The following is a 72,089-nucleotide window of genomic DNA, read 5'->3' on the forward strand; positions in this document are numbered from 1 at the left end:
GGGGTTATGAAGCTTGTTATAATAACAATCACGGAGTGTGGAACAAGGAAGAAACCAAAGTAGAGTGAGGGCGCGGTATAGCTTCTCTCCTGATTTTGCCATATTTTTGCCAGTAAGTCACAATTCCTTTTTGAGAATGACAAACTGCATTTTGTGATCATTTTTTTATCCTGCCTATTCAGAATATCATTCTACTTCGGGAAAACTGTTTTTCCCTATCTGTTATCATGTGGACAGGTGGAGGTTTCCAGACACAGTTCCACTCCTACTTTTATGTGACCACTCAGCTGGAACAATCAAAGGACTGCACACTCTCACCCTAGTAATTGTATAGAACATGGGTAGATCATCCAGGTTTTGCCAATTGAATTTATCCCAGGACTTTCTGAATTAGAAGCTAGTTCTTCAAAAACAGACTGGAGGTTAGAACTAGAAGCCATGAATTATACTGAGTAGAGAAAGGTATGAGTTAAGATGCTCTTGGTTACAGTTCAAAGGAAAAACTAAACTCGAATTCTTATACATGTAAGTGGCAGATGAGAGGTGACATCAGTGGGAATGGCTGAATGAAAACCTCAAATATCCTCTGCTCATTAAAAGCAACAAGAACACCACCACCACTTTTAAAAAAAATCAACATTTTCAGAACTGTGGGAATTAACCAAAGACTTGCAACAATCTGAGGAGTGTTATTCAATAAAAATTTCTGAATTTCAGTGACAACAGTGAGCCTGTGGCAATTTAACTTGTCCCATTCCCATCCCTTAGTTCTGCAATAGCCTTAGTTCTCTCCTTAGTTCTGCAATAGCCTTGAAAACAAACAGCCTGCAATCATGGTGAAACCAGCAGCCTGGCAGTCACTGATGAGAATACAGGGCTAGAGCTTTTTCAAAGTCCCGTTCTCAGATAACCATCACCCCCTGACCTATCTAGAAATTCCTTGGAAAATCCAACTCCAAAGCTTGCGTTTATTGGACCTGAATCAAAGCTCACTCAGCTCTGATCTTTTTCCTGGGGGCATTTTAAAATAATCAGCAGCAGTTGTTTAACACTGCAGTTGCCTGATATGGTAATAACAACTGGGGCAAACAACATGTGATTAAAGAACTTAAACAAAAAGCCTAGGGGTTAAGATATCTAAGGGGAAATTTGAAAAGCTACAACAAATTCTTGGGAATCTAGGAGGCTATGTGCATGCAATGGTCTATGTGCATGTCAAGGACTATGTGTATACCCCGAAATTATAAAGAAGGCTCTAAGCACTCACCTCTGGCTGACCTTGAGCCTCTGCATGAGCAGGAAATGAAGGGAAAGACAGAGCTGCAAACTGCCTGCTGCCGCACTGATGCCATGCCCCCAACATGCATACCAGGCCACTCAGAAAATGGGAGACTTAAATAATCTCTGCCCAATCATTAACTGGCCATTAAACTCAACACGCAGAGACTTTAGAGCTCACAGACAATAAAGAATAAAGGCTTTTTTACAGGTACTTAGGCATGAGGTGGGAAGGAGAGGGCTCTCCCCCCCACCACTAGAAATGTTAGGTGACAGTTTGGCAATTATCACATTGCCTTTCTAAAAGTGATAACTTGGCAGCTGGCACTAGGGAGAGGCCATTTCCTGATGGTCCACACCTATTGCATGACTGTTTTAACTGAATGCAGATGCCAGAGAGAAGCAACTTCCTGGGGATATACATTAAGAGACAAGACAGAGGAGTACGAACTTCCGGGAGCACTCCATTAGAAAAGGGAAGAAAGCCTCAGATGGGCATGCGTACAACTTCCTAAACACACCGCATGTGCCCACTTCCCGAGGGTCAAGAGGGCACTGTGCATGCAGGCAGCCCACCCTAAGTGAAGAATCATGAGGAAGGGGCCAGCCTATAAAGTCCTAAGATCAAGGTTAAACACCACCCTTGATCTTAGTGCTCACTTGGGGCTCTTCTAAGCGTACTTTCCTTTCCTTTCCTTTCTTTTCTGTTCTAAAGCCTTTTAAATAAACTACCACTCCTGCTCTGAAACTTGCCTCAGTCTCTTTTTCTGCCTTATGCCCTTCAGTTGAATTCTTTCTTCTGAGGAGGCAAGAACTAAGATTGCTGCAGACCCATATGGATTCGCGGCCAGTAACAGCTTCAAATGGTTAGTGCAGGAAAGCCATTAAACAAACATAACAACAATAAGTAGCAACAACAAAACACACTGATAGGAGATAATCTAATTTCCAAAGTTGCCACACTGTATTATTTCAAATGTCTAGTTTTGAAATAAAAATTATGTGACATGCAAGGAAATAAATAGTAAAAATAAGCGAGTCAACAGAAACTGTACCTGAGGAAACCAAGATGTTGTACCTACTAAAAATATTTTAAATCATCTATTTTAAACATGCTTAGTAAATTAAAGAAAACCACGTCTTAAGAACTAAAAGAAAATATAAGAACAATGTCTTAGCAAATTGAAATATCAACAAATAACTGTAAATAAAAACAAATAAATGCTTTTTGATATTATCATGGATTTTGCATCTATATTAATAAGGGATATACTTCTCTGGTTTTCTTATTATGTCTTTTTTATTATTATTTTCACCTCTTTACTTTTTTGAGATCTATTTCAATTTTCTATTTTATCCTGAGTTTTGGTAGTTTGTATGTTTCCAGGATATCATTTCATCTAGGTTATCAAATACATTCACATATAATTGTTCATAGTATTCCCTTTATAATCCTTTTAGTGATCAAAAAACACCCCACAGAGTGAAACTCAGGACCAGAAGGCTTCACTGACGATTCTATTAAACATTTAAAGAAAAATCAATACCAAATCCTTCACAAACTCATCCAAAAAACTAGAAGAGAAGGGAACATTTTCCAACTCAATCTATGAGGCCGGTATTACTCTGATATAAAAACTCATAGCACCAACATTACAAGAAAGAAAACTGCAGACTTATCCTTCTTATGAATATAGATGCAAAATCTGTGACAAAATATTAACAACCTGAATTCAGCAACATATATAAAGGATTATCCACCATAGCCCAATGGGATTTATCCCTGGAATGCAAAAATTACTTAAAATACAAAAATATATTAATGCAGTATACTATATTAATATAATAAAGCACATTAATATAATAAAACACAAAACCCAAATGATTATCTCAATAGACATAGAAGAAAAGCATCAGAAAATAATCAACATCCTTTCATAAAAAGGAAATACTCAAAAAAGTTGAAATATGAAGCTCAACTCAATGAAGAATATTTATTAAAAGTCCACAGCTAACACCCTACTTAATTGTAAAAGACTGAAAGCCTTTTCCCTAAAATCAGGCACAATACAAGGATGTCTGCTCCCACTACTTCTAGTGAACATTTTTGGAGGTTCTATCCAGGACAAACAGGCAAAAAAGAAGAAATGAAAGGTATCAAGACTGGAAAGGAAGATGTAAAATTAACTCTATTTATAGATGATCTGAGATACAAAAAAATCTTATGGAATCCATCGTCATAATAATAAAAACTACTAAAGCCAATAAATGAATTTAGATAGTAGAAGATTGTCTAAATGAAATCAATGAAAATCAATTTTATTTATACATTACAATGAATAATCCAAAGATAAAATTTTGAAAAATTATTTACAGTAGCATCTAAAATAGTAAAATATTTAGGAATCATTTAACAAAAGTAGTAGAAAACTTGGACACTGAAAGCTACAATAGTCATTGTAAGAAATTAAAGAAGAGCAATATAAATGGAAATACGTTCCATCATTATGAATTAGAAGAATTAATATTGCTAAGATAGCTGTATTAACAAAATTTTCCTACAGATTCAATGCAATCTCAATCAAAACCCCAGATAACTTACAGAAATTGATGAGCGGATCCTGAAATTTAGATGAAAATGCAAGAATAGCCCAAACAATCTTAAAAACAGAGAACAAAATTTGAGAAATCACATTTTCCAAAATTAGTACAATTTCCAAACTTACCACAAAGCCATGAAAATTATGTAGTACTGATATAAGGACAAATACATAGATAAATGAAAGGGAATTGAGAGTTCAAGATAATCTCTTACCTTTATAGGTAAGTCATTTCGGACAAAGGTACAAAGAAATCAAATGGGAAAAGAACTATCTTTCAACAAATGGTGCTGGAACAACCGGATATCCACAAGATAAAGAATAAAACTGGGTCCATACCAAACAGCATATATAAAAATTAACTCAAAATGGATTACAAACATAAATATAAAAGGTGAACCTATAAAACCCACAGAAAAAATAGATGTAAATCTTGGTAACCTTTAATTAGGCCTTGATTTCTTAGATATGACACCAAAAGCACAAATAATAAAAGAAAAAATAGATAAATTGGGTTTTATCAAAATTGAAAGCTTTTTTTCCTTCAAGGAACACTATAAAAAAGGTCAAAGATAATATATAGAATGGGGGAAAATATTTGCAAACCATCTTTCTGATAAGGGACTAGTCTCCATACTATATAAAATACTCCTACAACTCAGTAACAAAAAGTAGCCCAATAAAATGGGGACAAAGGACAAGAACAGACATTTCTCCAAAGAGATATGCAGTAACACACAAGCACATGAAAAAAGCTCAACATTAGTAGCCACAGAAAAATGCCGATCAAAACCACAATGAAGTATCACTTCAAACTCATTAGGATAGCTAGAATAAAATGGATGGTAAACGACAGATGCCAGTGAGATTATGAAGAAATTAGAAACTTCATACATTGCTGGTGGGAATGTAAAACAGTGCAGTGGCTTGGAAAATACTCTGGCAGTTATTTAACAAGTTAAACAAACATAGAAGTTACTATATGATCTAGCAATTTCACCCTTTCTTATATACTCCTCAAAATGAAAACATATGTCCACTCAGACACGTGTATACAAATTTTCACAGCAATTCATAAAAATGTTATTCATCATTGGCAAAAAGTAGAAACAACTGAAAAGAAACAATGAAAAAAAACTCTCATAAACTGATGAATAAAAGTATGGATAGTGGATAAGCAAAAGTGGTACATCCATACCCTGGAACTATTACTTAGCCATAAAAAGGAATGAAGTATTGCTGCATGCTGCAACATGAATGAGCATGGAAACATTATGTTAAGTTAAAAAAAAAACCAGACACAGACACAAAAATATATTGGATGATTCCATTTGTATGGAAAACCATAGTAGCTACATCTATAGACACAGAAAGTAGATTAGTAATTTTCAGGGGTTGAGAAAAAGGGAAGGGAATGGAAAATGACTGCTAATGTGTGAAAAGTTTCTTTGAGGGATGATGAAATGTCCTGAAATTAGATCATGGTAATGGTTGTACAGTTTTGTGAATATACTACAAAGCACTGAAGTATACACTTTATGAGGGTGAATTTTATGCTATGTGAATTTTATCTTAATAGAAAAAGAAAAACAGTGATATAGAAAAGGCCAATGTCACAGTAGGCTAGTGGCACAATCTAAGGCTCCCTTTGTTGGCAAATGTATGACTTTGATTTCTGATGTCAGGGATAGAGTTAACATCTCCAGAACCATACAGATTTTCTAGCAAATCTGGAAGAAGGTGGCATGCATACTGGTGAAGTTACAAACAAGTGTCCACTATACCCTGAAAGGCTGAAGAGTACAGCTAGACACAGAACGGGACATAGAGAGGGAATCTGAGACTTAGACTGCGTTGCATTCTTTTTTGTGGTTTAGTTATCACCGCCAATAATGTCTCCCTTTTTCCACTTAAGCTTTTGGGTTGGGTTTCTGTCATTTGCAAGCAAAAATCTGGAATAATACCTGTATTTAAAGAAAAACAGCACTCAAAATGGCTTAAACTAGTGTAACACTGAAAATAGGAGTATATTGTATAGTGATGAGTGAAAGTGAAGATATGAGAGTGTTGTATTTCAATAGCATTGGCCAGAAAGTTATTAATGGATAATTTAAGCTCAAATCCTTAATATAATGATTCTGAAGCTAGAGAAAAAATCTTGATAGTATCAAAGCTCAAAATGTTCAGGAAGAATATTACTGTGAATTATCAAGCCTGGTTGTTATGAGCAACCTGTGCTTGACTAATCTCTGTGTTTTAATGCAGTGAACAAGCTTTTATAGTAATGCTACTGAATTATTTTCTAGGCCACAGAATAAAGTAGTCCAAACAGGTTTTTATTTCATTCCATATAAAACATGGCTTATATTCAGCTTTTTGAGAAACAAAAATTTATTTTCCACCTAGTATTGCTTTCTTTTACTAAATAACTCAAATTAGTACAATTTTAATTTTTTTAATTTTGCTAATAATAAAATCAGCCTAAAGAAATTGTGCCAGAAATTTATACTGTATCTCCTCCAGCAATATACTTACTTACAGGGCCATGGTTATCAAATTCATTATTCATCTTTTAGTATCTATTAAAACGTGTTTTGGGAGTGAAATTAAATTATTTACTCATAGAATAATTCATTTTTATGCTACATAGGTATAATTAATTTTAAAGAATAAAATAATTAGATTGAATTGTATGCCTCTAGCCTCTAAAGGAAATCCAAAATATCTTAAATTAGTCTGATTAATCTTTCAGTAATAAATGAAAAATTAATATATAGGTATATAACAACTTCCTACCTGTAAACAAATAAAGAACAAGTAAAATGCAATAGGTGAACGAATTATCTTACTTAACAAATAAAAGTGCACATGATACACAATTACTGACCTAACTCTAAATGATATAAAAAATAAACACTCATTGATAAATGAATAAATTCTTAGATACACACAGATACATAAATAACAAAGGCAGATCTGTAGATAATAAAAATTTTAGTGACCTATGGAAATTCTTTTTTGCTGTTGTTGTTGTTGTTGTTTTTTTTTTTGAGACAGAGTCTTGCTCTGTTGCCCAAGCTGGAGTGCAGTGGTGCAATCTCAGCTCACTTCAACCTCTGCCTGCCAGTTTCAAGCAATTCTCCTTCCTCATCCTCTTGAGTAGCTGGGATTACAGGCACTGCCACTGTGCCCAGGTAATTTTTGTATTTTCAGTAGACATGGGGTTTCACCATGTTGGCCAGGCTTGTCTCAAACTCCTGACCTCAAGTGATCCTCCTGCCTTGGCCTCCCAAAGTGCTGAGATTACAGGCGTGAGCCACTGCGCCCAGCCGGAAATTCTTTAAAATAGGATTGTTGTCCAAAAATATTTGGATAAACTGGAGATCCAAATCTATTTTCACTAGAAGATATGTATGTGAGTGTATGAGAGAGAAACAGAGACAGAGAGAGGGAGAGTTAGAGGAAGAGAGAAGAAAAATAGCTCTATGGGATGGAAAGTACAAGGCTTCTTGTTGGTAGCAGGGAATTCCTGACAATAACTATCTGACAATAGCTGGAAGGCTAAAAGTACAAAAAAAAAAAAAAATCCTTTACTTTTTGTAGGCAGAATAAACTGCAATTTGAAGTAAATGGATTATTTTCTTAAAAAAAAAAAAAACTGAACCCTTGTTTCCAGAAGTAAACACAGAAAATATAATAATTTATCCAAATACATGTAGCAATTGCTTACTATATGCCACATAAAATATGTTACTGGTATCTTGGAAGTTTTTTCCCTATTTAGTGGGACATACTGAATCTATGCGTATTGACTGTTTCATACTGATTATTTAGCCTTTGGCCAATTTTGTTAAATCAACAAATTGATAAAACAGTCTTCTGGTTAGTTGGATTCAGTGTTTTAACACGCAATTTAGAATATTCCTATATAGTGGATTTTTTTTTGCTCTAGAAATGGGTTTAGTTGATTTATTTTTTGTATTTTGGCCCCACAATAAGCCTGCTCACTCAAGGATCTTCAACAGTTAAGCTGTCTCTGTGTAACAAGCCCATGGTAGGCCTGATGCAGCAGTAAGAAATAAATGTGTCTACAGCATAGAAAGTGTTGTCTTCCATATTGGTAGGAAGACAGCTGAGTGTCAATGTGGCCTCTGCCCAAGCCTACTGGATGAAACAGCCCCATTTCTTGGCTGCTATCACTGAACAGGATTCTCAATACCTACAGGATACTTTGACTCCTGAATTGTGGGAGTGTCTCTGAGAAACATAGGGTGTCTTTACAGAGCTGTTTCCAGTCAATTATTTTATTCTCAATTCTTGTGACCTTTGCACTACTTGTTGGCTATTTGGGTGGTAAACTGAAATGAAACACCACGGATGCCAGTCAGAATTAACATTCTTGCCAGTCTTCAAATCCAGTCCAGCATTTTGTGGTCTACTCAGCTCATTTGCTATTCCACGAAGTAAGTAAGATTGGTTAAAATCTTTTTGTACTCCCACTGCTTGTGTCAGTGAAATTTAAATAAACAATCACAGATTACATTAAGGATAATAACTATATAAGTCTAAATATATTTTGATGGAACAAATGATATAAGATATATAGGGAAAAGAAGATGCGTAGCTAAGAAATCTTTAGTATGCTAAATCCATCTACTAGTGAAAAACAATTCTGTAGCCCTAATATCAACAACATGAATTGATATACAACAAAATAAATAAGGTCACCATTGTCTCAAATATATCCTTGTAATTTAGTAAGCATGAAAATATAAATAGAAACGTTAGCTCCCCCAGATTACCAACCACCTACTGCCTAGGTACCCATATCCTCAAAGTGCCAAAGTAAACCACAAAAATCAGAAGCATCCTCCTGGTGGATCAATTTTATTGAAATATTTCATAACAAGTTGCTATATATTAACTTTTCTATAACATCAAATATTTTCTCATCAAAATCAGCATAGGTATATGTGGCGTAGAAGATGAAATTTATTTGAATTTTAAAAATTAAAAAAATGCCAAAGAAATGCTAGACATTCAGAGAGCAGTTTCCCTATTTCACAATATTCAATCCTTTCCTTATGACATGAGAAATACATTAATGAAAATATTTGAGAAGCATTAATACATGATTTTAAAAGTCACCATTATGAAGGTAATTAGTAAATGCTTTTAATACTAATTAGAGTGACTGGAGAAAAATGCATCTAGTAGTCTACATTTACATTAAACATTAAAAGCTGTCAGTGCCCCCACCCGGGGGCCCTTTACTTAGACAGTCAGCATCCTGCCTAGCTCCTGTAAGTATTGGCTGCTAATAGCTCACAGCTGCCCTCTATAGTGGAGAATTGCTTTCAGCCAATGAAAGCCATCTTACTTGGAATGTCACAGCAGCCCCCAGACAATGGTTGACTGATAAGGAAGGACTTTCAGATTCCAGGACTGTCCCTGGGTCAGGCCCAAAGCTAAAGGCTGAAGCTGGACTCCAACTGAGACCAAATCCATGCTTAACTTTTTCCATGTAAAAATGGAAGCCAGAGCATGCTTCCATCACTCCTTTTCTCCCAAGAGAGCTCTCCCAATAAATAACTTGCACCAGAATGGCCAAGCAGGTTCTGCTTCTAGAGAACCAGGTATAGGCATCATATTTATGTCTGTCTCCACACCTGATCTACCACTAATCTTATGAAATGCTTAAAATCTTTGTAGTTTGTCCTGCCCAGACCATGCTTCATGAGCTTTTATCTGTCTCTGATTGTCTTTGACTTGACTTTTTCTTTCTCTTTGGATTGGTTTGGATGAGATATTATTTTTGTGAGCCTGGAAGGGAACTTTAGAGATAACTACAGGCAGTTGAGTGTCTCAACATATGAAAACTCAACCCATTTCAATGTATTATCATCCTTAAAATTAGCACATTTGTCTTTATGTCCAATTAAAATGTGTCCTTTCCTTCAAGCTTATTTTTTGTTTATAAGATCTACTTATTTGGGAACATAAAGAATAGCTCCCTAGCAAGTCCCTCATAAAAATTTACCGACTAGATTTGTGTCTAGATCATTTTGCCAAAAGCCAGTTCTTCAAAAGCCAATAAACCAGGCGGTCCTGCAAATAACCAAATTTGCCAAGTTTGCTTGTTTTTTCAACTATTTAGTTTCAATTGGCTGATTCTCATTTGATTTTCAAAAGAGGCCTACAGGCTCAGACAAATAAAATATACTTTATAGCATTTTTATGTGAGTATAATGCAAAGTAGTCAACTAAAATTAAATGCTTATTAAAAAACAAGCAAATTCTGTAAATTGATTGTCTGTTGGCTAAATGCTTGCACCTGTTAGATACCTAGGCCATATAGTCTCAATTTCTTCTGTATTTTCTACTGTTTAGAACTAATTTCCATCCATCCATAATTATCTAAACTTTTCTGATGTCAGAAACATTGGGATATGGTCTGTCCTCAAATAGGTTCAAGTTTTTGTTATTTTTCCCACTTATTAGAATACATATTGTTTCCAACTTAATTTTAGTACTACCTATATGTAATTACTTGAGAAATCCAAGGCAAAGATTTTGTTTTCTTCTTAAGAATTTTTTTCAAGTTGGAAAAGTCACCCTTGCCCGCTGATGGTGGGAATAATAATTGCTACCAACCGTACTAAAAATAGATTGGGAACATTTATTAAAAGACTGAAAAATAATCTCACCCTTTGATCATTAATCCAATTTCTAGTAATTTTCTTAAGTAATCGGACATGAGGACAAAGATTTGCTGAGATATTAATTATAGCATTTTTATAAAAATTTAAATTTAAAAAACCCCAGAAGTTCTAGTTTCAGAAATTGATGTTTCAGAATTCAAAACATGCTATCAATAATTTAACCTTTCTTTGCCGCAGATTCTGTTCCTCTTCTTTATTTTTTTATATGGTGCTTCCCAGGACAATATCCTGTGCATTGACTCAAATTTTTTCAGATGCCCTGTCCTGAAGAATTCTATGGCCAGAAAGCAGAGATAAGTTGATTAGTTTAAACTAATTAGGATCTATCTATGGCACTTCAAGCAAAAACAATCTTACCCAAATCATGGGTTGAGAGTAAAGGAAAATTAGTTATTAAAAGAAAATTTTTCATAAAAATGAAGAATGATTTCTAGTGTCAGAAACTGAAGATGTCCCTCTATAATGATACACACTTGTGATCATGTAGCCATTAAAAGTTAGATTGTTAAAACCTGTTTAATTCTAGAGGCCATGCTTAAGATTAAATGTTACATTAAACGAAAGCTGGGGAAATAGCCAAGTACGAGCCTCTGAGGCAGAATAGATTTTGACCTGTGAAGAATGAAGAGCTATATGAGTTCAGGCATAATGAAGGAGAGAAAATATTTATAAATAAGTCTGGAGAGGCAGGCAGAGGACGAATCATGAAGCCTCTCATAGACCATAGTATTCATTTTAGTCTTTGTCCCAAGTTCAGTGAAAGACATCATAGAGTGTCTAACAAGAAGTACGTATGATATAATAAACATTTTTTAAAGAACAGTCTGACAAATGTGTGGACAATGGATTAGGCAGGGGCAAGTATGGAAACAAGAATTAATACTTTTTTTTTGGAAAAACCAGGAACCTCATGTCTATTTAGCTATATGTTAAGCCCATTTCCAATGATCTCACCATCACCTTATTACCTATGTTCTGCCATTAAGCACTCCACCATGTACACATCAGTTTTGCTGAGGGCAGGAACCATATCTACACATTCTTTGCATCTCTTTCTATACCTAATATATCCTAGGCATTGCATGTTTGTGAAATCTCTGTCTGTGTGAGTGTGTCAAGACTTTGGAAAAGGTAAAGACTTTGGAAATTTCTGTAAGTTTTACTGAAACTACATACAATACACTTAAACTTTTTTCTATTAGCAAATATTACATTAAATAACACAGTGATCCCATCTTATCAAAAGGTACATTGAATCTTAAACTATGATTTAATAATTTTTTAGAAATTACTGAGCCCAAAATATATTTGTGATAACACTATCATGAATAGTTTTTTAATAGCATTTATGTAAAAATTAATTTAACTTTCATTGTTATACCTGATGCTTTCTGTAGTTAACAAAATTTTTATAGGAAAATATTACATAAAAGACTAAAAAGATAAAAAAGGTACATTTTCCATTGGTTCTCATAATATTTAGGTTGTTTTCCTGATATCTGAGCATATATGCAGTCAAGTTTTATACCTTTATATATAAATTTGAGGGAAAAGTTTTTCTAAGCAAAAGGCACCAGGCACTTAATATTTACTAAGCAAATATTTTCTAAGCAAAAGGCACTAGGCACTTAGTATTTACCAAAGTCTTTTGTAATCAATACTTTTATATCAATTTTATAAAAGCCAAAATTAGGAGATAAAGAAATTGTTCAAAGTTATCTAGCTAATTGGTGGATTTAACTTTGACCCGTACATATATAGTCAAATCGCTATTTAAAAGTTTATGTTCTTGCTGTGGTTTCAAATACTTTCAGTGAACATTGAACATTTCTTATTCTCTAACACGGGATTAGATGCTTTTCTTCTGGGCCCTTACAATACTTTATTCTCGCCTCTGTCACTATATTTGTTTTACTACATTTTAGCAGCCTGTTTACTTGCCTGTTTTCCCAACAAGATTATAAACTCCTTAAGTGTAGGAATTGTGTCTTTTTCTTAGGCACATAGTAAACACTTAAAAATTAATTTAAAATAAATGATATTAATATTTTAATATTAATTTAATATAAATGATATTATGATTTAAAGATATTTATTTTTTATAGTAGCTGATGAAAACAGCAAAGCCTTACCACTTATGGAAAGTCTTCAGCGAACTAGAGAAACATAATTTCTTAGCACTATCCCATGAAAAGAAGAATTTGGAGTATATTTAAACACACACATGCAATATATAGCACATTTTTTTTGAAACATGGCCATTTGGCACTGCTTTAAAGAAGCCTCCTTAGGACTGATCTCAAGTACATATTCTTGAAGGGAAAAAAGCAGGGATGCGGGGGGGATGAACCTTCATATAGGCAAATTGGCATCATTTGATCATTTGTCCTTGGATAGCATTTCAGCCAAGAGAGACTCAAGACTGTGTTGGCACAGCCAAATAGCATTTAATGCCACTTGTGGGTATTTCAAAAATTTCATGGAAAAAATAGTTCTCAGGTTTCTTATTTAATAACATGGGTGGTTGCCAGTGATGAGAAAATGCCAAACCTATTTCAATTTTGAGGTTTCAAATTGAATTTACTCAAAATAAATCGTATCATATCCCCTAAAAATAGTTGCTACTGAAGTCTTAGAGAAGTGTGTCACGTATATACCCATTTATATTTGCAGAAATAATGCTAGAAACTTATTTTAACCTCAGTATTGTTTTGTTTATTCAACGAAACTTTGTTTAAATGGGTTTTGGTTCACTAGCAAAAATATGATGCATAGAAGAAGGAAAGATGAATTGTCCAAAATAGGATCCCAGAAAACTCAGGCATTGAGAGAGAAGGCACAATATTAATTTAATTCTTCAACAAATATTGCAAAGCAGTTCACTTAAGATGGCCTCCTAGTAAATTGCCACATTTCCAATTTAGTCAAATGTATGCTTTTTAAACACGCTTCTGATATTTTGAGGACTCTACTAAGGTGTTTTCGTGATCATAGACGTGTTGTCACAGCTTTTTTTTCACCTATTCATTGAATAAAATTGGATAGATGGTTGTTTATATGGATGTGCTATTTTTTCTTCATAAGAATCAAAATAATGATTAATCGCATTTATTCCTCAAACTACTCCAAGCCAGACAGAAATCTCATTTAAAGGTTTCTTAGTAGCCTCTGGGGCAGTAAGCAGTGGCGTCCAATCTCTCTGTAACATGCAAAGTACGTTACCCTTCTTTTCTGCTTTAGTTCCCTTTTCTTCTCCCTTTTCTCTCGTAGCTTTTCAAGGTCTTTTGTTTGTTTTCTTTACATAACTTTTTTCCTCCTCTATCTTTTATTATTTCCAGGGAATTTTGGATGAATGTAATTTAATGTTTCCTGTGAAGTATTGCGTAGGATCAAAATCATGAAGTCGTTCAATAGACAAAGTCTGTTACCTGACACACTTTTATTCCCTTGATGTTTCCACACATTTTCAGTCCTGGGGTGGGGCCCATCATCCTCATGTTTTCTGTCTTTTGTTATTCCTGTGAATTTCCCTGAACTAATCCCACTTAATGGCATACAGTCTAAATTACAGGACAGAGACTTCTTCAGAGCTGACTGACACAAGCAAAGCAGAGCCCAGGCTAGCTAGGAGAAAAGCAGAGGAAAGAAAGCTAAAGGAGCTGCTCTCTTTTTATTCCTTATATTTATTCTTGATGATCATAAGCCCCCATCCGTCACCTTTTGTGCAGAGATGTGTTCAAATTTTCTGCAGCCTCATCCTAAAATAGGCACTGTTTTAACTACATATCTTCATTTTTTGTCAAATCAGGTCTTCCTTTGAAGCTAAAGACCACTATTAGGGAAAACTTTCACCCCTATTTGCTTAATAATGTGCTTACCTGTCTTATTCCCAGATAATACAAACACACACACACCTCTTAACATTTTCTCTTTTAAGGCAATGTGCAGTTTCAAAGACTAGCAACTAAAGTTTCTTGCCATCATATGTAATGGTTCATAGTCCCTTGCAACGACAAGGGGTCTGAAATCTTTGGAAGAACAGGGCTTATTGTCTGGGTTCTCCCACAGTTCCTTGGAGGTTGCCACATACACCCATCCTCATCTGTCAGATGCTTCTTTCTGTCAGCTTCATAGCATCAGCCACAATACTGCTTACTACTCTGACTAGTTTAGGAAGATAACTAGAAGGTTTCCCTGAAGTCATAGCTTAAGGTATTTTAACTGTTGCCTTCTAGGGATAGAAATCCTAGTTTTGATTTCCAAGCCAAAAAGGAGGGTATTAGGTTTTTTGTTTTTAAAATTCAGTACATAGTGTTATAAATAAAGTTTCGGTGCCATAAAAGAAATAGCACTCAAATATAAAATTGTCTTTTCAATCCTCAGCAAGGCAATTTACTTTTATAGAAGGGTGCGCCCTCACAGATGGAGCAATGGTGACCACACACTTGGGCAAGGGAGGGGAAGGGGTTCTTATCCCTGACGCACGTGCTGCTGTGTCGTTCCCCTATTGGCTAGGGTTAGACCGCATGGGCTAAACTAATGCCTATTGGCTAATTTAAAGAGAGTGACGGGGTGAGTGGTTTGGCAGGAAAAATGGTTATGACAGAGCAGGTAATTGGAATGAGTCAGGGTGGAGTAAGTAATCGAAAAAGGTTGCTTTATGAGGAAGTTAAGTTTAAAAGTAGAAGGCAAAGAATTAAACATACTGACATATTGATTCTTTGAAGAGAAAATTTAGAACTCATATCTAACAATAGGAAGGGAATTTTAGGGTCAGCAAAGTTTATCTGTATCTGTTTAAATTACATCACCTAGGTAGAGTATTAGGAAGAACAGGTATGAATTGTTAACATAGTCATGAAAGTACTAGGTATATTCATTATTATTTTAATTTTAAAGCTTTCTGAAAGGTTAAGAGTGATATGACAAATATAAGTAAAAAGACTTACCTGCATGATGTAGCAGTAGACTTTAGCAGCTTTTAAAACTAAAGTGCCTCATTTCCCAGGACCTCAGTTTACTTAACTGTAAATGGAGGATAATAGTTCTGAGGATTAGAAGAAATAATTTGTATAAATTATTTGTATAAATTATATTTGTATTTGTATAAATTATTATATTTGTATAAATTTGTATAAATTATTGTCTACCATGAGCAAACATAAACATTTTCTATTGTTATTTAGCCAATAAGTTTAAATGACTCATACACACAGAAGACATTGCTAGTTTTGCTAATGAGGACTAAGCTCTGATTTTTTTTTAATCTTGCCCTAATTCCTATTTAAGGGGTCTGGAGAGTCATACCTTACAAACCATAAATTGTCAGCAGACCCTATATATTGTGACTTACTTCCCAATCTGACTCTTACTTTCCAACTATATGACAAAGAAGAAAGTCAAAATATTTAACCCCAAAATATGTTTCTTTGCCCTATTTTGAAATGGCCCTGCAAAACTGTCCTTTGTGGGGAAAAATTTGCATCTGTAAAGAATCTCTATTAACATGGCTAGATCTTTTTCTTCCAGGTACTCCCAATCCTAAAGAGATTAACTAAGAGTCTAGTACCTTTTAAAGGTCTGAATAGGAAACACTTGTCATCCTCTCTCTCTAAGGGCAGCCACTATAATACTTCAAAAAAGTCTTGGTCACCACAATCTTTTATCTTAACCTGAACATTTCCTTTCTATCATTCCAGGTCTGTAGACAAACTCGACCAATCGTCAAGTGGAAAAGTTACCTATAGCCTGGAAGCCCCGGCTTTCAGTTGTCCTGCCTTTCTGGATCAAACCAATGTATTTCTTAAATGTATTTGATTGATGTCTCATGCCTCCCTAAAATGTATAAAAACAAGCTGCACCCCAACCACCTTAGACATGTTCTCAGGACCTCCTGAGGGCTGTGTCACGGGCCATGGTCACTCATATTTGGCTCAGAATATATCTCTTCAAATATTTTACAGAGTTTGACTCTTTCTGTTGACACTAACAGAATAATAGAAATAAATCAAACTCCTGTTCACACATTGTATTCATATATTGTATTCGTACTACTGGATAAGAGAAAATAGACAAAATTTCTCGAAAAATGATAGAAGACAAATTGTACCAGGAGCTCTTAAAGAGGTATCAACAGCTGCTGTGGGAACTGAAGCTTAGAAAGGGTAATAGGTCTTGGGGTTCTGGAAAGGTCCACGAAGGAGCAGAACTTTTTAATCTGAGCCTTAAAAGGAAAGGAGGTATGAGGTGGAAGTTTATTTATATAAATGCCAATTACACCCAGCAAACCAATAATATAAAAATGATAGGAGTCGCCTAGACGACTGGCTCCAGGCAGCTAACATGTGCTCTTTATTATTTTCAAGACAGAGTTGAGACTAAGCATAAGGAGAAAAGACTGAACTGAACAAAGAAGTGATCACTCATATTATATACACACATTGCATTGTTAAAGGGATCTTCTAGTTTTAATAGAGTTAGGAGAAAGTAGGTTGCCAAATTTAAAACAATGTTCTTTTTGGAGTTTTTTGCCATCAAAAAAGTAACATTTCCTTAAGTTATACAATACAGTAATTCAAAAATAGGTGAATATGTATGTATGTATTTTTTGCATGAATGTGTTTATAATAGATTTTTTATGTGTCCAGAAATGTAACTTAGACTATCATGTCCTCACAGTCAACCAAATTTGTTTAAAATTACTTTATTTAAACTAATTTTCCAATTTCAACACGTGTACAGCTAATACCTTTTCTTCCATGCTGAGCTCTTCTCTAAGCTGTTTGCTAAAATGAAGCCTTATTTTTGATTCTCTGAAACTACTGCCCTGGCTTACACACATCTCTTGTAACAGTCCATGATTTGAATACCATATGTGGAGGAAATGTTTATAAGTGAAAAATGATCTACTCCCAAACAAACTGAGCAGCATAGTCAAGGTCTTCAGAGGAAGAGGAGTGGGGGCTGTAAAATAGAAGGGGCTCTAGGAGGCTGTTTCCCACTGATAGCTGCATATGGATTCCAGAATCTACACTATGTTGATACTTATTACTATCTCTCTCTCTCTCTCTCTCTCTTTTTTTTTCCAGACAAGGTTTTGCTGTGTTGCCCAGACTGGAGTGCAGTGGCCTGATCACCACTCACTGCAGCCTCGACCTCCCAGGCTTGAGCGATCCTCCCACCTCAGCCTCCTGAGTAGCTGGGACTACAGGCATGCAACACCATACCTGGCTAGTTTATTATTATTTGTAGAAAAGGGGGTCTCCCTATGTTGCCCAGGCTGGCCTCAAACTCCTGGGCTCAAGTGATTTTCCTGCCTTGGCATCTCCTGCCTTGCCAGGATTATAGGCATGAGCTACCACACCTGGCCACTGTCTTAAGCCAGTATATCCAACACACACACACACACACACACACACACACACACACACACACACACACACACACACACACTCATACAATGAACAGGATAAATTCGATGCTCAAAAATACTATTCTGAATCAATGATGACATTTTACTTTGTGAGGAGACGAAACAGGAAATGCTACAATCTAAAGTGACACCATTGTCCCAGCTGGGGTGGGAATACATGCAGAGTGAGAACATCCAGGGGGATCTAAGACTCTCTTCCTCCCAGCTTGGTAGAATCACCTGGATTTCTCAAATCTTGGTGTTCTTATATTTGATATTTTTACCAAAATCAAAGGGCTACTATGAATATGAAATGGGATATTTTATGTAAAACACTTAGCACAGCTCCTGGTACAATGGATGTAAAATAGCATTGTAAAAATCAATTATTAAGTATAAATAGCACTTCAATGACACTGCACAAATGCAGGACCCAAGTGTTGGAAAGATAAAGCAAGTGATGTAAGTTTGATCAAGTTATACGGGGAATTATGTGTGGTAATTATACCAACAGGCGACAGAGAAATACTAGGTAGAAGAGGGCAGTTCCTCGGCAAAGGCCCCACTCTCAATCCCGGATACCTGCAGCCCTAAATAAGGACAGGCTATCCTGTTTTTGTGCTATAAAAGTTGCCTTTTGGCCAACCACACCCCCTATCCTGTACCTATATAAACGATGAACCCCAGGCTCTAGAGGGAGATGAGGAGACAAGGAGACAAGCAAATGAACAGCAGAACGGCGCAGCAGAGAAAGAGAAGGAGCGTCTGAGAACCAAAAGAAGTTCGGCTGGAGCAGTCAGAGAGGAGTTCGGCTGCTGGACAGCCAAACTCCAGGGGAAGATCCCACTCCATCCCCCTTCTAGCTCCCATGCATCCCACTGAGAGCCACCTCCACCACTCAATAAAGCCCCGACATTCACCACCCTTCAAGTCTGTGTGCGACTCGATACTCCTGGGGACACTGGACAAGAGCTCATGACACAGAAAGTGTCACACTGGCCCATTACAGAAAAGCAGAGGGGGCACTGAGCTGGTTAACACTTAAGCAGTCTGTGGACAGCAGAGCTAAAAGAGCACTGTAACGCTGGGGTCACAGGCACCCACCATTAGACACTACCATGGGGCCAGACCCCAAAGCGCTTGTCCTGGCTCCCGCACCTGCTCATCTGCATGCTCCCGCTCCTGAAAGGGGTTTGAGCTCACAGTGGTGGTGTAGAGAGCCACACCCCTGTCACAGGCCCTGCAAGGGGAGCCAGGGAACTCTCCAGTTTCAGTAACAACACCCATTAATGCTATATATTAGGTGTTATATATCAGTTTTTACCCCAGAAGCAGATCTCTAATATGCTCTCCATTTCTCTTTCTCATTACAAAAATAATGAAAATTTCTGTGGTCAATTAAATAAATAATTCTGCTTGCAAAACTGTTAAACTAAGTTATAGGGAAGTAAGAGCAACCCTAGGAATGGACTGTAAGTATGAAGACACTTTCTTTCTTACTTTGAGAAAATCACCCTGCCAGTTTCTCGATTTATGTGGCTTCTCCTATAGCGATCAAAATATTTTAGCAGTTTTTGTTGTTGTTCTTGAAAATCTAGGTTAAAATTAGATGGTTTCTCAAATAGTTACAACTTACTAGAGGGCTTGATTTCTCAGTGTACTTCCTCCAAAAAACAATGTTCTCAGAATGAAAATGTTAATTCAATCATCATTAGCATCTGAGATTCTTCCTTTACAAAATCGGAGAGACGGTATGTTGAAAGTACATTGACCAGGTACGTCTCACTCATTGTTGCTCACCAGATATCTCAGGGGGAAAAAAAGTAGTGGCAAAAGACCAGGTCGACAGAAACACTGAGAGAAATCATATACGGAGGAAGTGCTCCATTTCCTTTGTTCTTTATGTGTTCTATAAATATTTCATGTATTTGTTAAAGCTGTGTTATTGCTGGAAGCCAGCCTTCTCCCTTGTTTAATTCTTCTCCCATCCTTGAAGGCTAGAAATGTTTGAAATATAGAGTCTGCATTCCTTGTACATGTTTTGTTAATAAACAACATGTGAAAATTAGGGATAAAAACTTCTTAAAAGGAAGAGAAAGAAAAATAACTAGGATGACTGGCAAGATAAAAGTCTCTCAACACCCTGGGGGTGACCTTGGGGCAATGATATTAATCAAAATTCTACGAATTGAAAATATGAGTGGTTGGTTCAAATGGGAATGAGAGTCAGCTTTTTCTTCTCATGGCTATGTTTGCCTTCCTTGGCCCATGTGGCAGGAAAGTCAGGCAGGTTTGAGGGGCTTTGTTAGAAAGCTGCCTGCGGGTGGTTCATCCCCAGTTGTGTTTACTTCAGTGCTAAAAGGGTATATTTCCTGTTTAAATAGTGTGCAACGTTGAGGGCATGGGACCTCTATTGGAAATGTCAACAAAACCATTTCACTCACTAACATTTTAAACCCAGAAGCTGGAATAATGGAAGAAATCAATAAATCAGAAATAAACATGGAATTTTCTTCCTTTGGAGACCCTAATGACCCTGCTGTTTCAATCTCGTCTGGGTTGTGAATTGAGCAGCAGTGGAAACGTTTGGGCTTTGGTATACACACACTTCAGCTTCTCTTTTTTCCCTTATGAACATGACGATCAGACTACTACCATTATTTTTCCTCTCAAAATAATAGTATGTGTATTCTAAAACAGCATTAATCAGTTGGAAAGGTGTGATCTACTTCACATGGGTATAAAAACAGTGTAATCCAAATGTGGATACCAAAATTAACTTGCACAAATAAAAAAGTGCCAAAATCTACAACAAATTCCATACTGTGTTCTGTCTTTTGTAGAAAATAGCTATACCATTTAATATATGCCAAATAATGTGTAACAAAATTAGCTCATTTGTCTTCAAACCATTTTATAAATCTCCATTTTACTGAGGGGGAAATTGGGGCTCAGAGAGATTGAGTCCTGGTCAAAGTTCATAGAGCTGATACACACAGAAGTCCAAATTCCAATCTATGCTTGTCCGATTGGACACCTGAGCACTTAGCTGCTCCCACACAATCTCCAATTAGAAGTTATATGGCTGTACTTGCTTAGGAACAAGGCTGGTTCAACTCTTATAGACAAAGTCTTACTAAAGATATTTGAATCACAGAAGCTCAGGGGTATTGAATGCTAAGATTACCATATAATGCATAGTCTTTCAAACCATAATACTTTGTTGAATGAAAGAATGAGCTAATAAAACTTTCCTAGAGAAACAGGTATAAACCAAGACTGATCAAGATCAAGGAAAGCTGGAATGTTTGTTCCTTCTGCTTATAATCTTGGCTAACTGTCTTATGGTTCATGAATTTTTTAGCATCATACTAATATTAGGAATTATAATTTCATTATATAATATATAATTATAATTTATATAATTATAATTTAAGTTTGCTATTAAAATCCAGATTTGTTTATATATATTAGTTTATTATCAGAGCTAATTCTTCAGTTAGGAATTATAATTCTCTTTTTACAGATTTACAAAGATTCAGAGGAGATAGGTTGACTTGTAAAAGGGCAATTAATTGGGAAAAATTGGGATTCAATCCTAGGTTTTAAATATTACCCTTTGTTCTTTTCTTTTGTTTTTCTTGGTTCCTAAATGCCTAGGAAAAGCTTATCAACAAATTGCTGTGAAACCTATCTTTCAATTATTTCAGTCATACAGAATTCATTAGTTCTCAAGATGGAACTTTATTAGATAATCCATTTAGAATATTGCATCATGAGGGCATAAAAAACAAATACAACCGTCTTATTTCCCACTTCAAATTCCTAGAAGTGATCAAATGAAGCCAAGGTCAGCATGATCAGCAGCCTGCTCTGACTGCCCTTCCATTCAAACAACCCTCAGAACTGACATCCATCCACGATCAGCATTAGGAATCTTCCAGTATAAAGATGGCCAGAACACCACAAATCACCAAAGGAAAAGTAATACCACAAAAGTATTAAACTGAACAAACTGAAGAACATAAAAGAAATGTAGTCGATAGGAATAAATAGATTTCCAAATGATATCATTAGAGAGACTGAGAATCTACTGCATCCACAAAAATACATCAGCTATAGACATTGTAAATTCGTTTGATTTCCATAATGAAAGCTTATTAGCAGACAAGAGCAGCATGAATGTAGCTGAGAAGAGAATTCATGTGTTATAAGAATCAGTCAAGGAAGTCTCAGAATACAGAGTTAAAGCTAACATATAATCAACAAGAAGGGATGCAAAATATGAGGAAGGCTTAATTGACTTTGTGGCTAGATTAGAAAATTTCAGTATTCACTTAAGGGTGATCCAGAAGGCTTGAACTAGGCTGGATATGAAAGGAGGAAATAATTCTTAAGACTTAAATAAGACCTAAGTATTTGATTTAAAATGACGTGCTAAAAGCCACACAACATAAATAAGGATATATTCCCTGAAACATTTTTAAGACATTTCAAAACAATAATGACAAAAGGAGAATTTTAAATGCCTTTGAGGAGCCTAAAAAATACAGGCTCAACAACCAACGTTTTTTTTCTTTATTGGGAACACTTGACCCTAAAAGACAATAGGGTATCTTTTTCAAATTCCTCATAAAAAATTTTGATCCTAGAAATCCATCCCTAACTGTTTGCTAGAGATTCTCTCAATTCAGCAGAAATATAACTCTAGTGGTTTAAAAAAAGTTTTCACTTAACAAGATGTTTCATATTAAGGCAACCCAGAGCTGATGCAACAATTTCTCAATGCCATTAATATCCAGTAAGCTCCTTCTATCCAAGGATCACTATCCTTTGGGTGTGATTTTTACCTTCACAAGGCATCTAACGGCCATGGGATGACTGGCCATTCTTTCACATCTGCATTCCAAGAAGGAGGAAGAGGAAAATAATGGGACAGCAGTTGTGCCTATATTGGAAACTATATTCAATACTGTGGCTATATTGAAAGGCAAACTTTCCTAAACATGCCCAGATCTGCACCTACGACTGTCTGTGACCAGACCCATGTTATATGCCCACATTTTCAAAAAAGGCGGGGAAACCTAGCTTTTAGTAAGATGCATTTCTACCATCAACTAAGATGGAGTTACAATCACAAGGAAAACTGTCTGAGAATGGATATTGAATAGGAATTCAGCAGGGTCTGTGCATGACTTTCCTTAGTGTAGCTCACTAATTCTTCTGTTAATGAGCACTAATTTCACATGTGCTTTTTAAAGCACCTTAACATAGACTTAGCACATGTAAAGCTTACTGGTTTTGCGTTCAAGTTTATTTTATAGATACTGACAATTAGCCATGTCTTTTCTTTATATTTTTCTTGGTGGAGAAAATGTTTTTTATCTTTCCTCAGCTACTCCATGAAAAGTCCACTACTAGAAGAAAAGTCCACATCAATACCTATAGCATAAAAATATAGGAGAGGTTATTCTCCTCTGAGGCCGCTGAGGTATGTCATTGCTTTTGTGTTTTGAATGACTTCAGTTTAAAGATTGAGCAAAATAGCACAGAAAGGGCTTGCTAGGATTTCAAGTCTAACTTTGTAATGAATCTGGTGCCTCGTTATATGGTGGATAGATGTAGAGATAATAGGGACGGCTGTCTTATTGCTAGGAACAATGGTTTTCTTAGCATGACTCTTTATCCCTATAAGCCATCCAGGATTATATTTCCTAGTCCTGTTGACCAAGCTGGAAGCTGTCTCTCCAGCCTCCCTCCCAGCTTCCATCCTCACAACAGCCTCATCAGAGCCTGACTCAGGATGGGGAGTTTGCCTTTCTTTCTTTGGGGTGGCAGCAGTAACAGTTGTTGCCTATGACATTGATAGTGGTAGAGGTGGAAGTTGCAGAAAAATTCATGCTCTTTGTGTGTTAAATTGCAACGGCACAAGCTTACAGCCTTAGAATTTAGGTTGGTGGCTACAGCAATGAGATGCACATTGCATTGTGCATTGTTCCTGGCTGCTAAGTTTTGAGTCTGATTTTCCAACACCCCCCAATATTTCTGTGAGGTACCCAATATTGTTTCAATAAACTAGAAACATAATGTGGAGTATTGGTTAAGAGTATAGGCCCTGGGGCTAGAATCCCTGAAAATAAATCCCTGCTCTCCACTTCTTGTGACCTGGGGTAAGTAAGTTAACCCCTGAGTGTCTCAATTTCCTTATCTGTGAAAGGGAATGATAATAGTGTGGGAATTTGATGAGTATGTAGTATTCAGAAGAGTCAATGGCAGGCAGAAAGCATTCCATAATTGTCTCTTATATTATGGGGCTAATTTTCTCATTAATCAGGAAAGTCTGGTTCTTACAACTAGGAACTATGACTGATAATTATTAATATTTCCAGTTTTAATGAGGAAACTGAGGCTCAGAGGAATACTTAACATTATAAATGTAAAGACATGTGGATGCAAGAAATTAAGAATAAAATTCAGATTTATCCTACCCTCAAACTAACTTCAGTTTGTTTTATTCCCTGAATTAGTATAGGATTACTTAAAATATCCTTATACCAAACAAATAGAAGTAACTTACTTCAAATGCAGTTGAATGGGGAAAGAAGATTGGAATAGAAAATTTTCTTTTAACTCTGTCAATATTACATTTAGGAGACCTCTTATCAGACTGAAATTTCAATCTCCAATAAGACCATAAGAAAAGGAAAATGTCTGTGTACATAAGATATGGCATGAACCCAATAACTTAACACTGTTTGTTAAAACTGTCTATCAGTTAATCCTATTATATAGCTATTTAGTGCCCTAGAAGCAGACATGATTACTAAAAGAGAATGTGTGTAGTTTTTCTTTAAATTTTTTTTCTTCCATCTCATTTTCTTGGCTTCAGAATTCAGTAAGCTGCAAATCTCCACTTTATTTCTGATATGAAATGTAGCAAGGTTAGCAGAAACTCTTGATATAAGGGCTTATCTTTCCCCCTTACACTCACCAGGCAGAATTTCATCTCTTTTGCTGTGGCTGCAAAATAAAATGCATGTTCCAAATGAAACAGTCAAGCATTTCACATTTGAGCTAAGCTTCTTTTGCCATAGTCAAAAGCACTTTGCACGTCGATCAATGAAATCATCAGAAATGGACAATCATTTTCCACCTGACATGTTTTCCTTTGTACAAGCCCCACTACAAATGAATATATTTATCTTTTCTAAATGTGCCTGTAATTTCTCTAAGGCCAGTGTTGATGATTTGATGGAAAACACAGGAAATTGTCTTTTATACTGTACATTGTAATTGCACCATTTACATACTTTATACAAAGCTAATCATTGTGCATTATATACCAAATGCTTTTTTAATTGCTTCTTTTAGAAACTGAAAATTTTTTATTCTTGGAAATAGCATTTCCATTATTTTTTAATTGCATGTAACGTTGAATGTTTTAAATGTATACATCTTAGTAACACTTATAATTTCTCCATTTCAGACTGTGTTATTTTTCATTTTTCCTTATGATCACCAACAAGACATACATTTGCCAAACAAAACTGATACATTCTCAGTTTATTAAACCAAGCTAACATAAAGTATTTTAAATATTCAACTTCATGAAAAGCAATTGTAAAATACATGTGTGCAGTAATATTTGGTTAAGTAATATTCTGGTAGTAGAGTTCATCGTCTTTTTCTTGTCCTTGAAGAATAAGACTTTGCTATTTGTAGTGTGTTTAAAAATATATAAAGGGCTTTGACATTGATTTTCTTAATTCCAACAACAAGTATATAAGCTGTATAGAGAGGATTTTGTTACATTATCATTTGAGAACATGATGACTAGAAAGGTTAAGTTGCACTGCACTACTCCCTAAGGGTGTGAAAAAAGCGCAATAAATGTCAAAGCTGGGACTTGAATCCATTATTCTAAAGTCTCCATTCAGTGTCCTTCCTACTACAGCAGTTCTTTTTTATTCTCTCACTGAGTTCATGTGAGAGTTTGAAGTGAAATCAGTTGCTTTATCTCAAGGATCCTGCTCTGGCTGCCAACCTTTCTGCAGAATATACAATGCTGTGTTTCTAGGCTCACCTGGAGCAAACCTATCTCAGCCTTCCTTGAGCTGAATGTATGTTTTACTTTCCAGCCTCTCTCTCTGTAAGGCCTGAGGGAATACAGTGTGCATAACACAGTGCTGGCACCAAGTAGATATCCAATATCTGTTTGTTAAATGAATGAGTGATGTCTGGGCATGCTTGTAATCTTGTGGAAAGAACACTCAAACCAGAATCAAAATGTTTGACATTATCTGTGGTCACAGGTTTAAGTGACCCTTTTGAGCTCTGTGTCACCGCAAAAACTGATATATTATTAAAAGGTGACATTTTATAAATAGGCTTCTTGGTCTTGGCACTGTTTTTGAGTTAAAATAAAAATCAGAAAACAAGAACAACAGCAGTACCCTTTCCTTCTTAATTTTTGGATGAGCAATACAATCTTTTGCCGTAGTTTAAGAAAAGTCCACATCAATACCTTTAGCATAAAAATATAAGAGAGGTTATTCTCCTCTGAGGACACTGAGGTTTGTCATTGCTTTTGTGTTTTGAATGACTTCAGTATAAAGATTGAACACAATAGCACATAAACGGCTTGCTAGGATTTCAAGTCTAACTTTGTAATGAATCTGATGCTTCGTTATATGGTGGATAGATGTAGAGATAATAGGGACAGCTTTCTTATTCCTAGGAACAATGGTTTTCTTAGCATGACTCTTTATCCCTGTAAGCCATTCAGGATTATATTTCCTAGTCCTTTTTCCCTTCTGGCTCAAAGTGACATATATGAAATACCAAATTTTCATTTATGTTTGCATTATCCCTTCACTAAATCTTCAGAAACTTTTTTTGTCATAGTTTAAGTCCACATTAACACCTGTAGCATAAAAAGCCTTTTTCAGAAAAAAAAAACCACACAAAAAACGTAGATTTAGACAGGATTTTCCTCTTTAAGGAATAAAGTATTTGTAATCAACAAATTAACTCAATGGCTAGAGTTTAATGACAGCTAAGAATAAAATGACAAGGAACCTCAAATAATATTTAGAACTCATGTATGTCTATTATGAGGCACACATTTAGACCAATTCTGCTTATTTGAAAATGTATTTTAAATGATTACATACAATTATGAAATGATAGCTAGGTGTATAGTATGAAAATTAGTAATTCTTATTTATATTTATTATTATTTTTTTTAAAAATTAGAGACAGGAGCTCCCTATGTTGCCCAGGTTGGCCTCAAACTCCTGGGCTCAAGCGATCCTCCCACCTAGGCCTCCCAAAGTGCTAGGATTACAGGTGCGAGCCACCATGGTTGGCCAGTGATTTTTTAATATAATGATTCTGTTAATATATGAAACTCTCTGAGATTCCAGTTTTCTCATCTATAACATAAAATTTTAAGCTAGATGATTTGTTTAGTTCTTTCAGACTCCAAACTACAATGATTTATCTCTCTTCCAAAAAAGGCAAAGTTATTTTACAACAATAGTATTTTATAAAGTTATTTTCTTCTGTGGTTTCTTACATAATTCCATGAGAATGTCTTATGGACTCTTGAAAACTTCATGAAGGCTATCATTCATGTAATAATCAAGTACTAATAGCGCATTAATTATGTAGAAGACACCATATGCTACAAAATACCCAAGGAAAAATAAATCGTTGATACCTTTAAGGAGCATACATTCTAATTTGACAGACAATAAATACAGGAAAAGTTAAATATGTAATCATTACCTAAATGATGTCATAAGGAAGTTAACAAATCTGATGTAATTGTAAGTGCAACAGGAGCTGAATTCATAAGAAAATGAGCCATTTGGGGTTGAACTATGGACCCAATAGTTCTCATGAAAAAGGAGATTTGATCTGTGTCTTGAAGAATGGGAAGAACTGAATAGGTAAAGAGAAGAGCCATGACAATCATAGATAGCTACTAGCTGTAGAGCTTTTACAGTGTGATGGGTGTTTTTACATGGGAATGTGACGAGATGTTATAACAAATATTTTTATTCCTATTTCAAATGAGGAAAGCAGAGGTATCAGAACTGAAGCTCATATTCTGGTCTCTGTTCTCCAGTCTTCCACTCTTACCTTTACTTTAAACAGAAGCCTGAATATGTATCATTTCTTAATTTTATTATTATGATTTTTTGGAAGAGATTGTAGGATTAATTAGTATCTTAATTGCAAACTTTTATTCCACATTATCTTTTTCATATAGATTCCTGTGGTATTACTATTCTTATTTAACAGAAGAAGAAGCTGAGGCAAAAGCAATTCTAAATAGAAATCCAAATCATGAATGTGGAAAACTGTAAGACATTAGGCTGTGAATTTTGTCTTAAACGGTTTACAGGAAAAAAGACATCCAGAAAGGTTGATTGTACAGCTTCTCTTTCACATATAGTCAGCTTGTATCCTTTAGACCCTAAAGAGTTCATAAACCTTTATGCATCCCTAATATACATGCAAGCACTAATGTACCTAACTAGGAACTCTAATTATCATTATTATTTAGAAATCAGTAAGTGGTTTTTAAGTGCTGGCCTTGTGCCAGGTGTCAAGCCCATTGTCCCCTCATAATTAAGAATAAGCAACAGTTGAATATTTTTTATAACTACTTACCCAAATGTGCTATAATTACTAGGACATTTCAGTTCTAAATATCAGCTCTGTTGTAGGTAGAAAAAATCTTTAAATAATAGACAATTCTCTCTTAACATCATGTAGGAAATTCTAAAGGTCAGATTGCTAGCTGAATATTGCCTTCCTCCTGGAAAACAAAGTGTGGGCTCTGCAGGAGGATGTGTTAGTAGCCATTGTGTACATTTACAGAAAATGACAGGAAAGGAATTTTATGCAATCAATAGTTGGACTCCTTGAAAACTCTAATCAGGGACTAATGAAAGTCCCAGGCCTTCTCTCAGTCAAAAGAAACAAGGGAAGTGTCATTTTGACATCAAGAACTATCTTCTACAGCCTTGAAGTAGTTTTCTTAATAAGAACACAAAGCAGGAAATACAGAGGAGGTTGGGGAGCTGGGAAACAAAATTTCTGCAGTAGCATGTGATCCATTTTAACCCTTATTTCCCTGATACTAAAAATTTCATAATGTACTTTTGTAATTTCACATTGAAGAATTAGTTCATAGTATAAATTTCTTTCTAAAATAAACAATTTCTTTTTCTAATGAAAACATTTTGTTTAGGTCTACATATCAGTGAAAGCTTTTTTCATGTATTTAATCAAATGATTCAAAAAGGGTCCATCATAACGTGGACGAGCTAATGTGAAAGGCTCCTGTGTCCAAGGATCTTTTTAATACTCCATTTTTTTAGTAGCACAGAATTTAGTATATAGCACTTCCACTTTAATACTTAACATAATAGTCAAAAATAAGTATGAAAATTAGTATGAAATTTGTACAGTGTTTCCTTTTGTGAAATTGTATCAGACTCACTGGGGGTAGTACTTACATACCTATCCTAGCTTGAAAAGATGCCTGTTCATAAAGGAACCTTTTACACTGGGTATTCCATCTCCCTTTGCAAAATGTATTTGAGTGTGAATAGGAACTTTCAAACAATCTAAATAGATTTTTCCTTCCATATGCCTCAGGAATGCTGCAGGAACTATTTGTCTATGGCAGTGGTTCTTAAACATGCTGGTCTCAGGACCCTTTGCACTTTTAAAAATTACTGAGGATCCTCAAAGAATTTTGTTTATGTGGATTATATCTATCAATATTTAATTAAAACAGAAATAGTAATTTAAAAATAACAATAACAAATCCTCTCCATGTGAACATAAGTAATATACTTTTGTGGAAAATATATTTTCCAAAACAAACCAGAAAACTTGGCAAGAATAGTGACATGCTTTTACATGTTTACAAATCCTTTTAAATGTCTGTATTAACAGAGGACAACTGGTTTCTTACATCTGCTTCTGCATTGGATCTATTGAGATACATTATTTGGGTTGAAATATATAAAGAAAATACAGGCTCACATAGATTTTTAGTTGGAAAAGGGAGGTAATATTTTAAGTCTTTTCAGATATTTCATGTATTCTTCCTTGATACTTCACCAAAATTTGAGAAGCAGTAGTTTCTTAAGGTTTAGTTGCACTATGAAATCTGTAAACATATCAATCAATATTTTGAACTGTATTAAATTAAAATCCATTGGTTTAACTTGTGCTTTGAATAGATATTTTATCAGGTATGATTTTGTAAAATCATTCATTGGTCATACAGAAAAGTCACTAACTTACAGTACCTCCTCATGTTGACACCTTTCATTATACAGTATCTTTAAAAATTATTAATATTATCATGGTTTCATTCAAAAAATCTTTAGGTATTAGAAGCTGTGGAGCTCATAGTAGTGATACAAGATTTCTAAAATTCTAATTTTTACTTGCTAGCTTGAATTTTATCACTAGCAACAAATACTGTCAGTTGTTTTCTTTGAGGTGACAGGTCATTTTATTTATTTTTGAGAAAATATTGGCCAGATACAGATATACAAATCTAAATAACCCCAATTTGTCTGCTTGTCATTCATTTAAGAAAAAATGGTGCTCCATGAAAAAAAATCTAGATTAGTTTGCAGTTGAAGAAATTACGTTAGTACTTTTACTTGTACAATAATTTCTGTGTGTGCACCCAACAGAAGTGCTCTATGCATACTCCAATTTTATCACATAAAGGTTAAAATATCAAATGTTCTCAAGGACGAATATTGAATAAAATCAATCCTACTTGCTGTTTCATCAGACATCCTTGAGTGAAGCTGGCAATTTTTAAAAATCTGATTGTGTGCTGAAGAAGACTGCAATAAGTATAGTACGAATTGGTGTCACTTCCCTGATTCATTGTAAGGCTCAGCAGTTTCACACACCATTGCTTTTTGCATCATCACTGCAAATGTCAACACAATGAAATAGAAAAATAATGCCATTATATCATTATGAAAATAGATTTAAACTCACAGACCTCTTGAAAGTGTCTTAGGAGCTCCCAGTAGTACACAGATGGTACTCTGAGACTGCTGATCTATAACGTGAAAATATTATAACCTCAAACCCTATCATTCAAAGTTCATTAGTGTATGAATTATATGTGTTAGAAGATTTCTATTTGTAAATATATATAGATACACAATACATGAAAAATAGCTCATAAAATTTTATGGAGGTTGAAAATTTTATGAGACTAAATACAGCTAGGTTTTATTAAAGTTTAAAATATTTCTATTTATTATTTTATTAAGATATTTTAAACTTACAGTTAATACTCCCTGAATTTTTTTTCTTCAGGTTATGAAGAATACAAAGTAAAAAAGTGTTTTCTAAGACATCCCTGGTTGTTCACACCAGAGTTAAATAAAATATTATTATTCACCCCTAATGAAACATAAGTGCTTCAGATACTAACTTAATATCCAGAAGTTAGACCACTCCATATTAATAATATTATATTTACTTTCCAGTTATAAATGAGAACTAGTTTTATAATTTCATTTTAATTAGCTCACTCAATGATATTTTGGGTCCCTGAACTGAGTGGTCAGTGTACAAAGATAAGGTACAACTTCTGCCCTTAAGATGTTTATTGCAATACAGTGTTGGGTATACTCTAAGATGGTAGGTACTATAATACAACAAAAATGCAAGGAACTATGGAATTACAGATGCAGAGGGAGTAACAACTCCACACGGGAAAACAGAGAGAGCCACATAGAGGAGGAGAATCTTAATATTGATTTTTGAAGGCGAGTACTTAAAATAATAATTACCACTTCACTTATTATGTGATGGATGCTGTTCCAAGCAGTCTGCACTTATTTACTCAGTCCTTTTACAGGTTGAGTATCTGAAAAGCTTGGGGCCAGAAATGTTTCCAATTTCAGATTTTTTCAGATTTTGGAATATTTGCATATACATAATGAGATATCTTGGGAATGGGACCCAAATGTAAACACAAAATTCATTTATATTTCATATGTACTTTATACACATTGCTCAAATATGATTTTATAAAATACTTTTAATGATTTTGTACATGAACACAGTTTGTGGTAAGTGCTTTTGTGTGGAATTTTCCACTTGCAGCATCATGTCAGAGCTCAAAGGTTTGGATCTTAAAGCATGCCAAATTTTGGGTTTTTGGGTAAGGGATGCTCAACCTGTAATAACCCAATATGATTAGTTCAATTATTATCCCAGTTTTACAGGTGTTGAATCTGAGTCACAAGTGATTAAATGGAAATCTATTCATGGTAAAACAGCTAGCAAGTATTGTATCCTTATTTGAACCCAAGCAGTCCAGCTTTAGAGTTTGTGCTTTTAATAATTGTATTGTTCTAGAGTCTAAAACTACATTGAGTCTAAAATTAACCTAAAAATTACTCAATAACTATTCTGGGATCTATATGTTGTACACTAACATCCCGTGTGTGCACAGAAGGAAAAGACATGCTGGGTGAGAAATGACGTAGTCTGGTGAGAATTCACGATATTCTGCTCTGGTTCCACTATGACACAGAAAGCAAAGTCTTCTTTCTTGGAAGAAAAGACAGATAAGGAGATGTGAATGTTGGACTTCAGTAGACACTTAAAGACTTATAATAGTCACAGTAGTGTATGCAGAAAGGAAATAACTACCCATAAATACAACTAAAATTTAAGATCTTATATATTTAGTGACCCAGGTCCACATTGTTACTGATTTTTTTCCACAGATCTCAGAAACTGAGAAAACATGGATTGGCCCAGGGTTAATAATAAAATAGGAATCATAGATCTTTTCAAAGAAGTGCCTAAAATCATGGACTCAGGTTTAGGCAGAATAGAAAAAGTCCTGACAGAGAAAATGCTGAGCTCTGTTATTTTACTTTTGACTTCTCTAACTATGAAAAGGACATTCAGTCTGGAAATGGCAGAGAAACATTGATCAAACAAACATTGAAGTCCAAGGTAAATGGAACTATTGTTATGAGTGCATAGACTTTCCAAGTGAATGCATGTTGTCTGTTCCAGAAAAGAAATGAGAATAAGTTTCCTATCTGAAGTCTGACTGCCTGGGTTCAAATGGTCGTTCTTGTGATAGTGAGTAAATTGTTTAAACTCTAAGCTTTCCTATACACAAAATGAGAATGATAGCTGTAACTTATGTCTGAGTGTTATAATAAGGATTAGCTGATTAAACCATGACACGTACAGATTAGTTCTTGGCATAGAGTAAGGACTTAATAAGTGTCGGCTCTTATCACTAATATTGATGTTATTATCATCATAGACTAAAGGAATAAAGATGAAGAGTTGTCAGATGAAGAATTCACTATATGATAGCTTTTGTTTAAGACAGTCAATCAGAGTCTGACTACTTCAAAAATAGCTTAAGTACATTACTCTGGAAAAAAGAAAAAATTGTAAAGAAGAATTTCTGGTATCTAGGATCTTATAATTAGAAGCAGAGGAGGAATGTATTTCTTTGTCATCTCTCTGAGTTAGTCCCAGTAAATTTGAATCTTATGTGTAAATTGTTGGTTGTATCCCTAAATAAAAATACAGAGCTTATATTTCTGTAATTCTTCAAAGTGTATGAAATTTTTTCCCTAGAATAAAAATAATAAAAAAGCGCAATGAATAGGTACTAAGCCCGGTAAGACTGCCAAAGCAAAGCTAATGCAAGCTTTCTGGAATCTGTCCTACAATCGCCAAACATGTCTTATATCCTCAGAAGTTTAACTGAATAATCCTTCTTTATCCTGGCCTTAACTAAAACCTGGCTCTTCTCAGATTTGTCAGAATCTGTTACTTGTGCCCCCCGAACAACTATGAATACATGAATCAATTTGCGGTCAAATAATGCTTATGATTAATTATCAGAGTCTCATAGTATCAATGAAACAGACGAGGATTCTTGATCTATTTGACTGAGTTTTTAAAAATGTTGTGGAAAATAGGTAATGTCCATAATCACATGGTGGCTAAAACAGAAGAAAGTTGGTTGAAGGTGAGTAATACCAATAAAACAGCTACCATGTACCAGGTATTGTTTTAAGTGATTCACACACAATTGCTGCTATTAGTAAGTAGGTACTACTGATATTTCTTACCTTAAGAATTAGAGAGCTGAGTCCGAGAAAGATTGCATAATGACCTAAGGTTTTAGAGAAAGGAAAATGTCAGGATTATAAAATATGATTATAATTATATACCTTATGGATAATCTTTCTGTAGTATAAATTTCTGCTACTATAATGGGATCCAGAGTATAATAGATTTTTTTTACATTAAAATATGCATGATCTAAAAATTCAAACAGAAATTAATAGTTCCTATATTGTAATGGCTTCACAGTACCCCAAAACAGAAATGTCACTGATTTTTACTCTTGGCAGACTTCTTGCCATCAAAACTTAGAATTTCTTTTGTTTGGTTTAAATAATCAGAGTAGGATCCATGCGGGTTCTTCAAGACATGCTCAGCTATTAAAACCTATCAGTCTGCAGACTGTTTCCAAGAAGATATTTTACAGGTGAATGTAAAACCTCATCGCTTTGTCAATCTTATGAACTCTTGCAGAATTCTGTTTTACACAGCCCTCTCACCTGACTGACTTTTCTACTTAATCCTTGCTGGAATAGAGTTGAGCCATCGCTCAGAGATTACACTGCACTTCTAGCAGCCTCCCAGACCCTAATCTAATTTTCTCTCACTCTTTGAATCTCTAATAGAACTATTTTATTAGGCATCTCTCTTTCAAACTTTTGACTCAATCTGGACAAACTCTCTTCAGGAGCTGCTCTTGATTTTCAAATTTTTGCTGACATTGTAATGGTTATAAAAAAGAAGCCTCTTACTATGTACTACAGTGCTTTAACCTTAATAAAAACAGACTGATTTCTGAAATCTAGGTTTCCATTTCAATATACCATCCTCCAGAAAATGGAGTTGCCAGTAAAACTAGATAAGCTAAATATCTTTGGTCATATGTAGACAGTGTTCCTGTCGAGCAAGCTTTCTCGCACTCTGTTTTTTATGTAAATACAATATTTAAATAGTCATTAAATTTTCTTAATGTGGGGAGGTAAGCCTATGACTGTGGTAGGAATTTCTCAGGAACATCTAGACTTTAAGCAAAGCAGTTGATGTAAATAAATCAATTTTCAAACTTATGCAATATTTATTATGCCTAAAATCTGATCATTTATGGGGAAATTATTGGCTCATATGTATTATCTCTTTTAAATCATAGTGAGGAACTTTTTATTTCCATTTCTCGATCTTTGCCCTATATTAGTTAATATGATGAGATTATTGGGGAATTCAAGTGATAGTATTAAGTAGTGACTAAAATATTGCACATATGAAAATCTAGGATTAATGTTTAGATATGCTGTCCTCCAGTTTAGTAAAAGCTATCTTCTCACCTCTGCCCTTTTACAAGGCATACATTACTGTTATATGTGAAGGTTCTATAGGATAGTAGACTGGGAGCCCAAGAGTCAATTAAAATAATCTGAAATTGGATACCAGGAGTGTAAAATCTGGAAAAACTGCAGTTAAGAATTTTTCTGTTTCTTTGTTTTTTGAATAAAATTAAATTTGAAGCTAGAAAATATAGTTACTATCAATAGTTAATACATAGAAATTAGAAAATGTTACAAGAAGAGTTAGCACATGAGCAGTGTGAAATAATTATTTCTAGGGCCATCTGTAAACCTAGGAATTCAGGCATTCATAAAAGGAAAAAATAATGAATTGAACTTCATCACAATTAAGAATTTTGTTCTTCGAAAGACCTTGTTAAGACAATGATAAAGAAAAGCCACAGGCTGAAAGAAAATAGATGTCAATCAATATTTCTGATGAAGTATTTATATCCAGAATATATACAGAACTCTCAAATCTCAATAATAACAAAAAATTGTATAAAAATGAGCATCACATCTGAAAGACACTTTACCAGATAATTTATGTTAATGGCAAACAACCATATGAAATAATGTTCAACGTCATTAGTCATTAGGGAAATGCAGATAAAAGCCACAATGACAAATGATTGTACACCTATGAAAATTACTTTTAAAAATGAAGAGAAAGAAAGACACTGACATTACTAAGTGTACTGGGAAAAATGAAGAGCATTGCATTGGTTTTTGGGATGCAAAAGTTTAGCTAAGAGTTTGCCACTTTGGCAAGGAGTTGCACAGTTTCTTTTAAAGTTAAATATGCCATTATCATATTACCTAGTTATTCTATTCTTGAATATTTACAGTACAGTCAAAACTTAAGTTCACATGAAAATCTGTATGTGAATGTTATAGCAGTTTTATTTGTAATTGCCCAAAGTGAGAACATCCTAAATATCCTTCAACTGGTGAATGAATAAACTGTGCTGCATCCATATAATGTGACACTGCTCAGCAGTAAAAAAGAACAAACTATTAAAACTTGAAACAATATGGATGGATCCCAAATGCATTATACGAAAGAAAGAAGCCAGACTCAAAAGGCTATGTGTTATATAATTACATCTACACGACATTCTGGGAAAGGCAAAGCTATGTAGACATAAAAAGGATCAGTGGGTAAAGAAACAAGAGGGAATTTGTGGAGTGAATAGAATTTTTTATATCTTGATTTTAGTGATGATTGCATGGCTGTATGTGTTTATTAAAAATCAGGGAACTGTATGCTAAAAAAGGGTAAATTTTACTGTATGTAAATTACATCTCAATTTTAAAAAACAGAAAAAGAAACCTGAGTCTCAATTACCAAACTCTAATGCAGAGAACAATCGAAACAAATGTAATAGTACTTTTTAAAAATTATCAAAATCTATTGTTCCATGGTCTTCTGTTATATAAAACTAGAAAACCTAGAAAACTAGTTTAGAGGCCGGGCGCAGTGGCTCACGCCTGTAATCCCAGCACTTTGGGAGGCCGAGGCGGGCGGATCACAAAGTCAGGAGATCAAGACCATCCTGGCTAACGCGGTGAAACCCCGTCTCTACTAAAAAATACAAAAAATTAGCCGGGCGTGGTGGCGGGCGCGGTGGCGGGCGCCTGTAGTCCCAGCTACTCTGGAGGCTGAGGCAGGAGAATGGTGTGAACCCGGGAGGTGGAGCTTGCAATGAGCCGAGATCGTGCCACTGCACTCCAGCCTGGGCGACAGAGCGAGACTCCGTCTCGAAAAAAAAAAAAAAGAAAGAAAAAGAAAACTAGTTTAGAAAACTAAACTAAAACCTTGGCCCGTTTTAAGGTTCTGGGATAAAAGCTGTTCACCTGCCTTAAACACCACGAATAAGATTATAAAAACAATAATAAATATTAAATTAACTTCCGATCAAACATAACTTTTTCAGAAAAACAACTGTTTTCAAAGATTTACCTTTAAAGGTAAAAGTGTCCCTTGACTGGAAGTATTTACAGTGAGGTCAGATGACTCTCAGCTGGAATCCTCTTTAGCAACCTATAATCTTGTACTAGCATGTAAGTTCCCCTCCACACTTTTTCAAAATGGTCCAAGCAAATGGTTATATCAATCTGATGTTCAAAGAGTTTAATTAGAAGTAAAAAACTTAAGTTGGCCTATACCAATGAAATCTACATTCTTTATTGTGCTGCTTATTATTCCACTGTGTTATAAAAAGATCATAAAATAAGACTGCTATAACTTCTTTTTTAAAAATGAGAATATGGACATACAGAACTTTAATTGCAGGGGGAGACAATGGAGAAATTAAAAGAAAATTTTAGATTAAGCCTTCACCAAATCACATCTCTTTTCTATCTGGCACAAAAGTAGTTTTAACCACTATTTTCATTTTTAACTTTTTAAATCAAGTATTCTGGTGTTGTACAGATACAATATAATTCAAAATATAACAGGACATTTTAGATAAGACAGGGATGCTTACTGTGACTCCACTTATCTGTATAATCAAGATAAATTTCTCATAAAGACAGGTTGAGAAATTATGCTATCGAAACAGGAAATTTGTTTATAACCTTTGTTTTATTCTTTATTTATAATAAAAAAACAAAAATATTTAAGGTATGAGTCACAGGTTTATCCATTATCTATTAAAAATTGGAACAATTATGTGAAAGATACTGGTTGAATAGCCATAAGAAAGCTGAGCCTGACAGCTCTTTATTTAGGAACAAATAGGTATTTTATGATTTACAAGAGAAATCTCTTTCTCTCTCTGTCTCTCTCTCTCTCTCTCTCACACACACACACACACAAACACACACACCCCTTACACACAACTTTTTAAAGTTAAATTATGATTATAATAAAGTACATTGAATTTTTCTTTTTTAAATTTAATTTTATTTTTATTATACTTTAAGTTTTAGGGTACATGTGCACAATGTGCAGGTTAGTTACATATGTATACATGTGCCATGCTGGTGTGCTGCACCCATTAACTCGTCATTTAGCATTAGGTATATCTCCTAATGCTATCCCTCCCCCCACCCCACAACAGTCCCCAGAGTGTGATGTTCCCCTTCCTGTGTCCATGTGTTCTCCTTGTTCAATTCCCACCTATGAGTGAGAACATGTGGTGTTTGGTTTTTTGTCCTTGCGATAGTTTACTGAGAATGATGGTTTCCACCTTCATCCATGTTCCTACAAAGGACATGAACTCATCATTTTTTATGGCTGCATAGTATTCCATGGTGTATATGTGCCACATTTTCTTAATCCAGTCTATCACTGTTGGACATTTAGGTGGGTTCCAAGTCTTTGCTATTGTGAATAGTGTCACAATAAACATACGTGTGCATGTGTCTTTATAGCAGCATGATTTATAGTCCTTTGGGTATATACCCAGTAATGGGATGGCTGGGTCAAATGGTATTTCTAGTTCTAGATCCCTGAGGAATCGCCATGTTTCCAGATTTGAAGTAGTACAAAATAACATCTATGCTTAGGCCTGCTAGCTTTAGAAGGAAAAAAGGTTCATTCACAAGACACATATTTTAGAAAGACAGAATAAGGCCGGGCGCGGTGGCTCACGCCTGTAATCCCAACACTTTGGGAGGCCGAGGTGGGCGGATCACGAGGTCAGGAGATCGAGACCACGGTGAAACCCCATCTCTACTAAAAATACAAAAAATTAGCCGGGCGCAGTGGCGGGCGCCTGTAGTCCCAGCTACTCGGGAGGCTGAGGCAGGAGAATGGCGTGAACCCGGGAGGCGGAGCTTGCAGTGAGCCGAGATTGCACCACTGCACTCCAGCCTGGGCGACAGAGCGAGACTCCATCTCAAAAAAAAAAAAGAAAGAAAGACAGAATAAACAGGACCTATAAGTACACGGGAAGTGATAGATATTGGAGCTGCATAGGAGCTGGGACAGTACCAAGAATGCATGAAAAACCTTGTGTGATTTATCTGTCAGTTAGAGAAATAGTGTACCATTGCTAGTTTGAATGTTCACCCCCTACCAATCTCATGTTGAAATTTAATCCTCATTGTGACAGTGTTGAGAAGTGGGGTGTAGTGGGAGGTGTTTGTGTCATGGGTGCAGATCCTACATGAATAGATTTATGCCCTCCCTGGAAGAGGGGGTGAGTGAATTATGAATATTTTAGTTTCTATGGGAGTTGGTTGTTTAAAAATAATAATAAAAAAAAAGCCTGGCACTTCCCTCTCTCTCTTGCTTCTCTCTTACCGTGTGATCTCTGCACAGCTCCCCTTTGCCTTTCACCATTTGTGGAAGCAGCCTGAAGGTTTCACCAGTGCCCGATCTTCTTCATAAATTACCCAGCCTCAGTTATTCATTTATAGCAACACTAAACGAACTAAGACAACCATCTAGCCAGAGACTTCAAATAACCAAGTAGAATTAAGCAAAACAACTGAAACCATGTACTACAAACATGGTAGTAAAGTTAGTTTAAACCTTTATGTGTGTGTATATATATATATATGCCTAAAATATCTCACTGGTGATAGTTTTTCTTCAACAGCTAATTAATAACTTGTTTTTAAAATCAGAATAAAGTAGTTTTGTTTTAATCTGAAGGGATTTCTAGCTTTTTTCTATCAATTTTTAAAACAATATAAGAAAAATAAAAGTATCCTATCATTCTTGGTACTGTACCAGCCCCTATGCAACTCCATTATCTATCACTGCCTAAAGAACAACAGGTTATATGGAAAATAACCTGAATGGGATAGGGATTGGCATTTATTTGTTTTTTGCTTTCTCTGAAGCAAATCCTATAAGCAATAGATTATCAATAAGAGAATTTGCATGGTCATTGGTACCAAGAAACTTTTGGGTTTCACTGGTCACCAGGCATGTATTCCTCCCAGAAGCAGAATTATTCCTATAATCTTGTCTTTTTTTCCCTTGATCAACTGAATATTTTCAGTCTTTCTGTAATTTCCACTGCAATAAAGATAGAAGAAATTGAGAGGCTATTCTTTCTGATCCACAACAGTAAGGATTTAGTATTTCAAAAAGCCCAGAAGCATTTGCCAACACTTTTGGATACCTAATGGAGACAGTAATCTTTTTATTTTTGGGCTGAAATTATATTAACTGAGGGTGGTTGTCATAATGATAGAAGACTAGATTGATAGTAAAAACATTTGTCTTTGAAAAAGAAAAATGAGGAAACAAAGTTTAATCAAATAAGGCATTTTATTAGGTAGACCAGATTCTTCAACATATGGAGTACATGTGGGAAAACATAATAATAAAAGGGTCATCGATGGTAAAAAGTTTGGGAACTATATGCTAAACTGTCTTCTCTTCCCAAATGTTGAGAATGTTTTTAATGTTGAATGGGGGGAGTTAAGAAAGAAAATGTCAAACATCTCCATCTTCTTTATTTCAACAGGTTTATATAAAACTGTAGCCTGTAGGAATTATTTGTAAAAATGTGTATTAAATTGTTAAATAAAATGTGGCAAAGTTAGCAAAGGGCTTAATTGTTCTAACTATTTTCAAAGCTTTTGGGTAAAAATTGGGTGGTTCAATTGTATGTATGGTATGCATTGTGCCATTTTGTAAGATTCACATAGGTCAGGAATGTCATTAATCAACTTACCTAAAATGCTTATTTTAAATGCAAATATAAGAGCATTTAACTCAGATACAGAATTACTGAAATTATACAACTTGTATTTAGTAGCTCATACATGCATATGTATTTTGTTTTTACCAGGAGAGTACAAATGCTGCACAAAACTTACTGTTTTTATTTCATTTCTTGATATGTGCATATTCTACATATTCTATCAACACTCTTGACCTTTGGCTTACTAACGAATAAAAATAGATGTAAAAAAATGGAACTATGGGCTGCCTATGTTTCTCTTTCCTTCTAAGTCACATTTTCAAGGCAGTGTTGGCTAACACAATGAAGTAACAGGAATAACAAAGAATATAAGATTTCTTGGTGATTGTGTTTCTTAGTATGTCATTGACTGCTTTCTGTATTTCAAGCACATTAAAACTTTTTATATTTTAGTTAGTCTTTTCATATTTTAGTCTTTTCATATTTTTCATTTATCTTTTCAATACATTTAATTTTTTCTACCTCCTTAACCATATGGAATATAATCATAATAACTGTTTTAACCTACTTGTCTACTTTTTCTATCATTTGCATCATTTCTGAGTCATTTTTTGTTAGACTTTCTGTTCTTTATAGGTTATATTTCCCTGATTCTTTGCATGCTGGGTAATTTTTGTATTAAATACCAGATATTGTGACTTTCATTTGTTTTGGCTCTATAATAATTTTTGTATTCTTATGAATATTTTTGTATTTCTTGAGCTTTGTGCTGGATCACAGTTGTTTTAAAAGTTGGATCCCTTTGAGCCTTGCTCTTAAGCTCTGTTAGGCAGGACAAGGGCTGCATTTATTTTAAGGTTTTCCTACTACTGAGCCAAGACCCTTCTTTGTACTCTTAATGGATACCTGTGTATTTTAAGGCTTTTTTATTCTAGCTGTCAAGAGAAATCACTATTCTTGGTCCTGTTTGAGCTATGGCTACTTTTCCTGAAAATTATTTTGGGTTGCTCTTTCTTTGGCCTCAGATAGTTTTCTCACCTGCATGGGTTGATCACTATTAAACTGAACACCCAAGGGGGACCCTCTGCAGATCTCTGAGGTTTTCTCTTCATGTCCTCTCTCTTGTCTGGTATTCTATAAACTCTAGGCACATGGAAATTCCTACTTATCTCTACTGGCTTTTCCCTCTCTACCCTATGGCTCGGAAACTTTCTCTAGGCAGTAAGCTGGGACAGTAATAGGACTTATGTCATTTGTGTTCCAACTCTCAGATATCACTGCCCTTCTTTTTATAATGTCTAATGTCTTAAGTACTGTTGTTTCATATGTGTTGTCTGGTATTTTAGTTACCTCAAGCAGGAGGGTAAATCAAATCCCTGCTACTCCATCTTAATTGGAAGCAGAAGTAAGGCAATCTTGACTCTAATCTCTAGATCAATTTTTGTTGTTTCTTAATTTTCTAATAAATATATATGAGAATTTGAAATTATATTTATCATGTCTTAAGCTTGCCAGAATTAACTGGCATGTACATTATAAAATTTTATGATTATTATTTCCACTCTTATGGAGATAATAGTCTTGTTCTTCCTTGTTGAAAGTCCCCTAAAGTCTTATTATTCAGAATGGTAGGCTGACTAAAAGCATTGGTATCACTAGAGAGTGCATTTGAATTTCAGAGGTAAGGCAGAATCTCAGGCTCCACCCAGACCTACTGTCTTAGTCAGTTTTTGCTGCTGTATCAAAATACCACAGACTGAGTACATTATAAAAACTAGAACTTTTTTTTTATGGTTCTGGAGGCTGGGAAGTCCAAGATCAAGGATGTGGCAGAATGGGTGTCTAGTGAAGGCTGTTCTCGGCTTCCAAAATGGCAACTTGTTGCTGCATCCTCCAGAGGGTAGAAACATTGTGTCGTTCTGTCGCCCAGGCTGGAGTGCTGTGGCAGGATCTCGGCTCACTGCAAGCTCCACCTCCCAGGTTCAGGTCATTCTCCTGCCTCAGCCTCCTGAGTAGCTGGGACTACAGGCACCCGTCACCACGCCCAGCTAATTTTTTGTAGTTTTTAGTAGAGACGGGGTTTCACCATGTTAGTCAGGATGGTCTTGATCTCCTGACCTCGTGATCTGCCCACCTCGGCCTCCCAAAGTGCTGGGTTACAGGCGTGAGCCACCACACCTGGCCAATTAGGTGTTTTTATAATCAGTTAATCTAATTCATGAGGGTGGGACCCTTATAACTCAATTATCTCCTGATGGCCATAGCTCTTAATGTTGCTGCACTAGAGATTTAGTTTCAACATAAATTTCAAAGAGGGCAAAACATTTGAATCATTGCACCTACTGAACAAAAATCTTCATTTTAACAAATCCCCAGGTTAAACATGTAAATTTTAAAAAGCAGTGCACTATGAGGCACCTCTAAAGAAGGAAACTCCATCTCATTTTTAGTTTCCTAGTGGGAAATCTTAGTCAAGATTAAGGATCTTAACCTTGCTTGTACACCAGGCCATTCCTCTTGGTAATATAGCCATTATGCATTTGCATCCCTGCTCTGTCAATTTCTAGATGTGTGAATTTGGATATGATAGTTTTTAGTCTGTTTTTTCATCCACAAAGTAGAACTAATGCCACCTACTTTATAGGAATGTTTTAAAAGTAAAATTAAATATTACATTTAGTATCTGGTACATGATAACTTCTAAACAAATGGTAATTATTAATATTATTGGATTATTAGGCTGTAAGTTTCTGGAAGGAAAGAGTCATATCAAGTTTCTTTGCATTCCCCTCAAACCTAAAAGAGTAGATACTTAATAAAGGTTGGCTGATTGATTGATTGCAATGACATTTGAGTAATTCTCCAGGTAATTAAGAAATGAAATTGAAGTTAATAAACTACCTCAAATGAGTATATTATATGACTCATTGAGCAGTCATAATCATTGAAGGAGAAAATAGACCCTCTCTACTTCATTCATGTTTAAGAGCAGAGTATGTTAAACCCGTTGATTTTCAATGTTCATCAAGAGAATTTCATATAAAGTTAGTTTCACCTACTTCTTATTCCATCTTAATCAACAAAGATACTGCCTTACTAAGATATCTGTATTATGTAATCCTGCCAAGGTCTAATTGAAGGTGCAATGGTCCCCATTGTAGTGCTGCAATGCACTTTAATTATATTCTTCAAAATGATATTTTTTGGAGAGATAACAACTCAAATAAGGAAAAAAGGACATTTCAGCCCAATGCATCATTATTCAGTGTGTTGTTCTTTAAATACAAATATATGATTGCCTTGCAATTTCCAGGACACCAATTTTAAGATATTGTTTCTACATATCCTCCTCCGCCTAATTTTGATAAAATATTGGAGCTAATCTACCAATGCTCTTTCCAATTATTTCTCTTTTAAAATATAGAGGAATAATTTTTGAAAAATTATGGAATGCTCCATAAGCCTCAGTTTCTAAACCCAGTGGACTAAAATACTGATTACAACAAAATCAAGAGAATAATCTGGCAAATGGACATTTTATGTCAGAAATGAAAAATTTTAACATTATTCAAAAGCAATTACAAAATAATATGCCAGAAGTATCAAAATAATTTTTAAAATTAATCTACTCTTTAATGTTGTATTCTAAATGTAAACACCATTATTAAATTATTTTAAGGTTATAATGTACTGGTTTATTTGAAATAGAGAAAAACATTGTATCATTGTATCTTCTAATTAATACTAGGAATTTTTTTCTTTCATTTGAGAGTTTATTACCTTTGAGAAAGGAAGATAAAATCTAGATATAAAATGTATGATCTTTAAAAGAAACAATTGGTAATTAACAACTAACAAGTTTTTATATGAAAATATACTCTTCCATAAATATGAACATCATGTGACCCAGACGATTTAAGTGAGTAAGATTTTAGAGAAACAAATAAGATACCATTGGGGTATAGGTTAGTGGTTAAAAGCATGGGCACAGAAGTCAGACTTTCCAATCTTAATTCCAATGTCTTTACCAACAACTTCTGGCACTTTTGGAATTAAAAAAAAATCTTCCATTCCTTAGTTTATTCATTTGTGAAAATGAAGACAATGACAATAATGCTTTTCTCACTTTGTTGTTATAATCACTAATGGACTGCTATTTGAAAAGAATTTTGAGCAATGACAAGAACATAGCACACACAAGATAAATATTACTAGTAAATGCTATTATTACCAAACATCATATTCTCCCTATACTGAAAAAGACCACTTTGATTTTATAAGAATGTACTTACGTTCCTCATGATAATATCAATGGAATACTCCAATTGATAGATAAATAGTCTTAAATCTCAATAAAATTTCAGAATATTTAATAGTGTGATTAGGAATGTAAAAAGAGTCATTCTGAAGGTGGGCAAGTTGGATAATGATTAAAGGCACAGGTTTTAGAGTCTGACAGACTGAGTATGAAATACGGCTCTGCTATGCATTAGCAGGATAGCTTAGGTCAATCTCTACTTAATTTATATAAGCCTCCATTTCCAAATCCAGAAAATGAGAGTATGGGTAATTATCTCAAAGAACTATTATAAAAGCTAAATGATTGAAATTTAGGTTTTCAGTTACATAAAAACCAGCAAGTATTTATGTCTTAGTCTATTTGGGCTACTATAAGACAATATCATATACTGGATGGTTTATAAATAATAGAAATTTACTTCTCACAGTTCTGAAGGCTGGGAAATCCAAAATCAAGGGGCCAGAAGATTTGATGTGAAGTGAGAGCCTGCTTCCTCAAAGATAGTCTTCTTCTACTGTAACTTCACATGGCATAAGGGGCAAAGGATCTCTTTGGGATCCCTCTGGAATCTCTTTTATAAGGGTATTAATCTCATTTCCTCATGATCTAATCGCTTCCCAAAGCCTTAGTACCATCACTTTGCAGGATAGAATTTCAACAGAAGAACTGGCGCTGGGGGACACAAACGTTCAGATTATAGTAACTTAATTATAATCTACTGCATTTATAATATCAATTCTTGTTGGATTTGGTCTCTGCCATCAAACATTTTTACTCATATTGTATCCAGAAAATAATAATTCTAATTGGGCACACTGATGCACATCTGTAGTCCCAGCTACTCGAGAGGCTGAGGTGAAAGGATCACTTGAGCCCAGGAGTTCGAGATCAGCCTGGGCAATATAGCAACATCCTCATTGAAAAAAAAAAAAAAAAAAAAAGATATATAACTTAAAAACAGCCATAGAGGCAAGTAATCTCTGTATAATACTATTAAATAAATCAATGGTACAGCTACAAATGATAGTCATTTAGAAACATCATTCATTTGGGCCTCAAAGGTTTTGATCTTGTCCATTACTTTCCCTCCAATTTTCCAGGTACTCCTTTAGCCTTCACTGGGAGAAGGGAAAAGTATTTAAAAACACGTAAATAAGAGAAAATCATCTGTAGCCTAGATTAGTTTTTCCAGTCATCCTTCTACCTTATTGAAAGGTAAGTTCCTAACTACAAATAAGACATTTATATTACATAAAGTGTCCATATTAAAAACTAGAAAATCTATCTTATTATAGACTTTATAACATACATTGACAGATTTTATAACAAAGAAAAATCTTTGAGGGAGGGTTTGGAAACGTGAACACCTGAATGCAGATGCCTTTCCCGATTCATTTATACTTCCTAAGTCAAATTGCTGCTAGGGCCTATATACTGCTGAGAAGTATGAGGCCGACATTGGAAAAGTTCTCCAGATGATACTAATAACTAATATGATGCTTTCTTTTCTATGGACTGGTTGAGAGCCCAGAGACCAGTTTTTGAGGGATCCCAGACAAATAGCAGAAAGCAGAGCATCCTGGGGAAAAGTCCAATCTTTTCTGTCTTTTGGGCTGAGACAATCTCAGGTGTCTGTGGAGCAGTACCTAGCCATGGCACTGGCAAACGTCCTGTGCATATACTGCCAGACCACAAGAGAGTGTTTCAGCTGCCATCGGGACTTGTGCCATTTAGCATCTTCCAACAACCAGCTTTCATACCCAGTGAGCTAACAAAGGAAAATAGCAGTCATTTAAGAACCTCTAGCAAACTGAATGATCAGTCAGTGTCTCAGTTAGGGTCCAGTTAGGGTCCATTTAGGAGACAGAAGCCATAACAATTATTTTAACAGAGAAAATTCAAGATAAAAAATAATTAAGCAATGTTATTTAGGTAACTGAAAGGTCAGAAAGAGAACTCTGAGTTTTCGTGGAGGTAGCAACTATACAGCGAAGTTACCCCGCAAGGCTAAGGGAACCAGGGAAAGAGTTTAGACATACTGAAACTTGGAGAAGACGCCCCACAGAGCTGACATTCAGACCTTTGAGGAAGTGGCTCAGCTTGGCTGGGGATGGCATCTCTGAGCTGAAGGAAGATGTGCCATTGGGGGCTGGGACCCAGACTTCTGAGGAGGGGCTGTCAGTTAGTTGGTGCTGGGGTATCTGCGGTATTAGGATAAAGCTGGTGTTTTCAGAGCTGGAAACACTGCAACAGGATTTAACCACTATTATGGGTCAACACATCTGCTACTAGAATGAAGACTCATTGCTAGGGTGATACAGAAAAAAGAGACTGTCAGGAGGTAACAGAAAGCCAATAGGATGAAAACAGAAAATAGTAAGCACCTTCTTACTCCTCTTGCCTTGCCTTGCTTTGCACTCTCTCTCTCTCTCTGTCTCTGTGTGTGTGTGTCTCGTCCCCTATTGACAAAGCGTAAGGAGAAGCAACTGACAACGCTGAAATGAAATTAGCCAAGTCGCAGTTTCAACATCACAAATTCTAGTATAGATGGGTACGGTTTGGGAGCTGAAATGCAATAACTTAATTGGCTGCCATAGGAAAAAAAAAACAACCATGCAAAAATAGAGCAGCTGAGAGAGGCAAGTGGAAGTGGAAAATACAGGAAAAAATAGTGATTCAAAAGCAGAATAAAATAATCATTCTATAGGTTTAAAAAAATAATTAAACATGATTTTCTAAACAAACCAGACAACATGAAAGAGTAATTACCACTGAAATCTAAATGAATGGCATGGAAAATCAAGTAACATAAATACCAAAAAGAAAAGGACAAAATGTAAATTGAAGTAATGACCAAAAAAAATGTAAGAAATGTAGAACAAAGATCCAAGAGAGCTAAAGCGAGTAATAGGAATTCCAGAAGTAAAATGAACAAATGGAGGATTAACTGAACAAATACAGAAGAATATTTATTTGAGCTGAAGACCTCAATCCACGGTTTAAGTTTTCACTGACTTCCAGGATACACTGAGAGTAAAACCTAGGTATAAAAGTGCTCAAGCTAAAATGAGAAACCTTACAAGTCTCCAGGCATACAGAAAAAGTACCATCAAAAGAAAAATAATTGGCCTGGCATCCAAATGCGTGTTCAAAACAACAGCCAGAAGCTAGCAGAGAGTAAAAGTCTGTTAGCTGATTATGGAGAAAAAAAAAACTGATTAATAAAAATCAAATTATTGAGAAGTACATACAAACTCAATTACCATGATAAAGATGGAATGAATAAATACAATTTTCAACACCAAACAAGTAAACAAAATAGAGGGTTGTTGAACATGAAACTATTTTAGCCAATGTGGATTTTCACAGACTGGTTGGAATCCCATTTCTCCTGATAAGATAAGCAATAAGAGAAAATTTAAGAAGGAGGAAAATGTACACACTTCACACTGGAAAGGCTAGTGTGTATATCCTTAGTGTCTTCAATATACTGACTGTCACAACATTTAGTTTATCTGATGCAGAAAAAATCATTTTAAGAAAAGCAGAACTCAGAAACTAACAAAAATGTAGGCAAACATTTACATACAAAAAAATGGAAAAGAGAATGCATAGAGAGCCCATATTTGTATGCGAAACTATCTATAAAGGCCATTTACAGAGAGAAGTCTCAAACTTAACACATCAACATTAACCTCTAAATAAGCAAAATTTAATGGGCATAAAATGAAACTTAGCAAGTATGGTTCATTCAAGGTCTTTTAGGGAAAAAAATGGATCAACTGCATCATCTATTAGTTCCACTTAATTTACAAACAAAGTGGAAAGCAGAAATTGTAACTGCCAACCCATCCTAAAAAACAAATCTCTGGAATAAAAATGTGTCATTTTTATATAGGACAATGATCTTGAATCTAGATCAAATGTCTTTCTATCAATGAAAATATAAATATAGAAAGCATGGGCAACACAGAAGAATTAGCCAAGCCATTTTTAAGAATGTGCCTAGGACTTATATTTCTACAAATTCAAGACCTCCACCCCCGGGCCTTGCAATGAGTTGATGCTGAATAAATGCTGATGATAGTAGTGAATACTGTCAGAGGCATGTGAACCAGAGCAACTTTATCTTAAATAGGAGCTGGGTAAAATGAGGCTGAGACCTACTGGGCTGCATTCCCAGACAGTTAAGGCATTCTAAGTCACAGAATGAGATAGGAGGTCAACACAAGATACAGGTCATAAAAACCTTGCTGATAAAATAGATTGCAGTAAAGAAGCTGGCTAAAACCCACCAAAACCAAGAAGGTGACGAGAGTGACCTCTGCTCATCCTCACTGCTACTATCCCACCAACAGAATGACAGTTTACAAATGCCATGGCAACATCAGGAAGTTATCCTGTATGGTCTAAAAGGGGGAGACGTGAATAATCCACCCCTTGTTTAGTATATCATCAATAAATAATTATAAAAATTGGCAACCAGCAGCCCTTGGCTGCTCTGTCTATGGAATAGACATTCTTTCATTCCTTTACTTTCTTAATAAATTTGCTTTCACTTTACTCTATGGACTACTCTGAATTATTTCTTGTGCAAGATCCAATAACCCTCTTTTGCGGTCTGCATTGGGACCCCTTTCCTGTAACATGTTTTTGGCAACCATGAAGGGACTATAGTGTAGAAGCCCCTGACCCAAATGCTAACTTTAGGTAAGTGGTGGGATCCAGTAACATCTTTCTGGCAAACCCTGAAGGGACAATACTGAGGAGACCTCTCTTCCCACACGAAATAGACTGCAGCACTGATTGGATGACTTTGGGTAAGTGGGGTGCACATATCTGGGTAAAAGATGAGATTGGGTTAGAGGCCCAACTTAGGGGAGTTAGAATCTCTCCTAGCACAGAGAGAGTTAAAGGCTCCTCTCAGTAAAAGGCAAGGACACTTGACTGACCTTGGGTTAGAGGCCCAACTTAGGAGGACTAGAGTCCCTTCTAAGATTTAGGGGGTTAGAGACCCTTCTCAGTAAAGTGCCTCTTGGCTAAGAATGGGTTTGGCACCACAGTATGTTTACTGCTATTCTCTTTGGATTAAGCTGCCTTGCAGTCGTTGCTGACGGTAATGGGTGACATGATTAGGCATTTACAGGATCATGGGACATGGGGAGCTTTTTCCTCCCCCAAAAGGGGAAACTTGACAGCTGATGGGACTGCTAGAAAAAAATCTCTTCACGACTGCAGCCGCCTGAATTTTTCAGTGTCGCTGCAACATGGTTGGTTCATTCTCTGGCCTCCCTGAGCATTTTGCCTTCCCCACCCTGCCACAGGCAATGATTTTCTCTTTCTCCTTTCCGTTTTTTATCTTTTTTATTACTCAGGGCAGCCATCTTGCCCAGAGACCACATGTTGAAACTCGTGGTTGGAGGTTGGATTAATGATGATGTGGGGAAGTTTGAGCCTTGGCAGTTTGCAATTGGGTGCTAAGCAGAGTGGTTAATGTCTATGTCTTGCCACATGTATTTTACTCTGGCCAGAATGGAAAGAGATAATTTTCCTTTGTGCTGTGGCTTGGCCCCCAAGGCTGTGGCACAGCAAGCCAGGTCACTAGGGCCACTCAGGGAAAGGGAACCCAGAAGCCTGGCATGCCAGCAAAGGGTAAGAATTTCTTACCAGTCAGACTTCTGGTCTCTATCTCTCTCTTTCTCTGTCTCTCTCCGTGTGTGTGTGTGTGTGTGTGTGTGTGAAAAGGATGAGGTTTCCCTCTGGTCAATCATGTCCTTGGGAGCTTGACCTTGTAACCACGTGATCATGCTTTCCCTTTTCACAGTGGTGGCCTGGGTTTAGGGTCCAATTCCTGGCATAGGGAATGAATGAGTCCTTTATCTTCTGTCTATGTATTTATATGTATTATGTGTGTGTAATATAAAAGAGCTTTGATTAATTGATTTAATAATAATAAGTGCTGAAATCAAATATTTTGTCAGAAAAGTAAAAAGTGGAATGACTTAGTTCATGTGAGTTAAGTAGCCTTTGGGAAATAAAAACAGTTTTAAAGATTATTAGTAAAGTAAAGACATTTGGTCTAAATTAGGCAGGTCAAATATTAAGTTTACTAAATGCTTTAAGGTCATAAACTGCTTCTTTGTCTTTTGAAAATTGTTCAATTCTACCTTGGAGACATTAGATTCTAGATAAGGCCTGGGGACATAATGGAGTTAGCCATGCCCCCTAGCTATGCTGGAGTCAGCCATATCTGTTCTTCTGCCTGGTGTGTCCTAGGCTAGGCTCCACACCTAGTACATGATTAAAATCTGGAATTCACCAAGCTTTTCGCCAAAAGTAAAAGTTGCTAAGAGCTTACATTGTAACATGCATTTGAGACTACTGAAGAAACAGTTGTACATATAAGGTGTATACAGAAAGTGAAATGTGTTTTTGGTAAAAGATGATAAGAAGGCATGGGAATGTTGCTTTCTTGCCTAAGATTAAAGGGTTAAAGGATTGTTTTAAGTTAAATAGAATAAAGCTGAAAGTTTGAACAGTTGTAGAAGGTTTGTGAAAAATTAATTGTAAAGAAAATTTCTATGTGTGAACATATTGGCTAAAAAAGCGGTATTATTCAGTTTTTCTGTAAACTGAACATTGGAATAAAAACATAACAGGTGTTTCTTAGAGGAAAAACATGCTTATGATCTGCTCTTTAACAAAAATTGTAAACAGTTATAAAAGGTTTATGAGAATCTTAATTTATGGTCAAACTGATTAAGATTAAATATGTTTGTCTATAAGGTTTCATTAAGAATTGGGTTTGACATCAATAGTACAGTAATATAAAAGTGACATTTGGCTTATTTGGGATATTCAAATCATACAAGCATCATCATCAAATGTAAAATAATGTTTGGTTTTCTTTGGGCTGTATTTATATAAATGTGTTATTGGTATATATTCCAAAATTATGGGAAACTCCTATAATTCTGATATGAGTTGGTGTACATTATCACTAATAACTATAATTGTTACATAAAATCATTGTATGCCACAGAGGTAACCAGGTTTCTTTGTCAATTGCGTTTTTGACTTTGGCTGTCCTAAGATGTTTTGTCACCCACAAACAATTGTTACCTTGTTTTAATCCTCTTTAGATGGTGGTTTATAATCAATTATAGAACTCTAACAGGTGTTTTTAAATGCAAATTTCTGATAACTTTGGAAATTGTGACATTAGAATAGAGGAAAAAACTTTTAGGATTCTCATGGAGAGCTGAAATGTTCATGAATATCAAAAAAGGAGTTACCTAAATTAACTGAACCAATAAAAAGTATAAAGTAACATTTTAAACTTTTTGCTGAAAACATTGCTGATCCTTTGTTTTGTTTTCCACAGTCAAGAAAACTTTTCTTTTGAGCTATTTATAGCCTTTAACAATTAAGTATACTGCTGTGAACAAAATTTGAAGCATATTTGTTTCTCTCCAGAAACATTCTGAAATCAGAAATATTCTGATTTCTCCAGAAACTGGAAAATATTTGTGAGTATTCTTAATTTATGGCAATATAGTTATTTGCATAAGTGCAATAAGAATCTGTTTTCTTTTGCAACAGGACACAATTAGAGAAAATGGTTATTTTACCAAGGCTTTGACTGGAATGATGTGCTTTCCTTTAAGGAATCAAATTTGACTTGTAAAGCCAAAAAGTCCTTTTGGGAAACTGGCCTCATACCTTGCCTATACAGTCCCTGTATAAGGTCCCTGACCTGTGGTAAGTAAAGAATGTCAGTTTCTGTCAGATCCAGGAACCCCAGGTTATCTTGGGACCCACGGAAGGAGATGAATTTACTCAACTCATAGGTATTTGAGGGTACAAACCTATGGCTGGGCTCAGCTTTAAAAAAGTCTTACCTGAGATTCCTTCTATGGAATGGAGTTCCATTGAAGCCAATTTACAAAAAGCCTATGTGAAAAATAATTATTCTTGCTGCACTTTATACAAATAATCAGGCCAAGTATAATAAAGGAAATTGACCTTACCATGATTTTTCTTTAGTAAAAATTGGAAACTGGAGAGAGAACTTATGTTTTAAAAACTATGGTACACTTGTTATTAAAACCTTGTCTCATAGTTAAAATTTATTTCTGCAATTTGTGTTAACCTTGATTGTTCCTGTGAACCAACTAGTGATCTCTGGCCACAGCTCAGAAGAAACAAGAGGGATGGGTAATGTAAAAATCTGAATCAATATTCTAATTCTGGGCACACTGAAATCAGCTAGTGACCCCATATTAGCTTAGTTCCAACAGTCCCACAGTTCACGGAAAGCCTTCTTATTTAGTTTAGTTGGGATACTTTTATTTATTTTGCTTTACTATTATAGAATATATTGCTGTTGTACTCTGTGCAGGAATGAGGATAAGCTTACTCAACATTTTCTTAAATTGAACACTCATTAGTCTTCCAGATATCACCTCTTGTCAGAACTCAAGAGTCACGAAGGGCCTTCACCATACTGATGCTTTCTGACTGAGCTCTTTCTACCCTGAACACTAGAGACACTAATAGTTAGGCAGGAATATCATCGCCCCTTTTCAGCCTGAAGAAGTTACAAAAGATGGATCTCATCCCTCTGCAACCCTTAGGATTAAGGGTTCCCTTATAAAAGGAAAAGGGGAAATGTCAGAGGCATGTGAAACAGAGCAACTCCATCTTTAATAGGAGCTGGGTAAAATGAGGCTGAGACTTATTGGGCTGCATTCCCAGACAGTTAAGGCATTCCAGGTCACACAATGAGATAGGAGATCAGCACGAGATACAGGTAATAAAGACTTTGCTGATAAAATAGATAAAATAGGATGACCTCTGGTCATCCTCACTTCTACACTCCCACCAGCACCATGACAGTTTACAAATGCCATGGCAACATCAGGAAGTTACACTATATGGTCTAAAAATAGGAGGCATGAATAATCCACCCCTTGTTTAGCATATCATTAAGAAATAATTATAAAAATGGGCAACCAACATCCCTTGGGGCTGCTCTGTCTATGGAGTAGACATTCTTTTATTCCTTTACTTTCTTTCTTTACTCTGTGAACTCTATGGACTTTACTCTATGGACTCGCCCTGAATTACTTCTTGTACGAGATCCAAGAACCCTCTCTTGGGGTTTGGATTGGGGCCCCTTTCCTGTAACTATACCTTGCTGACGATGGTAGTGAAACTGCCTTTACAAAAATTATAATGGTGAGAAAAAATATGACAGTGAAAGAGATCTGACATAACCGACTCCCTCTTGCTTCTAATCTCCAAGCTGTTCTTGTTCATTTCTGGATGTAAGCTAAACTAACTTTGGGAGGAACTTATAGTTTAACTTTGAAACAAAGATAATGTAACACCCCCCTTCCAAAACAAACCCTTGTTTTCCTGGGTACCAGACTGCTTTCATAGGACTAACACATTAGCAACAGGATTAGAAATTATGTTTTAGGAGTCATGCAGCTAGGGGCCACAAGATTCTAAACCTTCCCAATTGCTCATAGGAATAATATCGCTATTTTAAAACCTAAGATCGGTGCTTGAAGTATTTTTCAGACCCTACACTTGATGGATCAGCTGGCACCACCCAGATAGATAAACTGGCTCATTTGGTCCTGTGGTCCTCGCCCAGGCACTGACTCAGTTTCGCAAGAGGACACCTTTGACTCCCTGTGATTTCAGCTGCTACCTAACCAATCAGCCCTCCCTACTCCCTGGCCCCCTACCTGTCAAATTATCCTTAAAAAACCCCAGTCTCCAAATTTTCAGGGAGACTGATTTGAGTAGTAATAAAATTCCCTCTGATTCAGCCAACTTTACTTGAATTAAATTCTTTCTCTGTTACAATATGTTGCCATTGAATATTTATCAAATTATTAAATGAAATAAGAAATCAAACATCACAATCAATAACTGATTTAATAAAATAAGAATCATTAGTGAGATGATTATTATCATTTCATGTTTTTTCTAAAGCCAAAAAAATCAGATTTTTTTCTGGTTTTTTTTTTTTTTTTTTTAATTGTGCCTTTTGCAAGTTTTTAGCTCAGTTATCACCCTGCATAACATCTTCAATGTCTTTCTAACTTTATTCACCATTGTTTAGTTTTCTAAACAGGAAATTGAGAGCTGAGTTTCCCTACTGTTTTCAGGAACATAAATATTTGAATTGGAAGGAAGAGATGATTCATTTACTATTGCACATTGCTGAGTCCAATATGCCAATGAAAACATTCTCATTTTGTTTTTTGAAAAGTTTTTGTATGAGGTTTGTTTGTTTTGTTATATATGGTAAGGGATGCCTTCTTATTTAGTGGGATTACACAATAGAAAATAATAATTCACAATTTTATGAAGACAAAGTTCAAGAAATCATATTGAATTTAAATTATACGTGGAACATGGAGATAAATAAACGAAAGACTATTGTGAATAAGAGAATAGATGAAAGGTAGCACAGGGCTCTAATATAAGAGCCATACTTTCTGACCAGCTGAGCTTTGTGTGCTATTTGTAAGGTACCCGTGGCAAAATTGTGAAAATGAATTCTGCCTTTTCTGTTCTGTCTTCATCTTTTAGTTTCTTTTTCCCATGAAGGGTATGTACATACATGCTATCTGGAACAGCCCAAAGCAATCAATAAAACTAATATTAATGACTGTATAATCCACCATTATAGTCTGCCACTCATCAATCTTGGCCTTTAACGTTAACTTTCTCTTTATGGCTCTAGATCAGTAGAGGATTCGGGGACATAGAATATGTGTTCATTAGACTTTTATTTAATTTTTGCATGTAATTGCCTGCATTGTAAGAAAATAAGAAAATACAAATAAGCAAAAATAATAACATCAACAATAACTATACTTTGTTAACATTCCATGTTTCTAAGCCTATGCATATACATAAATAATGTATGAATAAGTGAATAGATGATAAGAAGTGAATGAAGGAATAAGTAAATAAATTAATAACTAATAGAACAAACTGAGAAAATCCATGTATGTGTGTTTGTGTATTTAAGACCTATTTTTTAATTCAAAAACAAACTGTAATCATCTCTTAATGCCAGTAAATATAGAAATACATTGTCATTAGGATACACTTTTAATGGTAAAGGAATCACACGTATTTTCCAATCTGCAATCTAGTCATCTGTTGCTAATGACCTGATTTTGATTTGTTGCCTAAAAAATACACAATTCTTTATAGGCCTTTTGCAATATTACATAGAGAAAACTACTCAAAATCCCACATGTTTACAACCTCTTTTCGTTGAATTCATAGTCTAAGAGTCAGCAAACCTTTTCTGTAAAGGGTCAGATACCAAATATTTTAGGCTTTGGGAGCTAAACAGTCAATGTGAAACTTTTTGACTCTGCTATTGTAGTGCAAAAGCAGCCAAAGACAATACATAAACTAGCATGGCTGTGTTCCAATAAAACTTTACAAAGTTTTAATTGCCCCTTCTAGCAGGGTGATTTGGCCCAGTTTTAGCACCCACTCCCATTTTGCCAATAAATCATGACCTTGAAAGAATTTTGCTCGAGATCACGAAGCTAGTTAAAGACACAACAGCTACTAGGATTTGTATCTACTAAAACCTAACTCCAGCATTCCTTTTACATCCTAAAACATCAATTTTTATTTTCTGTCCTTCCCCAGTTCCAATTATAACAGTATATCACCCAGAAGAAACTGTAACATGCATTTCACTTCTCACATTTGATTCATCAATTCTGTTTTCAAAATATATGAGAAATACTTCTCAGTGCCTCCCCTCCTCCTACCTTGTCCCATACCACTGTCCTCATTCACTTGGATGACTGCAATAACCTTGCCACTGCTGTCTCCACTTCAGTCTTTGCTTCCCTTCAGATTATTTTTCACAAAGAAGCAAAAGTGTTCTTTTAACAGATGTCAGGTCACTCCTAGGCTGAATAAGTCTTTATCATTGTGTTTAAGGCCTTCCACAATCTGACCTTCAATTGCCTTCTGACTTCATCTCCTACCACAATCTTCTTAACTCTGCCCCAGCAACCCTCATCACCTTGCTCTTCCCCCAAACACTTCAGGTATGCCAGCCTCAAGGACAGATAACCACATGCCTCTCTCCCTCACTTCTTCAGGTGTTTACTCAAATGTCACATTCTTAGTGAGGTATTCTCTGGATGCCATGTCTAAAGTTGCACATGTCTCACACATATAACAACACACACACACACACGTTGTATCTCCCTTCTTGCTTTATTTTCCCTTTTAGCTATTACATCAGTATTCTTTTTAAATGTGTATTCCCCTCACCAGATTATAAACTCTGTGAGTGCAGGGTACACAGAGTTTCATCTGTATTGTTCACCAGTAATTCACAGCACTGTGTGTCCGGCATACACTGATTTTTTTATTTTTTTATTTTTATAATGAATGAAGGAATATAAACATTTGGTTGATTTACAACTAATCTTGAGTGCTAAACATACTGAAATTAATCTTCAAAGTAATTTTGTGTATTTCCTTTAAGATCCAAAGAAAGAGTTGGGTTTGGTACAACCATTGTCTGTGTGTGTTTGTGTGTGTGTGTGTGTGTGTGTGTGTGTGTGTTTGTGTGTTATAGTTGAAAAAGTTTTACCGTCAACCTTAAAAAATACTTGAAACAGGCCGGGTGCTCATGCCTGTAATCCCAGCACTTTGGGAGGACGAGGTGGTGGATCTCCTGAAGTCAGGAGTTCGAGACCAGCCTGACCAATATGGTTAAACCCCGTCTGCACTAAAAATACAAAAAAGTTAGACGGCCTTAGTGTTGGTGCCTGTAGCCCCAGCTACTTGGGAGGCTGAGACGGGAGAATCGCTTAAACCTGGGAGGCGGAGGTTGCAGTGAGCCGAGATCGCATCACTGCACTCCAGCCTGGGTGATGGAGCAAGACTCCGTCTCAAAAAAAAAAAAAACAAAAAAAAAAACGTGCAATAGTAAAGATGACAGAATGGCAAATTCATTCTGAAGCCTCACTAAACTCTAATTGTTTAACACAATTACATTACATAATCCTTAAGAAGACTTACCTTAGAGTAAAAATCCTTACTCCTTGAATTTTGAAGGACAAATATGTGTTTACACATATTTCGACATGTGTAAACATTACAGATTAATTTGAGAGACACAGGAATTTCAATCTTAAATTTGGAAACTAGTCCTGAAATGTGAACTAAAAGTATTACAATAATATGAACACAATTATGCCCTCAAGATGAAGAGGAGTGCTGCAGAAATCACTATGGAATTTTATACCCTGAGTATTTTGAAGGCAATTTCTGGCATCCCTGTCAGATTCTTCCACACACCATATTTACATTAATTACACTAAGAGACATAATTATAACTCATGGCTAATTTGTTTTTAAAAAGAAGAGAAATAACCCACAATAACAAGCATGTTAGAAATAACACTGAGAATATAATTTAAGTATTAGACCTAAACCATTTAGTACCAAAATACAGGCTTCCGTTTCTAAGCAGGTTTAAATCTACATCATTATAACATGACTTGATTTGCCCAAACAATAAAAGACTAAACTTCCACAAGAAGCGACCCTTTAAAAGTGTCTCTGTGTTTTTCTATGTGTATTTTGTTTAAGTAAAATGGTTAATTGCATTTGAGTGTTTTCCATTATGTACAATTGCACTTATGAAAAAGATTCATCAATGATTATGTTCATTCTTAAATAGTCAATAACTTACCAAAATTAAAAGATAAATTTTCAGATATGGAATTAGAATATTTTGGCACTAGGTACATGGTACAAAAATACCCAACTCATTGAGTTTTTTAAAAAAGTTGTTCAAGATTTTGAAGAGTTTTTAAAAAATATCATAATGTGTACAATATAAAAGAAATAATTAACTTTAAACTTATAAAGTAATAAAATTTTAAAGCCTCGATTTAAATGTCATTGTGCTATGTTTATGAAGATTAAAATGCCAGGGTATTTTATTTATGAAAGTTTAATATTTTACATTTTCACATTTGATAATATAATATTAATGTTTCTGTTTAGATCTAATATATTATAATTGTAACCATGTTTATCTTCATGATGTTTAGACATGCAATAAATATAAATATAAAAATATCAAAATTTTATATTGTGGGAACATGCTCTAAAATGAACCAATAGTCTTAGCTGCCTAATATGAAAGTTACCATACATCTGACATCTGTGGACTAGAGCTATGTTGTTTTCCTAACTGAGCCATTTGAACAACTAGTTGCTGCTCGCTGCTACCAGAAAACTCTTTAGTATTTATCCCTAAATGGAGGGCCTCTTTTCCTCATTCCCAACATTTAATTTTGAAAAAAATTGCTCTCCTTAAGGATAGCTGCTTCTCCAACTATAGTGATATCTGTATGTGCATATTTAATCTATGGAATCCCTGAGAAGTCTGGTTAATGGAAACTATATTTATTATCAGAATGGGTAGATTATACAATAATTTCAACACTAAGATGGTCTTTAAAAAGCTATGTATAGTGCCACATATATATAAATGCTATATATAGTGGATGTTCATGGAAAAATTAATATAAATTGTGTTGATCAAGTCTGTGCTTCTTTTACCCTTGAGAAAAATGAAAGTGTGGTGCTTTAAATTTTTGTGATAAAATGACACATAATTTCATCTTTAAAATGTAAGAAGGATGTACGTTCGTTTTCTAATTTTTTATAACCAGAATAAGAAACTCAGGGTACTAAATGATCAGTGATGATGAGCATTACATCAATTGAAAGCAGGTACATGTGAAAAATTGTAGAAAATATGGAAATAAAATCTAAGACAAACTTCAAAACATTCCTTAATAAGCTGTAATGGCTATAAATCCATATGGTTTGAATTCGAAACTATCAGAATAGATTTAAAAGTTAAATAAAGTTCAACTATATAAAGACTGAAGGGCCCTTACCATAGCCTCAAAAAGGCTAGATGAGAACACTGTGTAAAAATGAACATTCTTCAAGCTGTGTGTTAAGGGTGCTGTGTATGGATGTTGAGATTAAAGGGCCAGAGGTAGTGCATCTTGAGACACGTCCTGCCATATCCATCTGCACATCACCCTCTGAATAGTTGAGACGGTGCTTGAAAAATTAGTGTAATCTCAAGAAATAAACTTCATTGATCTAAAGACAAACGTATCTCCCACCCACTGCACCTGTCATTGACTCATTTAGGAATGAGCATGAGTCCCGATTATGGCCAAAGAGAGATGAGAAAAACGTTCCTATAGACTCCTGGAAACAATTTCCCTAATTCTCAAGAGGTGACATTGGGAAGCCATGCACTTCCACTGAACACCAAGAATAAAGTTGAGTATAATGTTTCTGGCAGCAATAACCATAAGTACACTCAATCTTAGGATAAAACCAACTCTGCAGGTAAGCAGATCAAAAGACAAAAAGAATCTGGAATCTTTTTATATTTGAACTGAAGAACCAATTAACCCTAAAACCAGGCCTACTTCTGGAGTACCAGTTATGAGTCAAGAAATGTCTTCAGTAAAGCTAATTTGATTTGTGTATTACCTATAGTTTCAGGCATTGTTGCTAACACACAACTTGGTAGATATTTGGCTCAAGGATAAAACTAAGCATCAGTTTGCCAAAGCTAAAACCCATAAAAGAGAAAGTCATAGCAATAATTTAAAAGTATCTGGAATCTATAAAATAAAGGATAATGTGAAGACATATTTGCATTCTTCTCTATAGATAGTCTTGAAAAGCTACTTAAAAACCTACAGCTGCCATTCAATCCTTAAGTGATCACCAACTCTGTGATTAACTTCTACCTGGGATTTAGTATGCAGATTCAACCTCTAATTGGGTTGTAGGGATAATTTCATGGTTTAAAGTTTGAACTCTGCTTGGAAACCTCTTTGAAGATCAGCCAAGAAGATTATGGTAGTGCAAATAACTTGCAAAAGCTTACAGCTGTCCTGTAGTTCGCACTGAGCAAGCAGTCATTTCCTCAATGTGATAAAAATCAGATTACATCAAGGATCACCTTCTACAAGTTATTATATTCTCATCTCTAAAATAAACTAATCTCTGTATTTTTTTCTAATTTTCATAGCACTGGAATGTTAAAAGTATGCTTTCTTCTTAAGCAAACATGATTCTTACTAAGAATGAAATGCTCTTTTTACTTAGATTTGGTAGCAACCCAAGGAAGTGGTTCTACACACTCAAGATTTGCTATTTTGTTTCATCTTATGTAGAAATGGTTGGTTATAATGTATTATGATTTCTATTAAATGCAAGACTCATAATATTTTTTTAAGAAGTAGTATATATTTTTTCCTGGCACAATTTTAAAAACATATTGTTTTCAGAGTGAATAAAATGTATTTTTATAAAGACTGCATTTTTAACTATTTTTATGACTACAAAATAATTTTCAAAAATCATTCAATTTCGAAAGCCAAGATTGTGTGAGTGAAACAAACTATTGTGTAAATCTAGAGTAATTTAACTATAATTAAAGTCAATAGGTCAAAGTAAACTTCCAAGCACCTTAAATTATCAAGAGGATTGTCCTTTAACTTGCATCCCATATTAAAAATAAAGTTGAGCCCCTCAATTCATGTTTTAAAATAATGATTAAAAGATAATAAGTTAAAAATTGGTGATTCTTGCTCTTAATAATACAAATACAAGGATAACAAATGACTGCCTTAAAATGAATCACTTATTTTCATAAATAAAAATATCAGATTTTGTACACACATTCAGGTTTCGGTGATGGCATATGAACATATTTCTACTTGTAATTTATTTTTAAAAATGATTATTGGAGACAAAATTTACAAAATTTACTGTACATAGAAAAACAGCAATCAAAGTATATAATTACATTTGACCCTATTATTTCTTTTTTTTTCTTCTTGCAGCCCGAAACATAAGGCATCTCAGCATTATATATCACTAATATAAATAACTTTGTTCACTATCGGTTACCAGTTCATATCAAAATCTTCTTTTAAAGGGGGAGAGGCATTACAGTTTGTAAAATACCTGAGAATTGTCTCATTTTCATTAAAATAAAATTTTAGAATTCTACCTAATTAGTAGCGTCATCTGCAGTTCAAGCAAGCATTGGAAAAATACCCGAAGAACTATTTTGCATTGTAATATTTACATCTAATGCTTAGGAACATTGATTGTATAAATATGAAGAATAAATATTAACATGAACAACTGTATGTTGCCTCTTATTATTCAATTAAAAATAGCATTTTGATATATCAAAATTAATATTAGGAAAACTAAAATATGAAGGTTAAAATACACAAAAAAATTTGAGTATATTATTTATAATCTTGCTGAAATAGATAAGAAAAACAGTAATTTGCATAAATATCAGGCTAATGTTATTTACTCACCTTTATGTGCCGTTTGTTGATCTGCCCATATTGTTCATAAGTTCCATACATCATTGCCCGCAGGGAAACCAAGATTCACCTGCATACAGAATAGCTGGAAGTGGTTGTATATTCCCTAGCCAGTTTTTCTAGGTGAAATAAATTACCACATACTGTTATCAAATCTATGATATTTACCTCAAGAACACCACACACTAACCAAATAATTGAAGTAGTTTAAACACACATTTCCAACATAAATAAATTTTTAGACATTTGTTAAAACCAAAAACGTATGGGTACTATGAAGAAAATATGAATAATTAAAAACAAAGGAAAACATTGGCCATTTGTGTAGCAATAGATATAAAAAGACACTTTCTTAAAAAAAATTATGTCCCCAATAAGCATATAGAACAGTGCTAAACCTTATTCTGCTAAGAAATAAAATGATCTTCCACATTAGCAAAAATATAAAACTTTATAATGTCCAGTCTTGGTGAGGATGTAGGGAAGTAGCTATTCACTTACACTACTGGTAAAAGTCAAAATTGGTACCATACATTGGGACAGACTTTTGACTACATAACCGATCTTCAACAGTAGTGATTCCTTTACCATGCATCTCCCAGGGAAATCTTTGCAAAATTATTCCTAAATACATGTAATCAGTACACTCATTTCAGTGTTGTTTAGCAAAAAAACGGAAAAGCAACTTGTTAAAAATAGTTGTTCCTTTTCTTTCTTCCTTGAGTGTAAAGCTGTATTTTCCTCTTTTCTTTCGTTCATCAAATATTTAGTAGAATGTTTACTCTGCGTCAGGTATCTTTTAAATTCCTAAGAAATCATTGCAGTGTTTTATGTACTGGCCTCATTTAAAAAAATTTTTTTATAGCCTGGCCAACCTGGTGAAACCCCATCTCTACTAAAAATACAAAAATTAGCCGGGAGTGGCGGCGGGCGCCTGTAATCCCAACTACTCGGGAGGCTGAGGCAGGAGAACCACTTGAACCTGGAAGGCAGAGGTTGAAGTGAGCTGAGATCATGCCATTGCACTTCAGCCTGGGTGACTGAGGGAGACTCCGTCTCAAAAAAAAAAAAAAAAAAGAAAAGAAAAAAATTTGTTTTAATTTATTTTTATTTTGAAAGATTACTTTGGCTGCTGTATTATTCAGGGTTAGCTAGAGGGACAGAACTAATAGGATATATGTATATGTGAAAGGGAGTTTATTAAGGAGAATTGACTCACGCAATCATAAAGTAAGTTCCCATGATAGGCCATCAGCAAGTTGAGGAGCAAGGAAGCCAGTGGTGAATCAGTTTGAGTTCCAAAACCTCAAAAGCAGGCAAGTCGACAGTGCAGCCTTCAGTCTGTGGCCAAAGGCCCAAAAGCCCCTGGCAAACCACTGGTGTAAGTCCAAGAGTCCAAAAGCTGAAAAACTTGAAGTTTGATGCTTAAGGCCAGGAAGCATCCAGCATGGGAAAAAGATGAAAGCCGGAAGACTCAGCCAGTCTCCTCTTCCATCTTTTGCCTTATACTAACCTCGCTGGCAGCTGATTAGATTGTGTCCAGCCAGATTGAGGGTGGGTCTGCCACTACCAGTCCACTGACTCAAATGTTAACCTCCTTTGGCAACACCCTCACAGACGCACCACACAGACACATCTTTGGCAACACCCTCACAGACACACAGGAACAATACTTTGCATCCTTCAATCCACTTGAGCTGACACTCAGTATTAACCATCACAGCTGTTGTGTATATGATAGATTTGAAGAAGCTGATAATGGCAAGAGGGCAGAAAGAAGGGACGTGGGAAGGGTAGTTATACGAAATTTAAACACTGGAATCTATGCATATAATTAAAAGAAGAAGGAAGTTCTACACATTTTGATTTGGACAAAGCGCCATACTCTATTAATGTTGTGAAAGTAAAAAATAAATATACAGACATGTATGTAAAAATATATAAACATTTCTTTCCAGGAAGGGTAAAGGAGGAAATAAAAGTAAAGATTAAAGAAACTGGGGAAAGCTAGATGTTTATTTTTAATTTTAAATCTTCAGTGCTCTCATTCTTAGAGATTTCTAAATATATTATACAAGTTTCTTGTATAACTTTTACTAAATTTTGCAGAATTAATTAGCTTTGGATTATAGACCATTTTATTTTCTTTGTATATTATAAAATAGAAGTATTATATTCACCATTCAAAAGTGTTTTCTCCAACTTATTTTGTTCTTACCGTTTGGTTTGAAATATTTTATAATTTGAAGCATGATTTAACAATATTTATTTAGCCTTCTTTTTCCTTAACTTTTCTTTCCTTAATGAATAGGATTAACAACAGTTTAAATAAACAAAACCTAAAAAAAAAAAAACTAAAAAATAGACATTTTCAGTTCAATTCCTTTAAAAGGTTTATTGATTTGTTAAATCTATGGCATATTTACTTTCAAAATGGGGCATATCCTTTTGCAAGAATTAGATTTTACACAATCCCGATAGTCTGACATTTCAGATACACATCTGGAGTTATTTTTGATGCAAAACCCAGGACAACACAATAACTGCTTTTGGTTATTCTATTTCACTACAATAGAGGGGATTAGAAAAAAAAGTATGAGTCAAGAGTAAATTTCATGTTTTGAGAAAGATAAAATTCTAATGAAAGGAACAAGGATATCGGCAAGAATGCTTTCTGACATATTTTTTAGACTGTTTTAAAATTAACTTCATACAGTTTTTGCCCTTTTCTGTCTGGCTTATATCACTTAGCATAATGTCTTCAAGATTAATCCATGATGTAGCATATGTCAAAATTTATTTCCTACTTAAGGCTGCATAATATTTCATTGTATGTATTTATTACATTTTGATTATCCACTTATCCATCGATGGACACTTAGGTTGCTTTTACTTTTTGGCTATTTTGAATGGTGCTGCTATGAACCTGGGTGTACAAGTATCTGTTTAAGTTGCTGCTTTCATTGCTTTGGGATATATATTCAGCAGCGAAATTAGTGGATTCTATGACAATTCTATTTTTAATTTTTTGATAAATCACATGGCTATACAGGTATATTTTATATTATGTTTATTTTACCACAATAAAGAATGTAATTTCACATTGATGTAAAGATTCTGATTTCACTGAAAGTCCCCGAAACTCTGATTCTGCATCAAGGAATTGCTGCCAATTAAACTAGTCTGTCTGCTGAGGGTAACTTAGTTCTATACTCCCCACACAATTTGCACTGACTCTTCTCTGTCCTAACTTGTGCATCTTTCAATTATATAACTTTTACACCACACTAGCCCTCTCCACATGCACACATACACTAGCCCTCTCCACACACTCCTTCATTGCACGTAAAGCTGTGCCACCTCATTTTCAGGACCTTTTTTACATAAAAAAGGCTGTGCCGCCTCATTTTCAGGCCCTTTGCTACTGATTATTGTATTTTCCCAGGTTGAAAACAGTTTAGAAGTCAGAAAGTCCAATTTTTGTCTCTGCCATTTACTCAAATTGTGACTTTTCACAAATCACTTTACTATTTGTGCCACTATTTGCTTATTTATTCACTTTTTATAAAATGTATTGTGCATCAAGTATTTGCCAGGAACTACTCTAGGTGTAAAGAATGTAAAGGTATTGTGACATGTCCCTGCTCCCAGAAGTTTACAGTTAGTGAGGCAAAAATAGCTGTTCAATATCTTTCACAAAGATAAAGTTGAGAATTAAAAAAAATCCATGAGAAAGGGCTTTGAACATTTTAAAGCATTCAATACATGAGATGTGATCAATTTCTCACACTGGCTCCTTGCTATGCTTAGAACACTCTCAAATTTACATAGCAAATAGGAAAATGAGATCTTAACCATAAAGTGAAAGAATAGCATTCCTTACTTGTACAGAAAAAAAATTATGACTAGTAATTTATATTTTTTAAATATAGAAAAATCTAACCGAACTTAAAGGTAATTGAAATCTAAATTATTGGTCCCTTTCCAGGAGCCACACACTTAAATTTACTGATCACTCTAAAGATGGGTAAAAATAAAAGGAAGGGCTGCATATGTTTCTCTCCCTTTAATTAAAAATGAAAACAACAAATAGAAAAAATAATAAGGGAAATAATCCCTGCCTTATTTCAGGCCATTTAACATGCAGTAAAGATTCTACAGGTAACCATCTTTGGATATTACCTTTACTGACCTCATACATCCCCAATTTAAATAAATGGAGAGTGTTCAATGACAACAATGCTGAATATCAGTTACATGGTGAATATCCCACCATCAAAGAGCAATTAGATGCCCCCATTATCTTTGTCTCAAATACTCTATTAAATAATGCAAAATAAGCAGGTCTGATCTCTGTTAAAAATGTAATAAAATAATTAAATAGTCTATCAGGCTTATTGCATTTTTAGCAAATAAAGATTCCTTACCGTTAAGAATCCAACCTAGGAAGAAATTTGTAATATGAATTAAGCAAATATTGAACCAACTTAAAAGATAATATGAAAAACCTGTTGGGGAAAACAAACATTCAGTTGCATCATTCAACAGAGAAATATAGAGGGGAATTTGCTACTGGTTTTCAGCTTTGAAAACTATCAAAATTATTTGAAATGATCATTAGCATTTCTCTATTAAAACAATAAAATATGCATTAGTTTTAACTAATGTTACAAAACTAATGCATATTAGTTAAACTAATTCATTGAATAAATGTTTCCTGAACATGCACTATGTACCAGAATGAGTGTCACATAAGCTGCTGTGGAAGCACAGGACAACTGCTCAGGGAAGGCTTCCTAGAGAAAGTCTCCTATTGAGATTGAAGGAGAAGTTATATTGGCAAAGTCAGAAGAGTGAGAAAATGCTCCAAGCACACAAATAGCAAGTACAATGGGCAAGAGGTGAGCAATAAGAGACACATCTTAGAATTAAGAGTAACTCAGTATTTGAATATTGAAAAGGCAAGGGGAAAATTATTTGATACATGAAGGTGAAGAGTTATTAGAAAGCAGATCAAAAAGAAACAAGCTTCTTGTTTTTTTTTTTTTTTAGCTATAGTGAGAATATACAATATTTGTCTTTTTGTACCTGGCTTATTTCACTTAACATAGTGTCCTCCAGGCTCATTTATGTTGCCACAAATTACAGGATCTCATTATTTTTATGGCTGAACAGTATTCCATTGTGTATATTACCACATTTTCTTTATTCTTTCATCTGTTGACATTTAGTCTTATTCCATATCTTGGCTATCATAAACACAGCTGCAATTAACATGGGGGGGGGGTGCAAGTTTCTCTTTGATATACTGATTTTGTTTCCTTTGAATAAATACCCAGTAGTAAAACTGCTGGATCATATGGTAGTTCTAGTTTTAGGTTTTTAAGGAAACTTCATACTGTTTTCATAATGGTTGTATTAATTGACATTCCCATCAACAGTGTATAAGGGTGCCCTTTTGTCTGCATTCTAGCCAGCATTTGTTGTTTTTTGTCTTTTTGATAATAGCCATTCTAACTGGGGTGAGATGGCATCTCAATGTGGATTTGATTTGCATTTCCCTGATCATTAGTGACGTTCAGCATTTTGTCATATATTTGTTGGCCATTTGTATGTCTTTTTTTGAGAAATGTCTATTGAGACCCTTTGACAACTGTTTAATTTGAATTTTCTTTTTCTGTTGAGTTCCCTGTATATTCTGGATATTAGTACCTTGTCAGAGACATACTTTGCAAGTATTTTCTCCAATTCTACATGCTGCATCTTCACTCTATTGATGATTTCTTTTGCGGTACAGAAGATTTTTTTGTTTAACATGGTCTCGTTTGCCTATTTTTTGTTATTATTACCTGTGCTTTTGAAGTCTTACCCATTAAATCTTTGCCTATGTCCTAAAGCATTTCCCCTTTGTTTTCTTCTAGTAGTTTTACAGTTTGGTATCTTACATTTAAGTCTTTAATCCATTTTTAGTTGATTTTTGTATGTGGTGAGAGATAGGGGTCTCATTTTATTCTTCTGCATATGGATATTCAATTTTCCCAACATCTTTTTTTTATTTTATTTTACTTTAAGTTCTGGGATACATGTGCAGAACATGCATGTTTGTTACATAGGTATACCTGTGCCATGGTGGTTTGCTGCACCTATCAACCAGTCATTTAGTTTTTAAGCCCCATATGCATTAGCTATTTGTCCTAATGCTCTCCCTCCCCTTACCCTCCACTCCCCAACAGGCTCTGGTGTGTGATGTTCCCTTCCTTGTGTCCATGTGTTCTCATTGTTCAACTCCCACTTACGAGTGAGAACATGCAGCCAACATCATTTATTGAAGAGGGTATCCTTTCCCCGGTGAATGTTCTTGCCACATTTGTCAAAAAACTATTGACTATAAATACACGGACTTATATTTATGTTCTCTATTCTAGTCCATTGTTCTATGTGTCTGTTGTTATACCAATACCATGCTGTTTTGGTTACCATAGCTTTGTAGTATATTCTGAAGTCAGGTAGTGTGATACCTTCACCTTTGCTCTTTTTGTTCAGTATTGCTTTGGCTTTGTGTGGTTTCATTGCATTCTAGGATTGTTTTTCCATTTCTGTGAATAACATCATTGGTGTGTTGATAGGCATTGCATTTCATATGTAGATTGCTTTGGGTATCATAGTCATTTTAAGAAAACTATTTCAATGCATTAGCATAAGATTTTTTTTCATTTTTTGTGTGTTCTCTTCAATTTCTTTCACCAGTAGTAGACAGTGTAAGTGTGGTCATTAAAGGATGGGAGATATGGGGGAAGGGGAGGATAGGGAGTGGTTGGTTTACAGGTACAAAGTTATAGCTAGATGGGAGGAATAAGTTCTATTTTCAGCAACACTATGGAGTAAATATAGTTAACAATAATTTAATGAATATTTTCGAAAGGTTAGAAGAGAAGACTTTGAACACAAAGAAATAATAAATCTTTGAGGTGATGGACATGCTAATTACCCTTATTTCATCATTAAACATTGTGTCTATATGCAGAAATATCACTTGGTATCTCATAAATATGTGCAATTATTATGTGTGAACTAAAAATAAAAGGGAGAAAGAAAAGAACCTGTAATTCATTAGGGAGTTGTGACTTCTTCATACTGAAAAATACTTTGGGACCTCCCAAAGCATTTTAGGTAAGAGAATGACTTAAGTGTTACCAAAATAATGAGATGATATGATTTTTTCCAATCATTTTTTAAATCAACCTGCTAACCTGTAACTAGTCATCTCGAATTGTGGTAACATTTCAGTTTTCCATGGAGATGATCATGTCAGAGATATTGTATTAATATTAGGAAACTGAGTGTGTCTTTTTAATAAATTACTTCTCCTACCACACAAAGAGACAGTCAGGAAGAAACTGCAGGAAAGAAGCAGCCAAGAAAAACTGGATTTGCCCATATAAGAGCTAGTTTAAAGAGCCACTACAGAATGGAAAAAACATATTTCCAGTATATGTATCTGGCATGTGGTAGGTGTTTAATGAGTACTTGTTCACTGAAGAGTACATTGGTGCAGCCTGTATAAAGAAGAAATTACATAGTAGACAATGAATGCTGTGTCATATGAGGATGCAAAGACCAGAGAAAAAGGATGGCTTTAAAAGGAGGAGAAAAATAGAGAAAGAGAAAACAGTACTAAAGGAAAACTGGAGGAAAAGGAAAGGTGCTATCACGATTTATAATTAGGGCAGCAATGTCCTAGCAAAAGAAGAAAACATTGGGTTGATTTTACGAGTTACAACCACCTGAAGCATACATGAGAGGGCATAAAATAAAGGACCAGAACACACAGGTGTCCTTAAAAGCCTCACCAACTTACAAGAAAAATTATAGCAAGGAGACTCAGTGCTTGAAATGAAGCAAACATGAATACATAATTAAATTAGTTTAATGTAAATGCATAGAAAGTCTATTTTACAATGTTTCCATGAGGAGATCAAATTTATATAAAATAACCAGTCTTAGTTGAAGCTTCAAATTTTGGATCCCAGTTCAGTCTTTGTTTCAAGTAGAAATATTTCAATCTGGTTAGATTCTATAGGCATATTTATAAGCATCCTAAATCTGCTACCCAAAGAAGTCACAAAGACAACTTGAACAGTTAATTTTGACCCTGAGAATAAGGAACTCCACTACTCTCCTTCTTGTGCGGGCATAATCAGTGTGGGTAGGCAAGGCACCAACAGGAGAGATGAGGGGAGAGGAAGAGTCCTTTCTGCAAAAGGGCTATACTTGAGAATCACAAAACATTCACACCCTATTTTATATTGTAGAATCCAATTCTGTATTTAGAATAAGTTACAAAACTCTAGATGACTTTTCAAGTGGATTGTTCTTTTCCAGAGATTTTTATACTATGCTCTTTTCAGGGAAATTCAAATATTGATGTTATTATCATGGTTTCTATTATGATCCCTTATCAACTAACAGCCATCACTATATTATAAACTATGTGTTAAGTAACTTTCATTATCTCATTTAATCTTTATAGTCTTCCCATAATGTAAATATTAATATTATCCTCATTTCAGATGAGACAAAACTCAACTCCATTTCTATTTCTCTTCAACAACTATGTTGGTTAAATCCTATGCTCTACTTCCTTTCTTCTGTGTACCTAAATTTTATAGAAAGGCACTTAATCCTATTACAAAACCTATTACAAAAGGAATTTAGTTATATTTCATTGCTGTAGTCATTGAAGGACAAAGAGAGTTGGGGTTGGGGTAGAAACAAAGATTTATTGAGATCGACTTTGCACCAGACCACACTTGGATGCTTTCCATATAGTATCTAATTGGATGTCCACAACAATCCAAGGAAACTGCTGGAACTTACTACATTTCACAAATAAGAAAACTGATTTCATGAGTTTTTCACATGCTTAAGACCCATTGGTTATTAACAGAACTGAAAGTTGAGGGAGTATCTAACTTCAAATCTTACTAGTGAAACTATTGGTTTGTGTATTTTCTCCTAAGTTATTTTTATTATGTACATTTCTATAGAATACTAAAATAAAAATGCACTCCTTAATATCCTAACTCCATATCCACTGATTTGATTTGTCTAGTGTTTTTAATACTTTTCTCTAACAACATTAATTGAGCTCTATCCATACCCTGAGGCCACTCATTCTCCATAGTTATCAGGTGTAT

This window comes from Gorilla gorilla, chromosome 3 (assembly GCF_029281585.2).
Source record: "Gorilla gorilla gorilla isolate KB3781 chromosome 3, NHGRI_mGorGor1-v2.1_pri, whole genome shotgun sequence".
Classification (NCBI taxonomy): domain Eukaryota; kingdom Metazoa; phylum Chordata; class Mammalia; order Primates; family Hominidae; genus Gorilla; species Gorilla gorilla.